Source organism: Nicotiana tabacum, chromosome 22 (assembly GCF_000715075.1).
Source record: "Nicotiana tabacum cultivar K326 chromosome 22, ASM71507v2, whole genome shotgun sequence".
In the NCBI taxonomy this organism is placed as follows: Eukaryota; Viridiplantae; Streptophyta; class Magnoliopsida; order Solanales; family Solanaceae; genus Nicotiana; species Nicotiana tabacum.
The window spans coordinates 24,835,395-24,907,483 of record NC_134101.1 but is presented as its reverse complement, the minus strand read 5'-3'; the positions used below and the strand labels follow the sequence as shown (position 1 = coordinate 24,907,483).

The window sequence follows — 72,089 nt, the reverse complement described above, 5'->3', positions numbered from 1 at the left end:
CGGTAAGTTCTTGGGATTCCTGGTGTCGCAAAGGGGAATCGAGGTTAACCCCGATAAAATTAAAGCCATCGAAGACATCATGAACTGGCTAACAAAGCGTGAAAGAGGTTCAAAGGTTGACAGAAAGACTGGTCGCTTTAAGTAGATTCATTTCCTGGTCTGGAATGGACTCTGGAATGTCAGCAAGCTTTGAAGTATTTGAAGAGGTATTTGTCGAGTCCTTTATTACTGTCAAACCGGAGGAAGGCGAACTACTGCTGATCTACTTAGCGGTCTCGAAGGTAGCGGTAAGTGTCATTCTAGTCCGTGAGGACGAAGGTAGGCAATCTCCTATCTATTATGTTAGTAAAATTTTAACACGAGCAGAAACTCACTACCCATATTTGGAAAAATTAGCTTTTGCTCTCGTAGTCGCCGCTCGAAAACTTAGGCCTTATTTCCAATGTCATCCGATAGTAGTGGTGACCACCTTTCCCTTGCGGAATATCCTTCATAAACCTGAACTTTCAGGTAGGCTGGCCAAGTGGGAAGTCGAAATAAGCGAATTTGACATAGAGTATAAACCTAGGACTGCGATTAAGTCACAAGTATTGGTCGATTTTGTGGTCGATTTCAGTCTGGGACTGTTTCCTTTGGCTACCAAAGAAGCAGTAATGGTGTCAGAATCGACATCAGGAGTTTGGACTTTGTTCACAGATATAGCTTCCAATATGAAATGGTTCGGGCTCGGCATAACGCTAATCACTCCCTCGAGAGAACCCTAAGGCCGGCCATAAGAACTGTTCCTCCGACTAACAATGATGCAGAGTACGAAGCTTTAATTGCAGGACTCGAACTGGCCCAGGGACTGGACTCCGAGGTCATAGAAATCAAATGCGACTCCCAATTGGTAGTAAATAAAGTCTATAGGATCTTCGAAGCCAAAGAGCAACACATGCAACAATATGTAATGAAAGTCCAGGCTCTGCTCGCACGGTTCAGGGAATGGTCGATTACCCACATCTCGAGAGAAGAGAACGTGGAGGCAGACACACTAACCAATTTGGGATCGTCCACAAAAATGAAGGGATCAGACTCTGGTATGATCGTACAGCTTATGCATTTGGCATTGGACGCAGACAGCTATTACAAAGTAAACGCGACCAATTTGGTCTTGGACTGGAGAAATGAGATCATAGACTATCTCGAGCACGGAAAATTGCCTGAAGATCCCAAGGCATCTCGGGCGCTGCACACTAAAGCGGCTCGATACAGCTTCAAGGGAGGTCAATTATACAGAAGATCTTTCCAAGGTCCATTAGCCCGATGTTTTGGAGCTTCCGAAGCTAACTATGCCATGCGAGAAGTCCATGAAGGGATATGCGGAAACCACTCAGGCGCGGATTCCTTAGTACTAAAATTAATTAGGGCAGGATACTACTGGACCCAGATGAAACAAGACGTCAATGCCACGCATCGTTGGTACATCAACTGGCAGAGCCACTACACTTAGTTTTGTCACTATGGTCGTTCATGAAATGGGGGATGGATATAGTCGGTTCGTTGCCACCGGCCCCCCGATAAGGCAAGATTTCTTTTGATTTTAACTGACTATTTTTTTAAGTGGGTTGAAGCAGGTCCTTATCAGAAGATCGGTGAATACGAAGTGGTAGATTTCTTGTGGGAAAATATAATTTGCAGATTCGGGATACCAGAGATAGCCTGCGACAACATGCCACAATTTATAGGGACAAGATCACAAAATTCCTTGAAGACTTAAAAATCAAAAGGGTCACAGCGTCACCCTATCACTTGAGTGCACACAGTCAGGAAGAATCAACAAACAAGGTGATTATCCAAAATCTCAAAAAGAAATTGGAGGTAGCCAAAGGAAAATGGTCCGAAGAGTTACTAGGAGTACTATGGAAATATCAAAAAATGGCCAAATAAAGCACGAGTGAGACTCCTTTCTCTCTTATGTACGGAGCAGAAGCCTTGATCCAGGTGGAAGTAGGGGAACCTACCTTGAGATATTTTCGGGCGGACAAAGAGACAAACAATGAAGCAATATTGGTCAGATTGGAGTTGCTCGACGAACGTAGGGACTTGGCACATATAAGGATGGCAACCCAAAAGCAGAGAATGGAAAGATATTACAATCGAAGAGCCAACCTCTGTTATTTCAAAGTAGGAGACTTGGTTTTAAGGAAAGTAACTTAAAACACACGGGAGCTTAACGCATGAAAGCTAGGTCCAACATGGAAAGACCCCTACCGGGTTTCAGCTGTCACCGGGAAAGGGTCATATGAATTGGAAAATCAAGACGAAGCAAAGTTGTCGAGCAACTGGAATGTGGCACACCTCAAAAGATACTATTGCTAATGAGCCTCGCCTACACTAAAAGTATGTGCTGTACTCTTTTTCCCTTCGCCCAATTTTTGTCCCAATTGGGGTTTCTGGCAAGGTTTTTAACGAATCAGCAATGGAAAGCATGCTACGAAGGAAACTTTGTTAGCAGAAATAAAACCTTTAAATAAAAAGGCATGCAAGCAACGACCCATTACAGAGCGGTTAGATAGTCTTTTTCTCGGTAACAAAGTTCCTACCGGGAAGTAAAGTTTGCTATCCGGCAAAGATTACCCGACCGTTCACAAGTGAAAGCTACTAGGGGATTGTTAGATAATCTTTGGCTCGATAGCAAAAGTTCCTAAGGGGAAGTGAAGTTTGCTATCGAACTGAAGATTATCTTACCATTTACTAGTGTAATCTTCAAAGGTGCAAAACTTCCAGTGTTCAAATTCGTATTCTTTGCATTCGAACACTGGGGGGATGATATGAGAATATGGCAACAATGACTGCCACATCAACCGGGGACACGAAACCTGAAAAAACATTATATCATCAGGACTGAGGACTGTGCGGCTAGGCCCATAGAAATATGTTGTACAAGTTAGCCACAAGTAATGGCAATTTCTTTTTAGCATAACGAATGCTTATGTACTTTTTGAAATGGAAGGAATAAAGTAAAGTCCTTTTATTTTTATCTTATTTCTCGTCCTATCGATGAATTAATTTTATCATTTGAAAGATAAACAAGTACTTCAAATGCTAGTGCCGTAATAAAAAGGAGACATCCTTTTCAAGAGCACTGTAAATATAAGAGGGCCCTCTCTTATGAAACCCTCACGGTAAAGGGTTGATTCATGTAACGACCCTGTCGGTCATTTTGAGAGTTATAGCCCCGTTCCCCCATTTGTTTCTACTGCACTTGTGCTCTACAGTTGTTATATGTTTTATCGAATTGGTTGGTTTGGGTCTGGAGTAATTTCGGAGTGAATTGAGATACTTAGTCTCTTAATTGAAAGTTTAGGTTGGAAAAATTGACAGGATATCGACTTATGTATAAACGGCCTCGAATTTAAATTTTGATAGTCCCGTTAGCTCCGTTAGGTGATTTTGGACTTAGGAGCACGTTCGGAATGTGATTTGGAGGTCCGTAGGAGAATTAGGCTTGAATTGGCGAAAGTTGAAATTTTGGTGATTTTTGGCCGGCACTGAAAATTTTGATATCGGGGTCGTATTTGATTTCTGGGAATTGGAGTAGGTTCGTGGTATCATTTAGGACTTGAGTGCAAAATTTGAGGTCAATCGGACGTGGTTTGATAGGTTTCGGCATCGTTTGCGAAATTCGGAAGTTTAGAAGTTGTTGAGGCTTGAATCCAGGTGTAATATGTGTTTTGTTGTTGTTTTGGGTGATTCGAAGGTTCGACTAAGTTCATATTGGGTTATATGACTTATTGGCATGTTTGGTTGCGGTCCCGGAGGCCTCGGGTGAAATTTGGGAGGTTTTCGGACTTGGTTTGGGATTTGAGAGGCAGCTGAAGTGTAGTTGTTGCTGGTGTAACCGCACCTGCGGAGTGGGAACCGCAGGTGCGAGCCCGCAGAAGCGGCCAAGGTGGAGTGGAGCATAGGTCGCAGGAGTGAAGGTTATCCCGCACCTGCGTTGGTCGCAGAAGCGGTATGCTGGGCGCAGGTGCGAGGTTGAACCGCAGGTGCGATGGGTTTTCCGCACCTGCGATAGGCGTAGATGCGGTCTTGTAGTCACAGGAGCGGAGGTAGCCGGATAAGTGACTTCCGCAGAAGCAGAAATTTTGTCGCAGAAGCATCTCCGTAGGTGCGGGTAAATGGCTGCAGGTGCAAAATGTCTGGGCACAAGGTTTAAAAGCAATGGTTCGCGATTTTAGTCTTATTTCAATATTTTGGACTCGGACTTAGGCAATTTTGTAGAAGATTTTTGAGGGGATTATTAAGGTATGCTTCTTGTACTCGTTTTGGATCATAAATCTTGTTTCCCACTGATTTTCCCACCTAATTAGCGAGATTTTGAAGTGAAATTTTGAGATTTAGGGCTTGAGAATTGGAGGGTGGATTTTGGGGATTTGGGTGACCAAATGGTGTCGGATTTTGATGAATTTAGTATGATTAGACTCGTGAGTGAATAGGCTTTTGGTTTTTGTGACTTTTGTCGGATTTCGAGACATGGGCCTGGGGGCCGTGTTTGACCTGATTTCGAATTTTGGGCTATAATTTAGTAGGTTTCTTGTGGAATTGATCCCTTTAGCCTTTATTGATTATCTCGTACTATTTGGGCTAGATTCAGGACATTTGGAGGCTGATTCGAGGGGTAAGGGCACTTCAGAGTAGGATTTTGCACAGTTGAGGTAAGTTATAGTCTTAAATCTGGTCTTGAGGGTATGAAACCCCGTAATTTGGTATGATATAATTATTTGGAGGTGACGTATATGCTAGGTGACGGATGTGTGAGCGTGCATCGTGAGGGATTGTGACTTGGTCCGTCCTGTGAGACTGTAAAGTCGAATAGCCTATTGTTGCTTACATGTTTTCCTTGTCTTCTAGCAATTTGACTGCCATTCATGTTAGAAATCATGTTTAGGCTATATATTGGTGTTGTAGAGACCCTCAGGGGTCATGATACCTGTTGAATCTTCCGGCTTATTGATATTGTACCTAGGCATAGGATTTCTTGTATATTATACCTTAGTCATTGTTATTCCCTGTTGATACATTATAGCATTATGTTTTGGGTTGATTCTATTTCATTACCGAGGGCCGTGAGACTAGAGAGGTTCACGATTAAGTGAGGCTGAGGGCCTGTTTGTGAGGTATTGATATGATAGCACGTGAGTTGTCCGTGCAGATTCTGATATGATACTATAGCACGTGAGCTGTCAGTGCGGATCTTGATAGGATACTATAGCACGTGAGTTATCCGTGGAGCACGTGAGTTGTCCGTGCGGATTATAGCGCTTGGGCTGTAGGAGCCCCTCCGGAGTATGTACACCCCTAGTGAGCGCAGGTACCTATTGAGTATGATTATTGAGGGCTGAGAGCTGAGTGATTGAGCTATTGAGAGCTTGAGTGACTGTACCCTGAGAGGTTGCATTTGTCTTCTTTGTTGCTGTATTTAGCTGATTTATGCTACTGTTCTGAACTCCCAGAAATTATTATAACTGGTTTTACTTGAACTTACTAAATATGCAACTGATTTGACTCATATTGCCGGAGTCGACTAATGTCTGCTTTCATTGTTAAAATTACTGAAATGAATTGTATTGTATAGCTCGTCACTACTTCTCAGTTCCTTTTTTATTTCTGTTACTTGATGAGTTGGTTGTACTCATGCTACACCCTGCACTTCATGTGCAGATCTAGACGTGTCCGGTCATGGAGGTCGTTGAGTTCGTGCGTGATCGAGTATCGGAGACTTATGAGGTAGTTGTCAGCGTCCGCAAACCTTGTCTCTCCTTCTATGCTATCTTTCTTTTCTGTATTGACACTTAGACAAAGACTCTTGTAGACGCTGTTTTTATTAGACTTGCCATCTAGATTCTCATGACTTGGTGATACCTCGATGTTTGGGGCTATCTTTCCGCATTATATTTAAGTCAAACTCCTATTGTTTTATGAAAATCATGTTATGAAAAAGGCTTTTGATTTATCTTTTTGTGAAATGTTGAAGTATTTTTTTGAAAATCGGCTTGCCTAGTATCACCGATAGGCACCATTATGACATGTTAGAGTTTTAGGTCGTGACAAGTTAGTATCAGAGCCTAGGTTACATAGGTCTCATGAGTCATGAGTAGGTCAGTAGAGTTTTGCGGATCGGTACGGAAACGTCTGTACTTATCTTCGAGAGGCTGCAGAACTCTTAGGAAAACTTCACATTCTTGAATTCTTGTCGTGCGAATCTGTTGATTCTGGTAACTAAATATTTGTTGTTTCATTATCTTACAGATGGTGAGGACTCGTACTACTGGGCAGGATGGGCAACCACCAGTACCACCAGCCAGGGCCGCGAGAGGCTGAGGTCACGGTAGAGGTCGCGGTAGGGGCAGAGGTGTAGCCCGCACAACAGCCGGGCCAGCTCAGGCGCCACCCGTGCCCATCGTGATTCCTGGACTTCAGGAGGCCTTAGCTCAGATATACCGGCCTTGCTCAGGCGGACTCTATTTCGACGGCAGCAGCCACTTCTTAGGCTTTGGGAGGCACTCAGACTCCCGCCGCCCGCACACCAGAGCAGGTGATACAGGGACTCCAGACATCGGGGGCACCACCAGCCCAGTCGGTCATAGCTGCTCAGGACTATGTGTTTCCTGCTATGCCTGAGGATGAGCAGTGTAGATTGGAGAGGTTTGGGAGGCTCCAGCCTCCATCTTTCAGTGGTGCAGATTAAGAGGATGCATATGGGTTCTTGGACAAGTATCAGAGGATACTCCGTACAACAGGTATTCTGGAGACCAGTGGGGTCTCGTTCACCACTTTTCAGTTCTCTGGGGCTGAATTTGGTTGGTGGGAGGCTTACGAGAGGCATAGGCTGGTCGACGCATCACCCCTTACTTGGAAGCAGTTCTCCGTTCTCTTCGTGGAGAAGTTCGTGCCTCAGTCCCACAGAGAAGAGTTGCGCATGCAGTTTGAGCAGCTTTGTCAGGGTGATATGTCCGTGACGCAGTATGAGATGAGGTTCTTAGAGTTGGCCCAACATGCTATTTGGTTGGTTCCCACAGATAGGGAGAGGATCAGGAGGTTCATAGATGGCCTCACTTTTCAGTTGCGATTGCTTATGACCAGGGAGAGAGTGCAGGGTGCTACTTTTGATGAAGTTGTCAACATTGCTCATCAGATTAAGATAGTTCGCAGTTAGGAGGGGGTTGAGAGGGAGGCCAAGAGACCTCGTGGATAGGGTGGATTTGGCGGTATTCCTTATAGGTGTCAGTTCCAGCACGGTAAGGGTCGTCCATTCATACATGCTCAGACGGCTCGCCTAGTACACCATGGTTCACCATCTGGCCACGGGTCACACAGTTATCAACAGATCCAGTCGTCATTCAGTGCACTACTAGCACAAAGTTCTCACCATGCCTCGTCAACTCAGGCTTCCACGGGTAGTTCCTCAAGGCATCAGGAGTAGCAGTTCTTTCAGAGGAGGGGTTGTTTCGAGTGAGGAGATTTTGGTCACATTAACAGAGATTGCCCTAGGTTTTTGAGTGGGGCTCAGCAGTAGATTACTCAGTCGATGGCACCAGCACCAACATCTCCACCACTAATCCAACTAGCTCGAGGTGGGGCTCAGTCAGATAGGGGTCGCCCGAGAGGGGGAGGCCAATCAGGGGGTGTCCAAGCCCATTTCTATGCCCTCCCTGCCAGACCAGATGCCATTGCTTCGGATGCTGTGATTACAGGTATTATCTCAGTTTGCCACAGAGATGCCTCTATGTTATTTGACCATGGTTCCACTTATTCATATGTGTCCTGATATTTCGCTCATTTTCTGGATATGCCCCGTGAGTCCCTAGTTTTATCTGTTCATGTATCTACTCTGGTGGGCGATAATATTATTGTGGACCATATATATCAGTCATGTATGGTTACTATTAGGAGTCTGGAGACCAGAGTAGATCTTTTATTGCTTAGTATGGTCGATTTTGACGTGATTTTGTGTATGGATTGGTTGTCTCCATGTCATGATGTTCTAGATTGTCACGCTAAGACCGTGACGTTGGTAATGCTGGGGTTGCTGAGGGTTGAGTGGAGCGGTTTTATAGACTATGTTACCAGTAGAGTGATTACATACTTGAAGGCTCAGCGGATGGTTGAGAAGGGTTATCTATCTTATTTGGCCTTTATGAGGGATGTTAGTGCAGAGGCCCCTGCTATTGATTCTATTCCTGTGGTGTGTGATTTTCCGGATGTGCTTCCTACAGACCTACCGGGCATGCCGTCTGACAGGGATATTGACTTCGGTATTGATTTGGTGCCGGGCACTCAGCCCATTTCTATTCCACCGTATCGTATGGCACCGGCGGAGTTGAAGTAACAACTTCAGGAACTCCTTGATAAGGGGTTTATTTGGCCTAGCGTATCACCTTGGGGTGCACCAGTTCTATTTGTAAAGAAGAAGAATGGTACTATGAGAATGTGCATTGATTACAGGCAGTTGAAAAAGGTCACAATCAAGAACAAGTATCATTTTCCACGTATTGATGATCTGTTTGAGCAGCTTCAGGGAGCAAGGGTGTTCTCTAAGATTGATTTGAGGTTAGGGTATCACCAGCTGAAGATTCGGGACTCGGATATTCTTCAGATAGCCATTATGAGTTCCTTGTGATGTCCTTTGGGCTGACCAATGCCCAGCAACGTTCATGCATTTGATGAATAGTGTGTTTTAGCCTTATCTTGACTCATTCGTTATTGTATTCATTGATGACATCCTGGTGTACTCTCGTAGCCGGGAAGAGTATGCCTAACATCTGAGGATTGTGTTACAGTGATTGAGGGAGGAGAAGCTTTATGCAAAGTTCTCCAAGTGTGAGTTTTGGCTTAATTCAGTGGCGTTCTTGGGGCACGTGGTGTCCAGTGAGGGTATTCAGGTGGATCCGAAGAAGATAGAGGCAGTGCAGAGTTGGCCCAGACCGTCCTCAACCACGGAGATTCGGAGCTTTCTTGGTTTGGCGGGCGATTATCGTCGTTTTGTGGAGGGTTTCTCATCTATTACATCGCCCTTGACCAAATTGACCCAAAAGGGTGCTCCATTCAGGTGGTCGGATGAGTGCGAGGAGAGCTTTCAGAAGCTCAAGACTGCTTTGACTACGGCTCCAGTTCTAGTTCTGCCATCAACTTCTGGTTCTTACACAATGTATTATGATGCCTCACATATTAGTATCGGGTGTGTTCTGATGCAGGAGGGTAGAGTGATTGCTTATGCTTCACGCTAGTTGAAGACCTATGAGAAGAACTATCCTATCCATGATCTTGAGTTAGCAGCTACTGTTCACGCTTTGAAGATTTGGCGGCACTATTTGTACGGGATTCATTGTGAGATTTACACTGATCACCGGAGTTTGCAGCATCTGTTCAAGTAGAAGGATCTTAACTTGCGTCAGTGGAGGTGGTTGAAGCTTCTTAAGGACTATGATATTACTATTCTGTACCACCCCGGGAAGGGCAATGTGATGGCCGATGCCTTAAGTCGCCGGACGGAGAGTTTGGGGAGCTTCGCATATCTTCCAGCAGCAGAGAGGTCGTTGGCATTGGATGTTCAGGCCTTAGCTAGCCAGTTTGTCAGATTGGATATTTCTGAGCCGAGTCGGGTATTGGCTTGTGTGGTCTCTAGGTTTTCTCTTTATGATCGTATCAGAGAGCGTCAGTATGATGGTCCCCATCTGCTTGTCCTCTAGGACAGGGTTCAGCGAGGTGATGTCAGGGACGTGACTATTGGTGATGACGAGGTGTTGAGGATGCAAGGTCGAATATGTGTGCCCAATGTAGATGGGCTGCGGGAGTTGATTCTTGAGGAGGCCCACAGCTCGCGGTATTCTATCCATCCTGGTGCCGCGAAGATGTACCAGGATTTGAGACAACACTATTGGTAGAGGAGGATGAATAAAGATATAGTTGGGTTTATAGCTCGGTGTCTCAACTGTCAGCAAGTAAAGTATGAGCATCAGAGACCGGGTGGCTTGCTCCAGAAGTTAGAGATCCCAGAGTGGAAGTGGGAGTGGATCACCATGGATTTCGTAGTTGAGCTCCCACGGACTTCGAAGAAGTTCGATGCTATTTGGGTGATTGTGGATCGGCTGACCAAGTCCGCACACTTTATTCTAGTTGGTACTATTTATTCTTCAGAACAGTTGGCTGAGATTTACATCTGAGAGATCGTTCGCCTTCATGGCGTCCCAGTTTCCATCATTTCAGACAGAGGCACACAGTTTAAATCGTAGTTTTGGAGAGCTGTGCAGCGAGAGTTGGGTACTTAGGTTGAGTTGAGCACAACATTTCACCCTCAGATGGATGGATAGTCCGAGCGCACTATCCAGATATTGGAGGACATGCTACGTGCTTGTGTCATTAATTTAGGGGGTTCGTGGGACCAGTTTCTGCCGATCGCGGAGTTTGCATACAACAACAGTTATCAATCGAGCATTCAGATGGCTCCGTACGAGGCTTTGTACGGGAGGCGGTATAGATCTCTGGTGGGATTGTTTGAGCCGGATGAGGCTAGGCTTTTGGGTAAAAACTTGGTCCATGATGAATTAGATAAGGTGAAATTGATTCAGGAGCGGCTTCGCACGACGCGGTCTAGGCAAAAGAGCTATGCTGATAGGAAAGTCTGTGATGTGTCTTATATGGTCGGGGAGAAGGTTCTGCTGAAGTTATCACCCATGAAGGGTGTTATGAGGTTTGGGAAGAGGGGCAAGTTGAGCCATCGGTTCATTGGGCCTTTTGAGATACTTCAGAGGATTGGGGAGGTGGCTTACAAGCTTGCCTTGCCACCTAGATTGTCGAGTGTGCATCCAGTATTTCATGTTTCTATGCTCCGGAAGTACGTCGGCGGTCCGTCTCATGTTTTGGATTTCAGCACAGTTCAGTTGGATGGTGATTTGACTTATGATGTAGAGCCGGTGGCCATTTTGGAGCGGCAGGTTCGAAAGCTGAGGTCAAAGGATATAGCTTCAGTGAAGGTGCAGTAGAGAGGTCAGCCCATGGAGGAGGCCACTTGGGAGACCGAGCGGGAGATGCAAAGCAGATATCCACGCCTATTTGAGTCTCCAGGTATGTTTCTAGACCCGTTCAAGGACGAACGTTTGTTTAAGAGGGGGAGGATGTAACGACCCGGCCGGTCGTTTCAAGAGTTATAGCCCCGTTCTCCTCCCTCCCCCCCCTTTTTCTGCTGTGCTTGTGCACTACAACTGTTATATGTTTTATCGGGTTGGTTGGTTCGAGTCCGGAGTGATTTCGGTGTGAATTAAGACACTTAGTCTCTTAATTAAAAGTTTAGGTTAGAAAAGTTGACCGGATGTTGACTTATGTGTAAACGGTCTCAGATTTGAATTTTGATAGTCCCGTTAGCTCCGTTAGGTAATTTTGGATTTAGGAGTGCGTCCGGAATGTGATTTGGAGGTCCGTAGTAGAATTAGGCTTGAATTGGCGAAAGTTGGAATTTTGGCAATTTTGGCCGGCAATGGAAATTTTGATATCGGGGTCGGATTTGATTTCCGGGAATTGGAGTAGGTTCATGGTATCATTTAGGACTTGTGTGCAAAATTTGAGGTCAATCGGACATTGTTTGATATGTTTCGGCGTCGTTTGCGAAATTCAAAAGTTTAGAAGTTCTTTAGGCTTGAATCCAGGTGTAATCTGTGTTTTGATGTTGTTCTTTAGGCTTGGACTCGGACTTAGGCGATTTTTGAGAAGATTTTCGAGGGGATTATTGAGGTAAGCTTCTTGTACTTGTCTTAGATCATAAAGCTTGTTTCCCACTAATTTCCCCACCTAATTAGCAAGATTTTTAAGTGAAATTTGGGGATTTAGGACTTGAGAATTGGATAGTGGATTTTGTGGATTTGGGTGACCAAATGGTGTCGGATTTTGATGAATTTAGTATGATTAGACTCGTGAGTGAATAGGCTTTTGGTTTTTGTGACTTCTGTCGGATTTTGAGACGTGGGCCCGGGGGCCGTGTTTGACCTGATTTCGAATTTTGGGCTATAATTTAGTAGGTTTCTTGTGGAATTGACCCCTTTAGCCTTTATTGAATATCTCGTACTGTTTGTGGGTAGATTAGGGACATTTGGAGACTGATTTGAGGGGCAAGGACACTTCGGAGTAGGATTCTGCGTAGTTGAGGTAAGTAATAGTCTTAAATCTAGTCTTGAGGGTATGAAACCCCGGAATTTGGTATGATGTGATTATTTGGAGGTGACGCACATGTGATTATTCCTTGTTGATACATTAGAGCATTCTGTTTTGGGCTAATTCCCTTTCATTACTGAGGGTCGTGAGACTAGAGAAGTTCATGACTGAGTAAGGGCGATGGCCTGTCTGTGAGGTATTGATACGGTAACACGTGAGTTGTCCGTGCGGATTCTGATATGATACTATAGCACGTGAGCTGTTCGTGCGAATCTTGATATGATACTATAGCACGTGAGTTGTCCGTGCAGCACGTGAGTTATCCGTGCGAATTATTGCGCTTGGACTGTAGGAGCCCCTCCGGAGTCTGTACACCCCTAATGAGCGCAGGTACCTATTGACTAGGTGTATTGAGGGCTGAGAGCCGAGTGTTGAGCTATTGAGAGCTTGAGTGATTGTACCCTGAGAGGTTGCATTTGTCTTCTTTGTTGCTGTATTTAGCTGATTCATGCTACTGTTCTGAACTCCCGGAAATTATTATAACTGGTTTTACTTGAACTTAGTAAATATGCAACTGATTTGACTCATATTGCCGGAATCGACTTATGTCTGCTTTTATTGTTGAAATTTCTGAAATGAACTCTATTGTATAGCTCATCACTGCTTCTCAGTTCCTTATTTATTTCTGTTACTTGCTGAGTTGGTTGTACTCATGCTACACCCTGCACTTCATGTGCAGATCTAGGCGTGTCCGGTCATGGAGATCGTTGAGTTCGTGCGCGATCGAGTATCGGAGACTTATGAGATAGTTGTCAGCGTCCACAAACCTTGTCTCTCCTTCTATGCTATCTTTCTTTTCTGTATTGACACTTAGACAAAGACTCTTGTAGACGCTGTTTTTATTAGACTAGCTATCTAGATGCTCATGACTTTGTGACACCCCGATGTTTGGGGCTATATTTCTGCATTATATTTGAGTCAAACTCCTATTTTTTTTTAATGAAAATCCTGTTATGAAAAAGGCTTTTGATTTATCTTTTTATGAAATGTTGAAGAATTTTTTTTTTGAAAATCGGCTTGCCTAGTATCACTGATAGGCGCCATTACGACAGGTTAGAGTTTTGGGTCGTGATAATTTCGGAAGAATTTATGCCCGGAACCCAAATGATATCGGGGAAAAACACACCCGAAGCCTTGCATCCCTCACATTAAAGGGTTGATTCCGAAAGAACTTATGCCGGAATCCAAATGCTATCGGGAAAAAATACACCCGAAGCCTTACATAATTCAATGCAAAGAGAGAAACTTCTGCAATACTTAAAAAAAAAGTATGCAAAGAGAAAAACTTACACGATACTTAAATGAAAAGATGCTTGTGTTAATAGTAAACGTGCCAAACAACACAAGTACAAAGATATGGAAAAGAAAAGAAAGAAGAAAGTTAAACTACTACACCACCGGAATCCGTGGGAAGGGAAGCATTTGCACCCCAAGGAGAAGTAGACGGGTCCATCACCGACTCAGTATTTTGGCCCTCACCATCTTGGACTTCAACATCATCCCCATCCGGTTCTTTTTCGGTTCTCGAGAACTCAGAACCAGAATCAGAAGAGTCAGTAGCATCAGGTTGGACCTGGAAACCCCTTCAGGCAATTGACTCCAGCTCACGAGCCTTAGCGATTTCGACATCAAAGTCAATGATGCCTGTTTTGGCCTCTTCCAAAGTTTTTCTCCTCATGTTATACATGGAATACTTCTTTTCAATGATGAAGGAAGCCGCTCGGCGCTAAAGTTCTTCCTTAAGATGGTCAACCTCGATCGAAAGGTGATCTCACTCAGATATAGCGGCCTAGAGGCTGACATCAAAGTCATGAATAGTAGAGTTAAAAACTCTATTGTGCTCCATGACTCTCTTATGCCTCTCTTTTAACCGGGCAAACTTCTTTTAGGCAGCAGCAACTTCTTCAGTTTTGGAGTTCAAGGCCGCCTCCAAGTTATTCAATCTCTTAGTAGAGGCAGCCCCGCGATCGGATGCAGCAAGAACAATGTTGTGGACCTCAACCCTTTTTGACATAGTTTATTGAAATTGTACCCTTAACAGGGCAGCCTCTTGGACAAGGGTCATTACCTCTTGCTCGCTTTGCTGCAACCGAGCCTCCAACTCAATGGCTTCAGCAGCTCGTGCTTCCAGTTTTGAGAGACGAGCAGCAATTTGATCTCGCTCGGATAACAATTGATCTCACTCGGAGGTAAGTTCCTCCTTATCAATAATCAACCTCTGAAGGCCCTCGTAATCAAGGAAGTTAGCCTGCAAAATAGAAGTACAAATTAAAAACCTTTCCATAACTACGATAGAAGAAAAAATAAAGAAAACAAAGATTGTATCGCCGTTGCGTTGTACATGGCATTGTTCAACAAACACTCTCCCCAGAGAGATTGTATTTTATTCCTATCTTTTTCTGAAGCCATAGGCTTCAGATAATTAGCAAGTTCCATCGGTCGGGATAACAGATGACATCCGGTAGAAATCGAGAGGGAGACGCTCCTCCTCCTTTGGGGATCCTCGGAGGGGGCAGAATAATTTTGCCCCAAATTCTCATGAACTGGAGACTGGGGAAGAGGGATATCCTCCTCTTGAAAAACTGCGGTCGGTGGAGATGATGTAGCAGTTGCTGGTGGCAAAGGCAAAGTTAGTGAAGTAGGAGATGAAGCTGATGGCATTGTAGGTTGAGAAACAGCTGCGGCAATAACAATGCTAGTTGTTGGTTACTCATCAACCGAAGATGGGAGAGACCCGGTACCCAGCCTCACGATACCGGGAACAACGACTAGTACTTGGAAGCAAAAATTGGCATCTTCTACTATATATACTCCCTCCAAAGTGCCGATGCATCGTCCTCAGTTCGACCTACCATGATTTTTGGCCTTCCGCCCGTATTTAAGGGCCAGTTCTTTCTATGTGCAGGTCTCGGGCGTAGTGACATCCATGATTTTCTGGACCCATTAGTCCAACCCTTCAACCCTTAGTGGTGTCCACCAAGTTGCTAAAATAGTGAAAGAAAAAGGATCAATAACAACATGGACAATCTTTAAGTAGAACAAAAGACAAACGATGAACTTACGAGTACAGTTCCATAATTCAGGAAAAGATGAAGTCGTAGCCGAGATGATGTCCCTGGTAGCAACTACAATGAATCGCTCCATCCACCCCCGGTCGTTGTCATCATCCATGCTGGTGAGCAAAGCATGGTGACCACGTTTGCTGAAGTTTATCATTACCCCACGAAAACTCTTGAGGGAATAATGGTTCATCAGCCGAGCTAGGAAGAGTTCTTCCCCCATCTCCTGGCATAGCCGCCGAAGACAAGAAACAGTCCGCCACACAGAAAGGCTCACCTGTGCCAAACAGACTTGGTAACGAAGGCAAAACTCCAAGATAATGGAGTCAAGTGCCCCCGCTCAATGAGGACGGGCCCAAAGTAAAGGGATACGTATAAACTTACATAAAACCCTTCTTAAAGAAGGTTACCCGCTCCACCAGGTCAGGAGCGATGATGTTTAAATCTTGACAACCACAATCTTCTTTCACAACAGGGATACTAGAAGGACGGATGAAAGAGGGATACACGCCAACAACCCATGTTTAAGGGTTAGCAGAAGGGTACTTCTCTTCGAAGTCCTTAGTTGTAATAAGCCTTCTGAGAATAATGGTGCTCACCGTGGGAGGAGCAGCATCTTCAACACTTCCTTTGTTCTTTGAGGAACTGTGATTTTTGGTAGAAGAAGCCATATTTAGTAGAAAGAAGTAAGAAGTCTCTTTGAAGGAGAAGAATGGTAAAGAAAGTTAGAAGGAGTTGAGTAAAGAAGTCGAAAAAGTTCTAAGAGGTTGTGAAGTGTAAAAGAAGTAGATTGAAGTGTATAAGTAAAAGAATAGGCGGCTAAAATTGTAGTTATACTTACCCTGAGATTCAGCGAAATTATTGTTGAATCGTGGCATGACATGTGTTCGGAGTATTAAATACGGAGAGATGTGCGACTAATCAAGCGTCAGAAATTTTTCAGAGGGGATTAGAGAATTTCTCGCCAAGAAAGGTATCTTTACCAACTTTCCGGTGACACAAGGTTATGCCACCGGAAAGCAGGGGGACTATCTGTATAGGATAAAATATGTTCATATTAAATGCTCACATGATAAAGCGACACGTGAAGCCGAAGACAAAAGACAATCAGGTCCGAAGACAACAATCTCGTTTGTCCCCGAAGGGAACGATGTTCATAAAGGCGAAATAAATGCCTACCACTCGGTAGTATTTAATGGAGAATATTCTATAGCATTAAGTATATAATCCGTTATAGAGAATATGACATTCACTGCCTACCGTTACACACCCTCATAATTGTTATTTAAGAAGGCATTGATCCTAGGACCTTGTTCCCTAGGTGCAATTATAAATAGTGAGGTCAACCACCATTGAAAAGGATACGAATTTTCTCACAAGCACATACTATACTCTGTTCAAAAGCTTAATAATATTTTTATCTTCTTGCTTACTAATATTGTTACCACTGCTTCCGGAAGCTCTGCACCCGGAACCAGGATTTCTGCTGTCTTATCTAGACTTCAACGCTAAGTCTTACATTCTTGTTTATTTTGTTTATCATTTTAGGATCAAATCGATTCACTTGTCTATAAACCACATATAAATTCAATTGTACTATTTTATGAGTATACAGTAAGACTGTACCAAAAGTTTAAAATGAGACTTTTTCATAATATCAGAGGGAATGAGTAGGATTTGACCAAAAGTTTTGAAAAAGAATTTTTCATAACATCAGGGGAGGATAAGATTAGACCTAGAGTTTAACGAAACATAAAGTTGCTCAATTTTAAACAAAATCGACCAATTTTCCTTTTCTTTTTAAATATTCTCCATATGAAAATTAGATGAATAACTACTGCTCACTCTGTTCCAGTTTATGTGAATCTATTTTCTTTTTGATCCGTTCTAAAAAAAATGAACCATTTCTAAATTTGGTAATAATTTAGCTTAAACTTACAATTGTACCTTTAATGAGAAGCTTTTATAACCACACAAATACTCTGGACCCCTTTTTGGCTTGTATAGGACCACAAATTCCAAAACTCTTTTATTTTTTCTTAAACTCCGTGCCCAGTCAAACATGTTCACATAAATTGGAACAGAGGGAGTATTATTAATTGGGAATCCCTCTCTTCCAGTTTATGTGAACCTATTTCCTTTTTGGTCCGTTCAAAAAAGAATGACCCATTTCTAAATTTGGAACACAATTTTGCTTAAACTTACAATTCTACCCTTAATGAGAAGCGTTTATAACCACACAAATACTCTAGGCCCCTTTTTGACTTGTTTAGGACCACAAATTCCAAAAATCTTTATTTTTTTTAAATTTCGTATAAATTGGAACGGAGAGAATATCTTTTAAGCGCTTGGATTGGGGTTTTGATAAAGTATAAGAGCAGCACTAAAAGAAATCACACTTTAGTGACGACTCTTTTTAATTGCGACAAAAGTTATAGTATATATTTTGTTGTGGCGATCTGACAAGATAAACGTTTAGCCTGTAACAGGTACAGCTAAAGATTGAATTTGTCATTCCCACTAAGAACAAAATTTGAATGCAAAGTTTTATGGCAACTTAAAAATTTGACTCCAAAGTTGTATGAGCTCTTCTCTTTGCTCGTTTCTCTCCATAAATTCTCCCCCCCCCCCCCCCCCAAACTCCATTTTCTCTCCGCCCAAATCACAAATTATGACCCATCTGTTATCGACCCAAAAGCCCTAATCTGAAATTGTGACTCCATCAGGTATGTGCTCAAATCTCAAATTCAATCCTTTTTCAGTGGTTTATACAGTTAGCGAGAATGATGATTTCAACAATTTTACATATGATATCGCAGGATTTGCGCAAGTCTTGGCTAGGGTAAGTCGATTTAACTTCTGCCATATTTCTTGGCTGCTTGTGAACAATGAAAAGGGGGATCCATGTGTGTGATTTCAGAAGAAGCAATCACCCAGTTTGAAGCATTAATGGAGCAAGGTAACACTACTCTATTGATCTTTTCTTTAACAATGATGACTTGTTGTTTTGCTGCTTCCTGACATTCATATTTGGAAATTCTGAGCAGTTGATGAAGCACTCGAAACTACTTTTCAGGTTTGCATTTGTACCATTTTCTAATTTCCTCGTTTTATATGAATTTATAGTTTCTTTACTTTCTTGTCATGCTTTGTATGCTTTTATTTAAAGTAATTTATCCTAAATTCTTATTTTTTGGGGCAATTGACCTGCTGCCTAGAGTTGACATAAAGTTGAAAAATGTAAAGTAATACAGGGTGAAAGCACTGAAGCATGGGTGGAACCATGTCAGTTATTTGAATCAAGGAACACAAGAAGAAGTTAAGTAGCTAGGCAATTAAACAAATTAAAAGATGAAAATGGTGAAACTAAAACAGAACTTCTGAACATATGCTACCACTCAATATATCCCTATTCGACGCACACAAATCATAGTGGCAATTGGTACTTAAAAGTGTTGTCATAACCTGTAGTTCTCAACGTTCTAAACATATGGGTAATAAAAAAAAATTAAGAATAGTGATCCAAGATGTTGAAGTTCGTTACTTATTTCAAGTTTATTATCTCCAACTAAATGCTTCATTCTGAAACACATATCACCCGTACCTTACATAAACATACTTCTCACAATCACATCGCTCATAGGAACAATCCCATTAAGGTGGAAACAGTGGCAAATCACGTATATAGACTAAACAATGACCTTATTTTATTCCATACTAGGAATGGCAACAAGAGGAACAACCTTCCTCACGTTAACTCCAAACTATTCCTCCATGTCCAGTTTCTCCGGTGCCATCCCATCAGGTAGCTTCCAACTAAATGGTTGAATAATAGAAGCCAACATCAAATTCACCATCCTTATAGCAAGTGGCATTCCCGGATAAATTCTCCGGCCGGCGCCAAACGGTATAAACTCAAAGTCCCTACCTTTGTAATCCACACTAGACTTTATGAATCTCTCAGGCAGAAACTTTAGTGGCTTTTCCCAGGACTTTGGGTCTCTTCCAATTGCCCAAGCATTCACGGAAACTTGACTATTCTTGGGCACAATGTAGCCCAATACTTCTACATCGTTTTGTGCTTTGTGTGGCAAGAGTAATGAAACTGTTGGGTGAAGTCTCATGGTTTCTTTTACCGCTGCCTGGAGGTATGGAAGTTTCTCAATGTCTGATTCTTTTACTGGCCTTTCTATGCCTATTTGTTGAAGAATTTCTTCTCTTACTTTTTGTAACTCATGAGGATTTAGAAGTAGTTCTGCCATTACCCATTCTGTTGTTATAGCAGATGTGTCACTTCCAGCCATTAATAATTCCTGTCATCGGTTGTCGTGCCACACACATGCAAGAATCTATTAGCTTCATATATATTCTGTTTTGCAGAAGGTACATAATTACTAACTTTGTTAATTTATTTAAGAAGATTATTTAATACAACTTGGTACGCTGAAAATATTTGTTTCTACAAGTTGAGGTCTCTATTTGACAACCCATTGAGTTAGGGATTGTCATAAAAACTGTTCAAGTACAAATGGGATAAAATTCACAAGTAGTCACTTTTCAGCTCTGTAATTAAAAAATCAGACTTTGAAATTGCAGGTGAAATTAAAACTCCGTGACAATAGCTATTTTTCAATTACGGGGCTGAAAAGTGGCTAGTCGTGCCATTTCTACATTCTGGACCACCTAAATATTTGGAGAGAATTTTGAAAAAGTCACTCGTCATCTGGACGAGCTTGTAAAGCCTAGAAACTTTTTCTGTTTTAAAAGGGTTAATTTACATAGCCTTGAAGTACGTGCAGGATCACATCAGGATCACATAAGAATAAGGGGGCATTAATATACTTGGATATAATTTTAACCCAAGTTGAAAGTCTCCTAGCTAAGTGGCCAAGTGCCCAACTTAAGAAAAGTTGGCTAAGTTGAAGCTGGAAGAAGTCATTGAAATCGTGGCCTCAAACATAGACATGGTTGCCCATCTGTAGCCACACTTTCATAAGAGATCAAGAAAGGAATTACGAAACTATGGTGTGAACCGTGTGCACAGTTCAAGCGTGGTCCTTTACAGAGAGAAGAGGAAGAGGAAGGCCTAAAGGGCTGAATCAAGAGTCCACCGTGCCAACTGTTCTTTTTCATTTAAGTATAAGGTGAAACTCAAAATTCAAATTTGAAAAGGAAAGAGAAAAAGAAGAAGCAATTACCACCATAAGAGGCTTGATCGTTGTGCCAAATGGGCGCATCTTCTTCACATTGATCAAGAAGTACATCCAACAAATCTCCTTTTTTCTTCATCCCTGAGGTTCTAGCTTCTATTGTCTTCTCAATTATTGTTGGGAAGAAGAAACCATATCCTAATTCTAACACTCGTGGAGATTTACTTAGAGATAGAGAAGAAGGGTGAAGAAGTGGTCGTGCATATTATGTCTTTAGAATATAAGGAGACATAAGTTAGTGGGTTAGTGTGGGAGGAATAAATATATATGTCAAGTGTATAATATATACATGTACAAAGCAAGCAATGAAAAACACGAGAGATTTTTTCAATCAGATTTCTCCTTCAATTTCGTACATGGTATCAGAGCAATAAGCTCGATCCAACAGTCCAACCATCAAATCCATTTACATCAGATTCATCATCATAATCAGTAACCTAAAATGTTTAAAAGAACCATCACGTCTACTGGTGATACGAGCAATGCTGCAAAACCAGTTAGTTATGATGTCAATCACCATTATCTTCTCAACAACTCTGACTCACCTGGAATGACTCTAGTCAACACCGTGTTTGATGGAAGAGGATACCCAGTGTGTAGGAGATCTATTCTCCTGTCTTTGTCACCCAAGAACAAACTTGGTTTCATCAATGGAGCATGTCAATCTCCAGATCTGAAATCTCCAGGCCATGAATAATGGAGTTGTGTGAATGACATGGTCATCTCTTGGATCCTAAATGCTCTCTCAAAGGATATTGCAGACAGTGTGATATACTCCAAAACTGCAAAAGAAATTTGGGACAGCTTGGAGCAGAAATTTGGGAGATCAAATGGAGCCAAGCTTTATCATCTGCAGAAGGAGTTATCAGGTTTAGTACAGGGAAACAGTGACATTGCAGCATACTTCACTAAGTTCAAACGACTGTGGGATGAATTAGATGCTTTAAATGTTATCATATGTTGTTCATGTGTTTGTGAAGGAAAGGTAAAGTTGACTAAGTCTCTTGATGATCAGAGATTGATCCAATTCCTAATGGGATTAAATGACATCTATGCACAAGCAAGAGGAAATATCCTCATGATGAACCTTTTGCCTAGCATAGATGTTGCTTATTCATTTCTCTTGCAAGATGAAAATCAAAGAGCAGTTTATGCAAATGCACATTTTAATTCTAAATCAGTATTATTCATGGCAGCTGGAGACGCCAAGTAGCCTAATGCACAACTTCTAGCTGATTTTGCCGATTTTATGATCACATGACAAGGGAAGAATTATTAGAAACTTAGAAGCCAAACACAAAGAGGAGCAGCCATATCACCAAAATATAACAACGCAGGGCAAAAGTTTGTTAAACTTCATCAAAGGTTTAAAGGGAAAAAGAAGTACAATCCAAATGTGTCTTGTAGAATAAAATCTAGAAGATTTATTGGATTTCCAGAATCCAAATAATCCAGAAGATATTTTAACTTATCCAAATGTGATTAGTAACCTAAAATATTTGAATGTGTCTAGTACAATCCAAATATGATTAGTAGCATAAACTCCAAGCATATATTCGAACTTATACATATAGACACATGGGGACCTTATAAGTCAAATACTTACAATAGATTCAGATATTTCTTTACTGTAGTAGATAACTATAGCAGAGGAATATGGACATTTTTATTAAGTGCAAAAAGCAATGCTTTTTCTATGCTTAAATTTTTTCTGTCTATGGTTGAAAGGCAATTCAATGAGAAAGTCAGAATGATAAGATCTGACAATGCATTAGAATTGGGAAAAGGTACACAAGAGGCAACTTTCCTAGCTTCAGAAAGAATTATACACCAACTGTCTTGTGTAACAACTCCTTAACAGAATGGAATTGTTGAAAAGAAGCATATACACTTCTTAGAGATTGCGAGAGAGTTAATGTTTCAATCCAAGCTACATATGTCATATTGGGGTGAATCTATCCTAACTGCCACACATCTTATTAATAAGATGCCTTCTAGTGTTCTTAAAGGAAAGACACCATATGAGGTTTTATTTCAAGAGAAACCCAAGTATGATCATTTAAAGAATTTTGGATGCCTTTGTTATGCTTCTACAATAGCCCAGGGAAGAGGCAAGTTCGATGATAGGGCAACAATTTGTGTTTTGCTTGGTTATCCGCTTCATCAGAAGGGATATAAGCTATTGGAATTGTCCACAAGAAGAGTATTTGTGTCAAGGGATGTGAAATTTCATGAATCACACTTCCCTTTTGTTGAAACCAGCACATCACAACATCCTATATTCCCAAGCTCAACATTTAATACAGAATCTACCTATTCACCTTCATCACAAGATCAATCCTCACCTATCTCTTTAGAACCTGAAGTTTGTGATATTTTCTCCTTACCATCACCAAGTTCTTCATACACTCCCTTTCATCACCAATTGTCTACTAGCCCAATTCTTTTTCAGTCTATCCTAGATACACCACACACTACCTCACCTGTTTCTATACCCAAGTAGCCTACACCATTGAGAAAGTCAGGAAGAGTTTCCAATCAACCAACCTACTTGAAAGATTATGTATGCAGTAATATCATGTTCACAAATGTAGCATCAGCTTGTTTCACTTAACCAAGTAAGCCTAGGGAATTTTGTTTCTTTTCTCTGTCACCCAACAATCAACATGTGCTGCAATCCCTCTCTACTCTCACAGAACCTAACAGTTTTGCACAGGCTTGTCAACATCCATGTTGGATAGAAGCTATGAATGCTTAAAGCTCTAGAAGACAACCACACATGGCATGTGGTTGAATTACCTAAAGAAAAAAAAGGCTCTGCCTTGCAAATGGGTGTACAAGGTAAAGCATTCGAATGGAAGAATTGAAAGGTTGAAGGCAAGGCTAGTGGTCAGGGGGGATATCCAAAGAGAAGGAATAGATTATAGTGAGACTTTTTCACCAGTGGTGAAAATGACAACGATAATGTGTTTACTCACTATTGCAGCCAAAAGAGATTGGAATATGTGTCAATTAGATATCAACAATGCATGTTTGCATGGTGATCTACAAAAGGAGGTGTACATGAGGTTTTAACACCTCCTAGTCCTAAGCATGTTTGTTAACTAAGGAAGTCATTGTATGGTTTAAAACAAGCTTCCAGGCAATGGTATGTTAGGCTTGCATGAGCTTTGAGTTTTAAGGGGTATTCTTCATCATTAAACGATTACTCACTATTTTTTAAACGGACAGGAAACCTGATTTCTATCCTAGCTGTATATGTAGATGACATACTGCTTACTGGAGATGACTTGGAAGAAATTCAGCATATCAAGGGTTTTCTAAACAGTGAATTCAAGGTCAAAAATCTAGGAGACATACATTATTTTTTAGGAATGGAAATTCTGCGAGAAAAGGAAGGTTTTATTGTAAGCCAAAAGAGATTTACCCTAGATATGCTGGAGGAATTTGATGTATCTCATTTGCCTCGAGTCAGTTCTCCTCTTGATCCTTCCTCCAAGCTTCAAGCTGATGATGGGCATCCCTTGCAATATCCAATAGTATTTCGTCATCTGGTTGGCAAGTTGAACTATCTCACTAACACTCACCCGGGCCTTTATTTCGTAGTCCTTACCCTCAGTCAATACATGCAGAGACCCTGTAAGTCTCATTTCTCTGCTGCCTTATGAGTGCTCAAATATTTAGAGTTGTGATCCAGGACAAGGAATTCTTCTCTCAGCAAAACACTCATTCTCCTTGCTTGCATTTTGCGATGCTGATTGGGCCTCTTGTAAGGATTCTAGGAGGTCCGTAAGTGGATTCTTCATCACACTAGGAGGAGTACCCATTTCCTGGAAATCAAAGCAATAAGTGTCAATCTCCCTATCTTCTGCAGAGGCAGAATACAGATCTATGAGAAGAGTAACTGCATAACTTACATGGTTAGTTCGACTTCTTGAAGATCTCTCTGCACCAGTAAGTCTTCCCATACCTCTTCACTCTGACAGCAAGGCAGCCATTCATATCGCCCGATTTCCAAAACCGTCTTCCACGAACGCACAAAACATGTAAAAATTGACTGTCATTTTGTGCGTCAACAATTCCTTTCCGGTTTAATTACCCTTTATTTTGTTCCATCTAAAAACCAACTGGCGGATCTCTTCACAAAGCCACTTTATGGGGTTTCTCACTCCGAGATTTTGAGCAAGTTAGAGGTCACAAAGTTACCCTCCAACTTGAGGGGGGATGTTTGGAAGAAGAAACCATATACTAATTCTAACACTCGTGGAAATTTACTTAGAGATAGAGAAGAAGGGTGAAGAAGAAGAAGGGTGAAAAAGTGGTCGTGCATATTATGTCTTTAGAATATAGGGGGACATAATTAATGGGTTAGGGGACATAAATTAGTGGACATGAGGGGACATAAATTAATGGGGTTAGTAAGAGGATTATAATATAAGAAGACATGAGTTAGTGGGTTAGTGTGGGAGGAATAAATATATATGTCAAGTTTATAATATATACATGTCCAAAGCAATCAATGAAAAACACGGAAGATTTTTTCAATCAGATTTCTCCTTCAATTTCGTACAATTATTTTGTCAAATATCTCATGCAACCTTAAATATGCTTGCTCTATACAATGTTTCACTCCTTGCAAATCTAGCCGCTTGAGAACCGGAAAATAATCATATAAGTTAGGTACCTAAAATATTTGAATGTGTCTAGTACAATCCAAATATGATTAGTAGCATAAAATCCAAGCATATATTTGAAGTTATACATATAGACACATGGGGACCTTATAAGTCAAATACTTACAATGGATTCAAATATTTCTTTACTGTATTAGATAACTATAGCAGAGGAACATGGACATTTTTATTAAGTGCAAAAAGCAATGCTTTTCCTATGCTTAAATCTTTTCTGTCTATGGATGAAAGGCAATTCAATGTGAAAGTCAGAATGATAAGATCTGACAATGCATTAGAATTGGGAAAAGGTACACAAGAGGCAACTTTCCTAGCTTCAGAAAGAATTCTACACCAACTGTCTTGTGTAACAACTCCTTAACAGAATGAAATTATTGAAAGGAAGCATAGACACCTCTTAGAGATTGCGAGAGGGTTAATGTTTCAATCCAAGCTACATATGTCATATTGGGGTGAATCTATCCTAAATGCCACACATCTTATTAATAGGATGCCTTCTAGTTTTCTTAAAGGAAAGACACCATATGAGGTTTTATTTCAAGAGAAACCCAAGTATGATCATTTAAAGAATTTTGGATGCCTTGGTTATGCTTCTACAATAACCCAGGGAAGAGGCAAGTTCGATGATAGGACAACAACTTGTATTTTGCTTGGTTATCCACTTCATCAGAAGGGATATAAGCTATTAGAATTGTCCACAAGAAGAGTATTTGTGTCAAGGGATGTGAAATTTCATGAATCACACTTCCCTTTTGTTGAAACCAGCACATCACAACATCCTATATTCCCAAGCTCAACATTTAATACAGAATCTACCTATTCACCTTCATCACAAGATCAATCCTCACCTATCTCTTTAGAACCTGAAGTTTGTGATATTTTCTCCTTACCATCACCAAGTTCTTCATACACTCCCTTTCATCACCAATTGTCTACTAGCCCAATTCTTTTTCAGTCTATCCTACATACACCACACACTACCTCACCTGTTTCTATACCCAAGTGGCCTACACCATTGAGAAAGTCAGGAAGAGTTTCCAATCAACCAACCTACTTGAAAGATTATGTATGCAGTAATATCATGTTCACAAATGTAGCATCAGCTTGTTTCACTTAACCAAGTAAGCCTAGGGAATTTTGTTTCTTTTCTCTGTCACCCAACAATCAACATGTGCTGCAATCCCTCTCTATTCTCACAGAACCTAACAGTTTTGGACAGGCTTGTCAACATCCATATCGGATAGAAGCTATGAATTCAGAGCTTAAAGCTCTAGAAGACAACCACTCATGGCATGTGGTTGAATTACCTAAAGAAAAAAAAGGCTCTGCCTTGCAAATGGGTGTACAAGGTAAAGCATTCGAATGGAAGAATTGAAAGGTTGAAGGCAAGGCTAGTGGTCAGGGGGGATATTCAAAGAGAAGGAATAGATTATAGTGAGACTTTTTCACCAGTGGTGAAAATGACAACGATAATGTGTTTACTCACTATTGCAGCCAAAAGAGATTGGAATATGTGTCAATTAGATATCAACAATGCATGTTTGCATGGTGATCTAAAAAAGGAGGTGTACATGAGGTTTTAACACCTCCTAGTCCTAAGCATGTTTGTTAACTAAGGAAGTCATTGTATGGTTTAAAACAAGCTTTCAGGCAATGGTATGTTAGGCTTGCATGAGCTTTGAGTTTTAAGGGGTATTCTTCATCATTAAACGATTACTCACTATTTTTTAAACGGACAGGAAACCTGATTTCTATCCTAGCTGTATATGTAGATGACATACCGCTTACTGGAGATGACTTGGAAGAAATTCTGCATATCAAGGGTTTTCTAAACAGTGAATTCAAGGTCAAAAATCTAGGAGACATACATTATTTTTTAGGAATGGAAATTCTGCGAGAAAAGGAAGGTTTTATTGTAAGCCAAAAGAGATTTACCCTAGATATGCTGGAGGAATTTGATGTATCTCATTTGCCTCGAGTCAGTTCTCCTCTTGATCCTTCCTCCAAGCTTCAAGCTGATGATGGGCACCCCTTGCAATATCCAATAGTATTTCGTCATCTGGTTGGCAAGTTGAACTATCTCACTAACACTCACCCGGGCCTTTATTTCGTAGTCCTTACCCTCAGTCAATACATGCAGAGACCCTGTAAGTCTCATTTCTCTGCTGCCTTATGAGTGCTCAAATATTTAGAGTTGTGATCCAGGACAAGGAATTCTTCTCTCAGCAAAACACTCATTCTCCTTGCTTGCATTTTGCGATGCTGATTGGGCCTCTTGCAAGGATTCTAGGATGCCCGTAAGTGGATTCTCCATCACTAGGGGAGTACCCATTTCCTGGAAATCAAAGCAATAAGTGTCAATCTCCCTATCTTCTGCAGAGGCAGAATACAGATCTATGAGAAGAGTAACTGCATAACTTATTTGGTTAGTTCGACTTCTTGAAGATCTCTCTGCACCAGTAAGTCTTCCCATACCTCTTCACTCTGACAGCAAGGCAGCCATTCATATCACCCGATTTCCAAAACCGTCTTCCACGAACGCACAAAACATGTAAAAATTGACTGTCATTTTGTGTATCAACAGTTCCTTTCCGGTTTAATTACCCTTTCTTTTGTTTCATCTAAAAACCAACTGGCGGATCACTTCACAAAGCCACTTCCGGGGGATGTGAAATTCCATCTAAGCTATTGGAATTGTCCACAAGAAGAGTATTTGTGTCAAGGGATGTGAAATTTCATGAATCACACTTCCCTTTTGTTGAAACCAGCACATCACAACATCCTATATTCCCAAGCTCAACATTTACTACAGAACCTACCTATTCACCTTCATCACAAGATCAATACTCACCTATCTCTTTAGAACCTGAAGTTTGTGATATTTTCTCCTTACCATCACCAAGTTCTTCATACACTCCCTTTCATCACCAATTGTCTACTAGCCCAATTCTTTTTCAGTCTATCCTAGATACACCACACACTACCTCACCTGTTTCTATACCCAAGTAGCCTACACCATTGAGAAAGTCAGGAAGAGTTTCCAATCAACCAGCCTAATTGAAAGATTATATATGCAGTAATATCATGTTCACAAATGTAGCAGCAGCTTGTTTCACTTAACCAAGTAAGCCTAGGGAATTTTGTTTGTTTTCTCTGTCACCCAACAATCAACATGTGTTGCAATCCCTCTCTACTCTCACAGAACCTAATAGTTTTGGACAGGCTTGTCAACATCCATGTTGGATAGAAGCTATGAATTCAGAGCTTAAAGCTCTAGAAGACAACCACACATGGCATGTGGTTGAATTACCTAAAGAAAAAAAAGGCTCTACCTTGCAAATGGGTGTACAAGGTAAAGCATTCGAATGGAAGAATTGAAAGGTTGAAGGCAAGGCTGGTGGTCAGGGGGGATATCCAAAGAGAAGGAATAGATTATAGTAAGACTTTTTCACCAGTGGTGAAAATGACAACGATAATGTGTTTACTCACTATTGCAGCCAAAAGAGATTGGAATGTGTGTCAATTAGATGTCAACTATGCATTTTTGCATGGTGATCTACAAAAGGAGGTGTACATGAGGTTTTAACACCTCCTAGTCCTAAGCATGTTTGTTTACTAAGGAAGTCATTGTATGGTTTAAAACAAGCTTCCGGGCAATAAGTCATTGTATGGTTTAAAACAAGCTTCCGGGCAATGGTATGCTAGGCTTGCATGTGCTTTGAGATTTAAGGGGTATTCTTCATCATTAAACGATTACTCACTATTTTTTAAACGTACAGGAAACCTTATTTCTATCCTAGCTGTATATGTAGATGACATACTGCTTACTGGAGATGACTTGGAAGAAATTCATCATATCAAGGGTTTTCTAAACAGTGAATTCAATGTCAAAATCTAGGAGACATACATTATTTTTTAGGGATGAAAATTCTGCGAGAAAAGGAGGGTTTTATTGTAAGCCAAAGGAGATTTACCCTAGATATGCTGGAGGAATTTGATGTGTCTCATTTGCCTCGAGTCAGTTCTCCTTTTTATCCTTCCTCCAAGCTTCAAGCTGATGATGGGCACCCCTTGCAATATCCAACAGTATTTCGTCATCTGGTTGGCAAGTTGAACTATCTCACTAATACTCACCCGGGCCTTTATTTCGTAGTCCTTACCCTCAGTCAATACATGCAGACACCCTGTAAGTCTCATTTCTCTGCTGCCTTATGAGTGCTCAAATATTTGAGTTGTGATCCAGGACAAGGAATTCTTCTCTTAGCAAAACACTCATTCTCCTTGCTTGCATTTTGCGATGCTGATTGGGCCTCTTGTAAGGATTCTAGGAGGTCCGTAAGTGGATTCTTCATCACACTAGGAGGAGTACCCATTTCCTGGAAATCAAAGCAATAAGTGTCAATCTCCCTATCTTCTGCAGAGGCAGAATACAGATCTATGAGAAGAGTAATTGTATAACTTACATGGTTAGTTCGACTTCTTGAAGATCTCTCTGCGCCAGTAAGTCTTCCCATGCCTCTTCACTCTGACAGCATGGAAGCCATTCACATCGCCCGGTTTCCAAAACCGTCTTCCACGAACGCACAAAACATGTAAAAATTGACTGTCATTTTGTGCGTCAACAATTCCTTTCCGGTTTAATTACCCTTTATTTTGTTCCATCTAAAAACCAACTGGCGGATCTCTTCACAAAGCCACTTTATGGGGTTTCTCACTCCGAGATTTTGAGCAAGTTAGAGGTCACAAAGTTACCCTCCAACTTGAGGGGGGATGTTTGGAAGAAGAAACCATATACTAATTCTAACACTCGTGGAAATTTACTTAGAGATAGAGAAGAAGGGTGAAGAAGAAGAAGGGTGAAAAAGTGGTCGTGCATATTATGTCTTTAGAATATAGGGGGACATAATTAATGGGTTAGGGGACATAAATTAGTGGACATGAGGGGACATAAATTAATGGGGTTAGTAAGAGGATTATAATATAAGAAGACATAAGTTAGTGGGTTAGTGTGGGAAGAATAAATATATATGTCAAGTGTATAATATATACATGTACAAAGCAATCAATGAAAAACACGGAAGATTTTTACAATCAGATTTCTCCTTCAATTTCTCAATTATTTGGTCAAATATCTCATGCAACCTTAAATATGCTATCTCTATACGACGTTTCACTCCTTGCAAATCTAGCCGCTTGAGAATCGGAAAATAATCAAATAAGTTGGACTGTCCAAATCAATTCCTTGAACTCGTTAGCTGTCTTGAATTCTGGGTCTACCATATCCATCGAGAAAATGGTGTTCGATATTGAATTCAACGTTGTCACAAAAGCAACACGGCCGATGTCAACAGTTGTACCAGTTTGACACTGTTTCCTTATATGATTCACTAGTTATGCAGCCTTTTGGCGACGAAGTTCTTGGAGAGAATCGAGTCTGACAGTCAGTCACTCAGTACCGTATAAGGCCAATCCAGCCCTAGGGTAATTTATCCCCAAATGTAAATAATACGGACAAGATCCATGTCCAAGGAAATTCATTACAATATAAATAAGTAAGGCAAGTCCATGCCCTGGGAAAACCATCCCGAATATATATAATCATCTACGCTCACTGAGGGTGTGTACATACTCCGGAGGGGCTCCTTCAACCCAAGCGTGATATAAAGCCTTTATGGCCTACTGCAGGCGGGCAGTCCCGATCCGTATAATAATAAAGCCTATAAGGGCTGCTGCAGGCGGGCAGCCCCGCTCCATTAAATAGTAAAGCCTATAAGGCCTGCTGCAGGCGGGCAGCCCCGATCCATATAATAATAATATATAAAGCCATTATAGCCTGCTGCAGGCGGGCAGTCCCGATCCATTTAATACTAATATATATAAAGCCAATATGGCATGCTGCGGCGCGCAGCTCGATCCCATAAATATCCTCACAATGGACAAATATAACTAAGTGTGATATGTATATTTTATATTTTTGTTCTTAAAACAATTAATTCAACAGCAACACGACCCCATGGGTCCCAAAAATATTGGCACGTAGCCTAAACATGATCTCTAATAAAAGCCTCAACTCAATTTCTTTAACACGTGGAAAATGTTCGGATAATAACATGATTTTTTAATTTTTACAACTTCACAGGATTTATTCAAGTCACAATTTCTATGGTGCACGTCCACACGCTCATCAACTATCGTGTGCATCACCTCCAAACAGTTTGTATAACACCAATTCGGGGATTCATACCCTCAGAACCAAGTTTAGAAGTGTTACTTACCTCAAACCGTGTAATTCCTTATTCCTCTATGCCTTTGCCTCGTGAATTGGCCTCCAAATGCCTCGAATATAGCCACAATTAATTCGATTCAGTCAATAAAATTTATTGGAATTAATTCCATAAGAAAATACTAATTTTCCAGCAAAATCCGAAATTTAGCTCAAAAATCGTCTGCGGGGCCTACGTCTCGGAACTCGACAAAAATTACAAAATATGAACGCTCGTCCAACCACGAGTCCAACCATACAAATTTTACCAAATTCCGACATCAACTCGACCTCCAAATCCTCAGTTAAAATCTATAAAAAATTTCTACCATTTTCAACCCAATTCACTGATTTAGGGATAAAAACAACAATGGATTCAGATATTTTAACCAAAATTGAGTTAAGAATATTTATCCCGTTGTTTTCAGATCTTAAACATTATGTCCAGGTTCGCATTTGCGGACAAAAACTTCGCATTTGGGAAGAACAGTTCCCCCCATGAACAATGTTCGCAATTACGACAAATTGTTCGCAATTGCGAGTGAACAGTATTTTCGCAATTGCGAAAATGGTTCGCAATTGTGAATGAACAGTACCTCACCAGAAACCAACAAACTTAAACTTCTCCGAAATGATCCGAAACCACCCTGAAACTCATCCGAAACCTCTCGGACACAAACCATATATGAATTTCAATCATAAAACATGCTACAGACCTGCTCGCACACTCAAACAACTGAAAAGAGGTCGTCTTGACCCGATATTGATGATGGTCAAACTCCCAAATTTTTTAACTTTACTAGTCTCTCAACCAATGATCCAAAAATACAACCAAGTCTTTTGGGACCCGTCAAATCATACCAACAAGTCTTAAAACATCATATGAACTTAGTCGAAACTTCAAATTACATCAAACAACAACAAAAATACAAATCGCACTCCAATTCAAGCCTAATGAAAACTAACAATTTCCAACTTCTACCTTCAATGCCGAAACCTATCAAATCAAGTCTGATTGACCTCAAATTTTGCACACAAGTCATAAATAACATAATGGAGGTATTTCAATTTTCAGAATCGGATTCCGGCCCTAATATCAAAATGTCAACCCCCCGGTCAAACTTCCCAAAAATTCAACTTTCGCCATTTCAATCCTAATTCTACGGACCTCCAAATAATTTTTCGGACACGCTCCTAAGTTCAAAATTACTGTACGGAGCTATTGGAATCATCAGAATTCAAATCCGATATCGTTTACACATAAGTCAACATCCGGTCAACTTTTCCAACTTAAGCTTTTAATTATGAGACTAAGTGTCTCATTTCACTCTGAAATCCTTCCGGACCCGAACCAACTGCTCCGGAAAGTCATACAACAACTGTAAAGCATAAATTGAGCAGTAGATGGGGGAACGAGGCTGTAATACTCAAAATGACCGGCCGGGTCGTTACATTCTCCCCCACTTAAACATACGTTCGTCCTCGAATGTGCCTAGAGTTGTTTCCAAGCCACCAAATCACTATCCCATCTTACCACGCACATACCCGGAGGTGACCCCACGTCACCTTATTCCATATAGGCCTGACAATACAACACAATTGAAGATCATTACTTTAACATTTTTCCGTAACTTAGAAATCAAATTTTCAACATCCAAAATTCTTTTCAAGACACGAATCTCACATCTACACACTGTATGAGTCTGAACAAGATGTATCAAGCCATAACCATAACCCCATATATATTCACATAACATACTACACATTTTGCATGCTCGCAGCACCATTCCTGATCACAGTAACTACTCCAACTAACCCGGTACTAGTATTGAACCCCATATCAAGCCAAACCTCATTCCAAAATATTCATATACTGTTGATAATAAAAGAAACACGCAGAATCTCGTAACCCCTTATCAGATCCACAAGTCATGGAGCTTTCTAGCCCCAACGAGAACCATAATCACTTTCTAAGCCGACTTTCAATGCCGTCCTCCCAAAATATACCGTTTCAAACCTGATAGTACCCATTCTAGAATCAATGACCTTATATTATTAAACATAACTATCCCACAGACACGCCACATCAATATAACTCAAGCCACAACTGCGCAATCCGTATAACCAAATATGGGATATGTCTCAAGGAAGAGAACCGTATTGCAAGTTCAACATCAACCGAATGGCACATCCCTTAAAAATCGCAGTATGGAGCCAACTATTCCGACTCGGTGTAGAATACACATCCTACTTGGGCCTACCAATGGACCCCCAAATCAACTCTGGTCACCCACAAATAGATAAATAACCCTCCGAAAATCCACAACGACTGAATCATAATACATACTATTATCTGGCTAGCTTAGGCCACGACTCCACAGTCCACCACCATGAAATAATCTGCTCCTGACAACTTCCATTCTCCAAATCCATAGAACACACAAATCACCATTTCTGATCCCATCTCCACCGCCCGAAAGTCTAACACATCTCTCATACACGATCACCCACGAGGAATACTTCTCCCATTCTTTCGTGTCACATAACATCTTAAAATCAACAGTCGATCAACCAGGAGAGTGCCCCAATACCTATGAAACATCCATAATTCAAAACATAGTGCGCCTTCTGAAATGTACACTCTACTCACGCAATACCAAATAGTTATAGCATTCATCTAAACATCAAAAACCGTCCATGCCGTCTAAGAATTTATGACCTCCCCTTCAAAACTGAACCGTATATTTGAACCTGCAAATCTCAGTCTCACTCCACGCGCCGCCTCTATTAGGCCATTACATGAAAACACAAGAACCTCATTAACACTCTGAGTTGCCAGCAAATTACATACCCGATCAGTTAGAATCCTTCCTCTTGCTTCCTTCTAGGAGGAACTCACAATAAATAACACGTTCCCCACACCGATAGAAAATATCCGGTTCAAACCATGGTAGAAACCATCAAGAACACTTTGAAACTCATTTGCACATAACTAAGCTATCAGAACTGAATCTCTCTAAATCAACCAAGCCACGCAGGTCGCCAAACCCAAGATTATTGCCACAAAGCACTTGTAGAAAAACCCCTACATCATAAGCACCCCAAGAACCGATCATATCCATTACCATACTGATCCAACTACTACCAAGCTGTCCTATTTCTCCGAGTCCCTTACAAATTTGTCTTCAAATTGATACTTCTTCTTGCTAAAACACCACGATCTTTAACCACAACCCTAGCATAGAACCACAACGCCCTAAGGCCCATAAGCCGCTGAATTCCCTCTTAAGTACCACAACTGAGACATCCACTCTGAAAGACCTTATGTGAATTTAAAATTGTTCATCTTCCCTTTTCTTATACTGAAATGTAGAATCCATAGTCATACAGAATTACCGCAAGTCCCGACACTATATATAACTAACCAATTCTAGTGACATACCAATCCGAAAAATTTTCAATTGCCACTTATACATTTTTGAATCCATTAGCACCTTCTCGAGAGTCATCCACTTTGTTCAAATCTAAATTGTACCACCCAAATGGGCCGAAAGACACATGCCCCCTTAGCACAACAACACCCAAAGAAATAACCCTGCCTTAATGACACCGATCAAATTCATACTCCGTTCGTACTACATCCTTCACAATAACAACTCACTCATCCCATAATTTCAATATACTCATAAAGTGCAATATAACATGTATCCAGAAATTTTCTTACTCGAGTCATCCTCGATATCAATCTTTGCAAGTCATAACCGAATTACATGTATGCCTCAAACCGAAACCAGTACAACACATAACCATGAAATCAAATCGTCAATAGCAGGTTCCCCCACTTGGCTCAAAGCCATAAATTAAAATACTCGATAACTTACAATACCCATACTCTATTACTGCCATAATATCGCAGTCAGTTCAACGAAAATTCTTCTCAAGCTCATGCAACGCCAACCATAAAAATACCTCAATCATCCGCTAAACTCGCATTCATTCTCTTGACATTCAAGTCAACTTTTTCAACCAGATTCAAATTCAAGTCTCAACACCTACGCCCCGCTGGCAGAAAAGAAACTCTCCACTCAACATTATAAGGAACACACGTACGTAAATTACTCCGCAGGGGATAACCCACCTGCTTAGCCTCAAATTGGCATCTGGTTATACCCTTTCGCAGCCACAATTACTACGCAATCACTTAATCTTTCTGAGTCCAAACTTATTAACAAGACATGAGAATTTAATTTATCCTACAATTTAATAACGTGAAACATCCTTCAATACACTCACAATTTGAGACTATATGTCAAATGATAGAAATCAAGTACCCAATAGCAAACTCTTGAGTCACAAGTAAACTTTATTCGTCACATTCAACTCATTTGAACACATCCCGAATCACATCATACTTATTATATAGCAATTCAACCGCTCATCGAGCCATAAATTCCACTCGTAGGGACACTACCAGAAATATGAGTCCAAATGTACAAGTTCACATAACTGAAGCTACCGAGCTTAAGCTGCAGTCTAAACTTGGCCTTAAGTTCTCCAGACTGGACCATCACCAAAATACAGAATACACATCTCGAACCTCGTTCATGGAATCACATGCCGGCAGTGCACATCTGATACAGAGCGCTCACATGCGCACACGAATGCGTGAAAGGAATTCAAAGAGTTTTGTTTCAAGTTGAATCAATTTTGCACGATAAGGAAAGAAAGATAGAAATTATCCTAAATGCCCTGTAGCGTTTCAAAGATAAGTATGGACGTCATCATATCGATCCGCAAGACTCTACTAGACACTTGCTCATGACTTGCAGAACCTATGAACCTAGAGCTCTGATACCAACTTGTCACGACCCAAAATCTCACCTGTCGTGATGGCGCCTATTTCACTATTAGGCAAGCCGACAATCTCAACTGAAGAATTCTTAAAATATAGATAAAAATCATTCCCCAAAACCCGGTGTCACTGAGTATATGAGCATCTAATATGAATACAAAGTCTGACTTATAAAATCAGTCTGAAAATATAGAACAGTACAATAATTAAACAGGAAGGGAATCAAGTCTGCAGACGTCAAGCAGCTACCTTGATAGTCCCCAACAGTATTAACTTCGAAATCTAGCAGCCGCCGTATCCGGGAGTACCTGAATCTGCACACGAGGTGCAGAGTATAGTATGAGTACAACTAACTCAATAAGTAACAAGACTAACCTCTGGGCTGAAAGTAGTGACGAGCTCCGCAGGTACAGTCCAGTATAAATAATGGTACAAAAATATAGGCATGCTTTCAAGTTCAACAGTTAATTTTAGTACAAATGAAATAGATCAATATTGCATGGTATGAGGAATATGACATCTCAGTAGAAAGACCTCATGTAACTACCGGTTAAAAATTATTCGGTCACTCGGTACTATTTATGGCCAATCCAGCCCAGGGGTGTTCCAACCCGTATATATATATACATCGACCGACAGTCAGTCACTCAGTACCGTATAAGGCCAATCCAGCCCTGGGGTAATTTATCCCCAAATATAAATGATACGGACAAGATCCATGTCCAAGTAAATTCATTACAATATAAATAAGGCAAGTCCATGCCCTGGGAAATCCATCCCGAATATGTATAATCATCTACGCTCACTAGGGGTGTGTACAGCCTCCGGAGATAAAGCCTTTATGGCCTACTGCAGGCGGGCAGTCCCGATCCGTATAATAATAAAGCCTATAAGGCCTGCTGCAGGCGGGCAGCCCCGATCCATTAAATAGTAAAGCCTATAAGGCCTGCTGTAGGTGGACAACCCCGATCCATAAAATAGTAAAGCCTATAAGGCCTGCTGCAGGCGGACAGCCCCGATCCATATAATAATAATATATAAAGTCATTATAGCCTGCTGCAGGCGGGCAACCCCGATTTATTTAATGATAACATGTATAAAGCCAATATGGCATGCTGCGGCGCGTAGCTCGATCCCATAAATATCCTCACAATGGACGAATATGACTGAGTGTGAAATGTATATTTTATATATATTTTTTGAAATAATTAATTCAACAGCAACACGACCCCATGGATCCCAAAAATATTGGCACGTAGCCTAAGCATAATCTTTAATAAAAGCCTCAACTCAATTTCTTTAACACGTGAAAAATATTCGGATAATAACATGATTCTTTAATTTTTACAACTTCATAGGATTTATTCAAGTCACGATTTCTATGGTGCACGTCCACACGCTCGTCAACTATCATGTGCGTCACCTCCAAATAGTTTGTATAACACCAATTCAGGGATTCATACCCTCAGAACCCAGTTTAAAAGTTTTACTTACCTCAAACTGTGTGGTTTTTTACTCCGCTATACCTTTGTCTCGTGAATTGGCCTACAAATGCCTCGAATCTAGCCACAATTACTTCGATTCAGTCAATAAAATTTATTGGAATTAATTCCATACGAAAATACTAATTTTCCAGCAAATTTCGAAATTTAGCTCAAACATTGCCCGTGGGGCCCACGTCTCGGAACCCGACAAAAGTTACAAAATATGAACGCTCATCCAACCACGAGTCCAACCATATAAATTTTACCAAATTCCGACATCAACTCGACCTCCAAATCCTCAATTAAACTCTATGAAAATTTCTACCATTTTCAACCCAATTCACTCATTTAGAGATAAAAATAGCAATGGATTCGAGTATTCGAGTATTTTAACTAAAATTGAGTTAAGAACACTTACCCTGTTGTTTGCCTGAAAAATATCCCAAAAATCGCCTCTTTCCGAGCTCCAATTCGTCAAAAATGGAAAATCAGATCTTAAACATTCTGTCCAGGTTTGCATTTGCGGAGAAAAAAACTTCGCATTTGCGAATGAACAGTACCCCCATGAACAGTGTTCGTAATTACGATAAATTGTTCGCAATTGCGAGTGAACAGTGTTTTCATAATTGCGATAAATTGTTCGCAATTGCGAATGAACAGTACCTCACTAGAAACCAGCAAACTCAAACTTCTCCGAAATGATCCGAAACCACCCTGAAACTCATCCGGAACCTCTCGGACACAAACCATATATGAATTTCAATTATAAAACATGCTACGGACCTGCTCGCCACTCAAAAAACTAAAAAGAGGTCGTCTTAAGCCGATATTGACCATGGTCAAACTCCTAAATTTCTTAACTTTACTAGTCTCTCAACCAATTATCCAAAAATACAACCAAACCCCTCGGAACCCGTCAAATCATACCAACAAGTCCTAAAATATCATATGAACTTAGTCGAAACTTCAAATTACATCAAACAACAATAAAAATACAAATCGCACTCCAATTCAAGCCTAATGAAAACTAACAATTTCCAACTTCTACCTTCAATGTTGAAACCTATCAAATCAAGTTCAATTGACCTCAAATTTTATACACAAGTTATAAATAACATAATGGAGGTATTCCAATTTTCAGAATCGGATTCCGGCCCCAATATCAAAAAGTCAACCCCCGGTCAAACTTTCCAAAAATTCAACTTTCGTCATTTCAAGCCTAATTCCACTATGGACCTCCAAATAATTTTTCGGACAGGCTCCTTAGTCCAAAATCACCATACGGAGCTATTGAAATCATTAGAATTCAAATCCGAGGTCGTTTAGACATAAGTCAACGTTCGGTCAACTTTTTTAACTTAAATTTTTAATTATGAGACTAAGTGTCTCATTTCACTCCGAAATCCTTCCGGAGCCGAACCAATTACTTCCGAAAGTTATATAACTGTAAAGCAAAAATTGAGCAGTAGATGGGGGAATGAGGCTGTAATACTCAAAACGACCGGTCGGGTCGTTACAGTTACGTCGTGTTTATGGAGGATCTCTTTGGCTGTTTCAGGTGAGGAGGCAACTATGGTAGTGACTGAACCAAGTTTAAGAGTCATGAGAGGGCCGTGGATTTTGGCAAGCTCTGCTAGTGATTGGTTGGGTCTTGAGCCTAGCTCTAGTAGTGAACTGATTATGGGGAGACCAGCGGGACCACATTACTAGAAATTCGGCAAAAACCGACCAAGGTCGACCGACCAACTTTGGTCGGTCAAAAAATCGACCAAAAAACTGACCAAAGTTGGTCGGTTTTTTAAAATATTTTTTTTTTAATTTTTTTTTACGAAACCGACCAACTTTAGTCAGTTTTCTTTGGCGCAAAAATGCGGGAAACTATTTTTGAGTCCCGCGAAATTATGTTTCAAGAAACCGACCAACTTTGGTCGGTTTTTTAATTAAAATAAATAAAAATTAATATTAAAAAAACCGAACAAAATTGGTCGGTTAATTCGGCCGGTCATTTAAAAAAACCGACCAACTTTGGTCGGTAATTTTACTTTTTAATAAAACCGACCAACTTTGGTCGGTTATTTTCGTGCGAAAATACAATTAAAGAGTATAAATCAAATAAAAGATAGTCTTAAAACAAAATGTACCAATGATCTAGTGGTAGAATAATATCCTGCCACATTACAGACCCCGGTTCGATTCCCAGATGGTGAATTTTTTTATTACACAATTAAAATACCGACCAACTTTGATCGGTTTTTTGTGCAATATTTTTTTTTTTGAATTTAATTGACCGATCAAAGTTGGTCGGTAATTTCCGACCAACTTTGGTCGGTATGCCTTTCCGACCACAAAAATACCGTCCATACGTAAATGGTCGCATTTTGGTCGGTTTTTGGTCATTACCGACCAACATTGGTCGGTTTTTACCGGATTTCTAGTAGTGCCAGGTGGTAGATTTCTGGATTTAGAATGGATTTAAGGTTTGAGGAAGAACCAGCAGAAAAGTGAGACGCAGAAGAGAAGGATATTGTGAAGTTCCATTTTTGTATCTTGAGGACAGATGCACAGAAATATAACTCCTTATATAGACTTACTAAAACCAGCTCCATCTTTTGAAAATGGGGCATGGAAAATGCCACTAGCTAGTATTACAATTTTATATTAAACTCTTTTTGCCATTTTGTTGTTTTACTTCTAACTTTTTAATAACATTGTACTATTTCTTTAAATCCATCGTGTGTGTTTTCTGTCTAACAAATCCTGAAAACAGACAATTAAAAAAACGTCATACCTTGTCCATTTCCATGACACTCGCGTATGACGTACCTCTTAGTGTGTGTGTATTTTTCTGGCTTCCAAAAAGAATGTTGTTATTTCTAAAATGCCAACCGTGGATTTGGCAATTTTTCTGTCTTCATTAGGGGATTCCGTGATTCTACTTATACCTGCCCCGTGCAAGTAGGCTGAGTGGTTTTAAAATGTGACAATATCTTTTCTTGTTCTCTCCTTTATTATACTCAAAACTTTTAATTTAAGCTAAACTCAGGCTATAATTACATTCTATATTCCGCATATAAGAATAAATAATACATTCTACTACTACTTACTTGTTTTAATCCTTTTTGGTGTTTTTCCTAGTAGTTGTCTTGCTGACCTTAGTGTTTCTTTATCTCCACTATTTATCCTGAAGCAATACAAACAAACAAAAAAATAGCTTAATCTTTGGGCAATGGCAGTTCACTGATCCGATAACCTCAAGATTTACACGGAGTACAAGAAGAAATTCTTTAACAAGTAGGCATGGAAATTCAGTGCAAAAATCATACATTGACAAATAAAACTCTTATACCTTCAAGCAGTTGTAAAAGAAACCATGAGACATGATCTAGCAGCACCCTTACCCCTACCACAAAAATCTCAAGACTTCGGTTTCACTGTTCCAAAGAACAGTAAAGTTTTCCCGCATCTATGACCAAATAATAGGCATAGTTGAATGGTAGTGTAGGCACGTAAATTTTAATAGAATTAAATTCATATAATGATTTGGACTATATTTAAACTCAAGATATATTAGTTTAAATAAATTTATTGTGCTAATATAATTGGATTAGCCATATAAGTCCAATATATATGGATTAATAAATAAGTCCAAATTCATTGGGCTAGCCCATTTAATTGGGCTACAAGTGATGAGCCCACTTCATTTAGCTTAAGATATCATCTTCCTAGAGGTCAAGTTTGGTGCCGCGTGTCAAATGGCATAGCACACCAAGTCAATTAAAAGATCCAATAGGATCATGCCGCGTATAAAAAATGATAAGGTGTCACGACCCAAAAATTCACTAGTCGTGATGGCACCTAACTCGACCCGCTAGGTAAGCCAACTAACAATCAATACAATCCAAATGAGATTTATAAGAAAACAGTGAAGAATTATCGGAACATTTATACAATAACGCAAGGACCGGTAGTACAAATTATGAGCTTCTAAGACTTAGAATTTACAACAAAAAAAAACCGGTACGAATAAATACGTCATATGTTTGAAGTTTACATAAATAGATTAGCAAAATCTAAAGCTACCAAGGACAAGTGGCAGCTATAGTCGGAACGCAGGTATATCTTCAATGCCAGCTCCCGCCATACACAGCGACTCTAGCTCCAAAATCTACACGCAAGGTGTAGAAGTATAGTACGAGTACAACCGACCCCATGTACCTACTAAGTATATTGTCTAACCTCGTTGAAGTAGTGGCGGGGATTTTTTTTTAGTTAAAAGATACTCACTGTTATAACATGTTCGGTAGACTAGCAATAGAAACAATTCTAGAACATAACAGATAAGAGTACAAGAAAACAACTATGCGAAGTAGTAAATGATTACTAGAAGAAATCACGGTAGTAAATTCCTAAGTTTCATGGTGTGAGAAATGTACTCAAGATATCAAATGGCACGGGAACACCCTTCGTGCATTTATCTTATCCTCACCAAATATATGAATGTAGGTCAAATCAATTGGCACGGCAACACCCTTCGTGCATTTATTTCTTTCTCACCAAGCATACGTATAACAATATCAACCAGGTAAAAGAAATGCCAATAACAATAACGATAAAGTAGGAGACACACAGGAAGCAATAACGAGCAACGCATTGTATATGGGAAACAATAATAGACTAGATAGAAGGCATAGAAGTAATGATAACATTTAAGATAGAGGAACATAAATTTTACTAGCTAACATGGTAGAAGACTTAGATGTAGATATAACAGCCATGAAGGAAAGCGTGATATTTATAAGCTAAACAAATAGAAGGCATGAGTAACTAACATGGTAGAAGGCTTATACAAAAGTGCAACAAATGAGAAACGACATGGATGTAGATATGAAAAACAAGAAAGAAAGCATGATATCTGCAAGTTAAGCAGATAGAAGTCATGGATAACACAACAACAATTGAGATAGAGGACAAAGACAAAACAACAACGACAAGTCACATAGAAAACATAGGTGCAATAGTAACAACTCAAGATAAAGGCATGGATGTATACACAAGGAAAAGATATTACCACATAATGCATGTCTCTCGTCCTCGTCTGCACGGAAACACCCTTTGTGCCATGAACACATGATAATATAAAAATATAGTAATGTAAATGAAATGGCACGACATCACCCTTCGTGCTTTTACTCTCATCCTCACATGATAATGTAAATAAAATAGCACGGCATCATCCTCGTGCTTTTACTCTCATTCTCACATGACAATGTAAATAAAATGGCACGCATCACCCTTCGTTCTTTTACTCTCATCCTCACATCCTCACATGACAATGTAAATAAAATGACATGGCATCACCTTTCGTGCTTTTACTCTCATCCTCACATGACAATGTAAATGAAATCATGATAATGTAAATGAAATGGAACGGCATCACCCTTCGTGCTTTTACTCTCATCCTCACATGATGATGTAAATGAAATGGCATGGCATCACCCTTCGTGCTTTACACTCTTTCTCACATGATAATGTATATACAATGGCACGACATCACCCTTCATGCTTTACACTCTTCCTCTCCAAGCACATGTATATTAATGACAAGCAAGGTAGGAAGCATGAATAACATCAAGGAGAGTGTTTAAGCAGATATTCCAAATGAACATCAATCACAACTTTCAAGCCAATAATAATTCAATAAACCTCAAGAACCTTATTGTGCAAGTATTTCAACAAGTCTAAAAAATTATCTTCAATTCAAGTATAGAATCCAATATCTCAAGAATAACGGTCATAGCGATGTATTAGTGATTAAGTGTCACGACCCAATGTAGGATCATGACCGACACTTGGGAGCAAGTGCCCCCAAGTAAGCCTTATCATTATTTTACAGAAAATTGGACAGAGTTTTCCCTAATTTAGGACTATCTAAAAGTTTTCCAGTCTCATAAACAAATAACAACCAACTCATATTCACCTAAATCAGTCACAATCTTCACCAACTAACCAAAAACGAGTCTTCACCAACATTACCAACCTTATCAACATAATAATACTAAACTCATCTCAAAAATACAGAAAGAAGTATAATACTAGTAACTAGTCCAATATAACGAATGAATGCTCATGACACTAATAAAAATGACTATGGAGCGACTCTAAGAGTTCATAAGAAAAGACAATAACAAATAAATAAACTCTTTGCCCACACGAACAAGTGCGAGGCTCACCAGGAACTATCAAATCGTGTACTCTAATTAACAAAATTCTCGCTCGCGTCAACTGCTGTCTCTGTAAAAATAAATAGCGGGGAGTGAGTCGCTAGCTCAGTGAGTAATAACACTTAACCACAACCATTTTTAATTGGGGACAAGTCAGAAAGCATGCATGTTTAATAATAATCAGAAACTATCATAAAAATAAAATGCCCTCTCAAAAACGGTTAATATAACCAGTCTATTCATGTACTTCCTGTGACAGAAATCAATTTAACAAATCGATAATAAACATGGTAGACACTGTCTCATAGCAAATCTTTATGTTTGGGAGGTTTTCAAGAAAAGATCATGTAATCTGTATCACTGTGTGGATCCCTTCGTAAAATGAGTCAAATATAACTTGTAGGTCCATACTAGAGGGAAAACTGTAACTGTATGCTAGTTCTACCTTCGCACTAGCGAGGGTTATAACTGTAATCGGTAATCTGTAAATACAAGGTGCACCGGGTCTAACGAACCCGCCGTTAGCTACGGGATCCTTCAAAGTCTCCCCCCATTTATACTTTTCTCTTGTAACCATTAAATATTCATAAGAAAGCATTTTCAAAATAATAAAGGGCATATTAATTCTTGTCAAATCATGTAAATCCATTTCAGTAATGGTAACCATATCTCAAGTAACATTAAAACATGTTTAATAACAGTGCGAACATTTTAAATAACGATAAACATCTCCAGTGAACTATTCAGTACCATATCAAGTAAAGGACTTGTCCCACATGCAATTTCAAACATTCGGTAACACATTTATTTTCAAAATAACGCATAAACCATGCAGGTTATGAAAACACAATTGTGGTAAGATCGCTACTCATAATACTCGTGTCATATACCAAACCCGTCACCTCGAGCGAACCGCACAGCTTCCTACGATCAATCTATAATCACGTCATATCAATCTCGTGTCAATTATCTAGTTTAAACTAATTCATAACTATTTTAAAATATATATTAACCCTCAGAGGTTCATGTTTGACCATAATTTGCTGAATTGTATATACCCATACTATGAGTAATTTAACTAGTCCATAATCAATAACTTTTTAGCGTATTCATGTAATATATTCGCTTAATTCATGAAAAGGCTTATGGATTTCTCTCAGTTCCCTAACCTCCTCTTCTAACTCAGAATCAAATTTCACATTATATTTACTTAGTCTTGCGAGGAATCATGTATATAAATTACTATTGTTTCAGAAAGAAAGAAAATATATGTAATTACATGGGCCTTTTCGCTCAGACTAAAGATTATATGCCAATGGTTTGAATGGAAACAATATTTTGCACGAGGCAACACCAGAAAACTTTTTCCCCTTTTCGTTTTTTTTTCGTTGTGCGTTAGCCAAAAGGGGATTTCCTCTTATTTTTCAACCCCTTTTTGCTTCTGTTTGTCTTAGCCGCAAGCTTGTTGCGTTCCCCTTTTACCCTTTTCTTTTAGTTCCAGTGGGCTTTGCCCCTTCTTTTAATTTGACTAGGTTTCTTTTTTTTGTTTTGTTTTATTAGTTTGTTCCCCTTTTTTTTTCTTCTTCTTTTTTTTCCTTTCTTTGGACTTTAATTATTTTCTAAATGTCTAATATGTTCTCACTTAAAATATTGGGGTATTACATTAAGCATAGTGATGACCGAATTTAACACATCAATAGTTTCATGAAAATTCGTCAAATTTTAATCAAGTTATAATAAGCCAAATCTTAGTTTCTAGTATGTAATTTTACATTCTTAGTAGTCTAGAAGTCAAGTAAGACATGAAACAAGAAGGTCACGTAATTCTACAAGGCACAATTAATCATATAATTTACCCTGAGCATGCATATACGTTCGTCACCTCATATATGCATCACCCACGCATGTAGAAAATAATGGCAATTAGTAGAAAAAATTTCTCCAACAAAGTTAGGCAAGACACTTACCTCAAACAAGCCCAATTGATACACTAGAAGCGTCATCCCGCTCAGATCATCCTCTAAACGGCTTGAAACTAGCCAAAAGCAACTCAAAATCATCAAATAATATCGTAGGAAGCAAACCCAATTGATAAAGATCGAATCTTTACACATTTACTCAAAGTCAACCAAAAAGTCAAATCCGAGCTCGCACCTCGAAACCCGACAAAACTCATAAAATCTGACAATCCATTCAATTACGAGTCCAACCATACTAATTTCACTCAATTCCGACTCCCAATCGATACTCAAAACTCAAATATTCACTTTAGGAAAGTTTAGACAAAAACCCCAACTTCTCTTTTGAAATTATCAATCAAATGCCAAAATCGAAGATGGAATCATAGAATATAATCAAAACAGAGTAGAAAACACTTACCCCAATCCATGTGATAAAAATTCTCTCCAAAATCGCTCAAATCCGAGTTCCAAAACCATGTGACAAAAAGTGACTAAATTCCGGAATAAGTAAAAAATGCAGCAGTTATTATAGCTCGAATCAGATCCAAGATGACTCCAAAACTCATATTGATAAGCCCAACATAATCCTTGCGAGATTACGCCCAAATAGCCTTTTGAATCACTCAATTTGGCCTTAAAATGAGAAAGATAGGGGTTATTTTGAAGTTTTAAAGGAAATCTGAAAATTTAAGAGACAAAAATGACATTTTTGTAATTATTTTATACCAGAAAATCAGCAATAAAAGAATTTTCGTTTTAGCACCCAAAACTCATTCGGAACCTCCTGTATACAAACCATATATGTATTTCAATCATAAAACACGCTACGAACTTGCTCGCTCACTCAAAACACCAAAAAGATACTCAAAATACCAAAAAGATGTCGTCTTGACCCGATATTGACCATGGTCAAACTCCAAATCCTAAACTTAACTAGTTTCTCAACCAATGATCCAAAATATACACGAGCCCTCGGGACCCCATTCAATCATACCAACAAGTCCTAAAATACGATACAAACTTATTCGAAGCTTCAAATCACATCAAACAACATAAAAACCACGAATCACACCTCAAATCAAACTTAATGAACTTTCAACTTTCAAAACTCGTGCCGAACCATATCAAATCAACTCAGAATGACCTCAAATTTTGCACACAAGTTTCAAATGACATAACGAAGTTATTCCAACTCTCGGAACCAAAATCCGAACCCGATATTACCAAAGTCAACTTCCGTTCAAACTTATGAACATTCCAAAATTTCAAATTGCCAACTTTCGCCAATTAACGTTAGAACCTTCAAGAAACATCCAAATGCAAATCCTGGCATACGCCCAAGTCCAAAATCACCATACGGACCTAACGAAACCATCAAAACTCCGATCCGAGGTCAAATACACAAAAGTCAAACTTGATCAATTCTTTCAATTTAAAGCTTTCTAATTGAGAATTGTTCTTCCAAATCAACTTTGGATCACCTGAAAACCAAAACCGACTATTCACAAAAGTCATAATGTATCATATGAAGCAACTCAAGGCCTCAAACAACTGAATGCAATGAAAATGCTCAAAATGACCGGTTGAGTTGTTACACAAGGCATGCCAAGTCAATTTAAAAGGCTAATGAAACTGTGCCACATCTGCAAATGACATGTTCTGACCAATCTAACGCGGCCTTGTTGCGCTTCAATTTGATTGTTCGGAAAGAGTTTGTTCTCATCAACAATTTTTCTCTCCTACAACTATAAATAGGGGTCTTCATATCTCAAAAAAGAGATTAGAAATTATAACAAGAAGCAAAAGAAAGTTCGTGGATCAAACGCCGCAAATATCTCTATAAGCTTCAAGTTTCAAGCAATCAAGATCAAGTTCAAGTTCAAGTTCAAGCTCAAGAACGAAGAACAAATTAAGGTTCAAAGAGTACGAGTTCAAATTCGTGCTAGTTGAATTCAAGATCATCGTTCGTGGAAACAAGCATAAATTCAAGATCAAGCTCAAAAATCCTTGAATTTATATTAGAAAAGAAGAATTAGAGAAATCATAGAGATTGTACACTCATATTACTTAAAATAAAATAATACGATTGTTGCAATATTTTCTGGTCTCGATTATTTTTTTGTTGCAATTTTATTGTCTACGCCTAGAAATTAGCATATGCTAGGAACTATTAAAAGGTCTCTTCGAGTTTCACCATATTCATCATTTGTTTAATTTTCTTCTTAATTTCTTCTTGGGCTTTCCTTTTTTTATTATAGCATGATCCCTGGATGGCAGTGAAGACAGAAATAGAACCTGTTCATAGTTATCTTTACATAAATGTCCGTCACTTATTGTCACACCTTCTTTTTTCGAAGGGAGTAGGGGAGTTTTTCCAATTAAAGTGACAATATTCGAAATGAGATTATTTATTTGATCAGAGTCGCCACTTGGAATAATTTATGGTGTCCCAAGTCACCGGTTTATTTTAAATCACGAATCAAGGAAATTGACTTTTATTTATGGTCCACAAACACAGAAGACCGGGTAAGGAATTCTGTTAACCCGAGAGAAGGTGTTAGGCATTCCCGAGTTCCGTGGTTTTAGCACGATCACTCAACTATTAATAATTGGCCTAATTATCTGAATTATTGCATGTTTTAGAACCTTTTGTGCATTATCGCTTTTAATATTTATGAAATTTATTTAAATAAGTCGTGATGTCGCGCACCTATTGTTTTAGAAATCGTAACCGCGTCACGCGAATGTGTACATAATCACGATGATTTGATTTGGTTAGGAGTGTGCTTAAAGCCATCTAGCGTATTGATAAACTGTTTCCCTATATTTGAGACTAATTGTAAAGGCCCGGTGTGCTTGTGAATACAAATGAAGATATTAGAAGCAATTTTTGAACAATCAATACTAACGAACTCCTGCAAGTTGTCCGTTGGCCCATTTAGCCAATTATTCACTTTGCCCAACTGTCCTCAACATTGAATCATCATTTTAAAGCCCAAATTTCCAAGGTAATATCAAACCCCAATTCTGGTTCCTTGTAACCTACTATCCACTAATTGTAAGGGTTCAAAACTCATTTCTTAATCCCAAGACTTAATTTAGTTAGCTCAACCAAACAAACTTAATATTCATTAACTCACAATGAAAATTAACAGAATGTAAGGCAGTAGCCCAAACTCAATTAGCAAGTTAATACTAAAAAATGAACGTATATTAAAGCTAACAACATCTAGCAGCCACCAAAATAATGACCAACGAAAATATGGTAGAGCTTATTAAATCAAATCTCATCACTCAAATTCATTTGAGCTAGTTAAGCAAACTTACTGTCCATATTAAAATCAAACTATTACACCAATGTAACAATTGTATAAAAAAAAATATGATTTAATTCCAAGCATCAAATGATGAACCGATCCAAATAAGGACAAGCTAACACCGAAGAACAACAATTCACTAAAATCATTCACTATATTGGAGAGATAAAATCTGAAAATACAGATGTGAGAGAACAAAATAAAAACGTACCTAAAGCAGTAAAACATCACTAAGGACGAAGCAAAGGTCGGGAAATAGACGATGAATTTCAAGCTCCCGGCAGCGAACAACAGCAAACGACAAATAATCCCAACTAGCTCCGATTTAAAGCCCAGAAATAAAGGAGGACTTGGTTTTGAATCAGCAGAAATAGTTACGGTTTCATTTTATTGTTTTGACTGTAAACCAATCTCAGATTCCATTGCTTTTCTTCTTCTTCTTCTTCTCAGAACTCCTCTTGCGTTTTTTAGATCCCAAATTTTGTTTTGAATTTTTGTTTTTGCTGCTATTATGCGTGAATGCAGTGAGTGGGGATCAGTGTAGATGAAGGTGAGAGAATTGGGGATTGATCGCGGCGGCTGACTTGGGTGTTGAAGAAATGGGAAGGCTGCTAGTTTTTTTTTTCAAAATGGGGAGGGTTGATGGATAGGGGAACTAGGCTGTATTTTAGAGATGAAGAGGGGATATTGGGCCGGCGGGTAGTGGGTTGGGGCGAATGGAAAGAAAATGAGCCACCAGAAGTACCTGGCCAAAAGCTGTAATGAGACCCCATAGCCTTTTTTTTTCTTTCTTTGTATTTTGCAAAACTAATCAATTTATTTAACACTCCTAATTTTAATTAATTTGCAAAATTAACCTAATGACCTATTTTTCTACAATTAACTAATTCATTTAGCTAACCAATGCATGTAGAGTTACTAATGTATTTTTTGGTATTTTAGTATTTTACAAATGCAATTGATTATGCAATTAAAATCTAAAAAATGTAAAAATTAAAAATATTTTTGTATTTTCTTTAGGATTTTAAATGCAACTTAAAAATGCATCAAATATGAATACGTACAAAGCAAACTAAGAAAAAATATAGAAAAATAATTTAAAGCTATTTTTTGAATTTTTTAGAAGTAATTTTATATTAGGGCAAAAATTAGGTGCTCACACTTATGAGCCTTATAGTAATAATTGGTCTTCAGCCCACAAAAAGGGATGTATACAGTCTTTATTGTGGGCCTTAAGTTGGGATTGAGTTCAGGTTTCTCTGAGCCCAAGGCAGCAGAACCATCACTTTCTTTACGAGTCAATTCTTTGCAATAGAGTAACATTTTTTTTGTATTTTTGTTTTTTTCTTTATGAAATGCTAGTTCGGAAGATATTTACTATATTATAATAGTAAGTAGTAGAGTGGACATAAAGTTGATAATGTAAAGGTAATATGGGGTGAAAGCACTATGGAGTTTGAATCAAGGAACACAAGGAATGAAGTAGAAATTATTTAAACAAGAAAGCGAATATATGGTGAAAGTAAAATAGAACTTCTAAGCATATGGTAGAATTCAATATTATCCCTAATCGGACACAAATCAAAGTTGCAATTGGTACTCACCTAATGAGTAGCCATAAAAATATTAATCAAGATGTTGAAGTTCGTTATTAGTTTCAAGTTTCTCCTCTCCAATTAACACTCAAACCTTACCCATAATACTTCTCACAATCAAATAGCTCAAAGAAACAGTCCCATAAGGTTATTAAAAAATAATAATAAAGAAATGGCAAATCACATTATATAGACTAAACAATGACCTTGTTTTCTTCCATAATAGGAATGGCAACAAGAGGAACAGCCTTCCTCAAGCTAACTCCAAACTGTTCGTCCATGTTCAATTTCTCTGGTGCCATTCCATCAGGTAGCTTCCAACTAAATGGTTGAATAATAGAAGCCAACATCAAATTCACCATCCTTATAGCAAGTGGCATCCCAGGGCAAATTCTTCGGCCGGCGCCAAACGGTATAAACTCAAAGTCCCTACCTTTGTAATCCACACTAGACTTTATGAATCTTTCAGGCATAAACTCCAGTGGCTTATCCCAGGATTTTGGATCTCTTCCAATTGCCCAAGCATTCACGAGAACTTGAGTGTTCTTAGGCACAGTGTAGCCCAACACTTGTATATCATTTTGGGCTTTGTGTGGCAAGAGTAATGAAACTGCCGGATGAAGTCTCATTGCTTCTTTTACAACTGCTTGAAGGTATGGAAGTTTCTCAATGTCTGATTCTTTCACTGGTCTTTCTGTGCCTATTTGTTGAAGTATTTCTTCTCTTACTTTGTTAAGTACTTGAGGTTTTCGAAGAAGTTCTGCCATTGCCCATTCTGTTGTTATAGCAGATGTGTCACTTCCAGCAATGAATAAATCCTGTCGTCAAGTCATGGCACACACTTAACTTATTAACATCATATATTGTATTATGTTCTGTCTAGCACAAGTATTTGTATTTAATAAAGAAGGTTGTTTAATACAACTTGATGCGTTTAAAATATTTGTTATCTACAAGTTGAGGTCTCCATTTAAGAACCTGTAAAGTTAAGGCATCATCATTAAAAATGTGCTGTACAAATTAGGTACTTAGCCCCAAAATGAAATGGAGAAGAACATAATCTGGTCCACCTAAATATTTATGAAGATTTTTTTTTTAATTTAAAAAGTTATTCGCCGCCAAGGATACTTGATCACGTGTTTATTACAACTTATGTCGCACGGTATTATTTACTTTTCTAAATATGAAATATCTATTTCTTAAAATTTTCCCTTATTTAATGGAGTGGAGGGAAGGGAAATTCCTGGACATACTACTAATTCTTTTGTTCACAATTGCTCGACCGAAAGCAAAATTATTTTGTAAAAGGATAAACAAAATGTAGCACTTTAGTCACAGATGATGGTGCTATAAGAAATAATTTATATACCGTACTTTCTTGAATTGTTGAAAAATTAATTATATGCATTAGAAATAATCAGGTAATTCTTGAACTGTTGAAAACTAGTAATTTCCTTAGTGATATAAGTTATATGTATTGACGTTTGTAAATTTATTTTTATTTTATTAGTCTAGTTTAATTTATGAAAGTAAATTAATTTACATTTTTACTAGATAATAGTTAGAGATTTACTAGTACGTCACACGTGATCTCTTTTCCAAGTTATTATTTTCTCTAGTGTTTCGTAAGAAAGAAGCTCAGTGTACTTATTTTTCAGCTCTGACGACTATGTATGCTAAAAAATTGATGAATTTGAAATTGCTTATGTATTATTGCACTTATTTTTCAACTTTGACTGTTTTGATATACTTATTCCGTCTCATTTGATGCGAAAGTTTTGATGCCAGCATTTCAGAGATTTTATATATATATATATATATATATATATATATAATGGTAAGTTTCAACTTTATACTCCACCTAAATGCACTCAAGTCATATTATTAAGAATACATAAAAATAAAATAAATATATTTATATAAAGAGAAAGATATTTTTTTGGGCTAAAAAGGAGAGATATGTTATTTGTTTAGAACCGATTATGAATGCGGGTCACCTAAATAGGATACAAAAGCAATGATTTGAGGAATCTAGGAGACTTGGAGCCCAGCTGGATGACAACTACTTACTAGACCAATAAGAGCTCGTTTGGTTTGATGTTTTAGATAATATAATCATGATATAAAAAATAGTATTGATTTTTTTACATGATTGATTTATATTTTAAATCCATTATAGCTAACTCCTTTTTAATTTAATACACCAATTGATGTATTATTTTATACCTACTATATAGTGGATGACAATGCATGAATTAGTTAATATGTTTTAAATATCAAAAGATAGAATTAGTCTTTATCTTTTCCACAAATCGATCATCAACACCATTTCAATTATTATGTTTAAAAAGATTCATATATTTAAATTTTACCCTATATATTCCCTTCCTAATATAAAGATTCAAACACTCGATAAAAAAAAATATCTACATTTCAATCGTTGCATAATTAATTTTTGCGTTACTTATCACTACATAACTTGTTTCTGATCAATCTCTACGGAGTGATAACTTCATGATCTACGCCCACGTTAACTTAAAATATTTTATTCCTTCTATTTTAATTTATGCAAATATATTTGATTCGACTCGAAATTTAAGAAAGAAATAAAAAAATTTAAATTTGATTTTTAGCACTTCTGATCTAAAGCATGTCATCATGGTAAAACTGTAAGTTTAAATTAAATTATTTTTAAATTTATAAAGAAATCACTCTTTTGTAAACTGATTGAAAAGAAAATAGGTTTGCATAAGCTGAAACGTAGGCTATACCAAATAGAGTAAAAAGGAAATTTACGATTATATGTTCGAACAATATATTGTCTAGTTTAAGTTATACATTCTTTGTGTAAACGAATTTGACGTTTGATAATATTTTCCCCTCGCACCCAAAATCAACACAAAAATAAATAATATTGTTTGAGTTTAAGTTATACATTCTTAGTGTAAAGAATTTTTACACCAGATTATATTTACCTGATGTAATAGATAATTTGTCTTATTTTTCAGATTATAAGTCCTACATTTAAATAAGGCTTACCTATAAATATCCGACTAACTTAGTGGTATAAAAAACTATGATTGTATATATTTTCGTTACTTCAAAAAGAATGAACTTATTACTATTTGAAAAATCAAACAGGATGTTATTTGACCATATCTGTTTTTGAAATAATTTTTAAATTTTTTGAATTGCTAGTTGTTATGGCTTATAATACTTTTTTATTTAATTTTTAAATATATAGATTCTAAAAAAAACTTAAAGAATTTATATCGAAAATTAGTCAATTTGACTCTCGGACTCCGAAAAGGTTCAACTTAATTGAAAAATAGGAAGTATAATTTAAACTGCTAAGTATTTCATTTGAATATAAGGTGAATTTCAAATAAAATTTAAAAGGAAAAAAGAAAAAGAAGAAGCACTTACCACCATAAGAGGCTTGATCTCTGTGCCAAATCCAGTCACATCAGCTTCTTCAAATTGATCAAGTAGTACGTCCAAGAAATCACCTGTCTTCAGCACCCCTTTGGCTCTAGCTTCTACTCTCTTCTGAATTACTTGGTCAAATATTTCATGCAACCTTAAATATGCTGGCTGTATACGACGCTTCACTCCTTGCAAATCAAACCGCTTTAAAACCGGGAAATAATCAGACAAGTTAGGTACCCCAGCATCCTCCATAATTGTCCAAACTAATTCCTTGAATTCATGAGCTGTCTTGAATTCAGGGTCCACCATGTCAATGGAGAAAACGGTATTCGATATTAAATTCAACGTCGTTGCAAAAGCAACACGTCCTATGTCAACAGCTGCACCCCTTTGACTTTGCTGCCTTATGTGACTCACTAGTTGTGCAGCCTTTTGGTGACGGAGTTCTTGGAGCGAATCGAGTCTTTGGTTAGTGAACATCTGCGTGCTAAGAAATCTTCTCTTTTTCTTCCACAAGTGATCGCCGTTGACCCATGCTAGGGTTGCTTCTGGGTTCGGCTGGGCAGCAACAGCAACGGGAACAATGCGTGCTGAGAATGTTTCGTCGTGTTTATGGAGGATCTCTTTGGCTATGTCGGCCGAGGAGGCTACTATGGTTGTGACTGAGCCGAGCTTTAGAGTCATGAGAGGGCCATGTATTTTGGCTAGCTCGGCTAATGATCGGTTTGGTTTAGAACCTAGCTTTAGCAGTGACCCAATTATTGGGAGACCAGTAGGACCAGGTGGTAGCTTTCTCGCCTTAGAATGGAGATATGGTTTGATAATGAACCATAAAAGAGAGATGAAGAAGAGAAAGATGGAAAGGATGGGAAGTTCCATTTTTGTATGTTGGGATAGATGATGCAACGATATAAAACTCCTTATATAGACTTAAAAAAAGGTTCCATTTTATGGAAAATGCTACCCCGTACAATTTATTGTTGGAAATGTTCCTTTTTGTGTGTATGTTGGGACAGATGCAAAGATATATCACTCCTTATATAGACTTACAGGTTGTTTGCATGGTTGTTACCGGTTGCTATTGTTATTTTAAATATAATATTTGTTTTGATTGTTACTTAAATTTTATTGTATCGTATCGTTAAATCCGTCATTACGTAATGACGAAATGTGTTACTTTATGGAACGACCGATTTGGTGTGGTCGCATCGTTTCCATATTTTTTTCTCTCATCTTGCCCTTCTTTATTATTAAATAATCATATTTTAATTTATTTTTTACCTTACCTTTTTATATAATAATTTCACCCCGTACCTTACTTTTTCTTTATAATATTTCAAGTTTATTCTTTACATTATTTGTGCATGATATTATGAAACGATGACACACAATATAATTTATTCAAATATTATATATATCAAAATGATATAGTACACAATAATAATACAATACTATACGATTAGACTTAAAACGAGGCTCCATCAAACGGAAAATGACATAAGTAAAATGCTAGTACCCCGATTTATTATTGGAAATATTCCAGTTGGCATACAGAGAAAGTGAACTATTTGTTGCCATAAAATATGAAAAGATACCTTGTTTTATATAAATACAACACACAGAGAGAAAGAGTCATAAAACGTACGTGTGCGCACGACGATTGCTCGGTAGTTGACAATACGTTTCTCCAACTCATTTTGAATTATCAAACTAGAATCCTATTTGTCAATTGCCACAAGATATATTCAAAAATATATGTAAATATATTTCTCTTATCATTAACACTCTAAGAAAGTTAATAAAATTTTGCCTAAATGTTTTCCTATTCGTTCGACCTTTTTTGTAGATAAAACAATTCTGCCTATACTAAATTTTCGTCCCTACGTTCAACTCCCTATGTTGGAGTATTAAATGTGTTTATTTTGTAGTTAATACCCTTTAGGTTTAGGAGATCTTTTTGGTTAAATTCTTTTGCCTTATATCTCACACACAATTTTCTTTTTGGTTAGCCGTCTTTATTATTTGGTAAAATTACCTAATCGCAATATGTAAATATACTTAGTAAAAGTTATATTCGAGTATAAAATAAAAAGTTTAAATTTTGTAAATTGATGAATATTGATCCTATATATAGCTAACTCAATAAAGGGAGAAATTGTACTCTATAAAATTCCCCAATCATCATTCAATATATTCAAATTAAACTTAGTTCAAGTTCTATATAATCAACTTTTCAATTTTAGCAAGAATACATAGCTTTTGAAGATCTAAGAGCTTTCCTAAAAAAATTTAAAAGCTATTTTCAAGTTCATTTTAATAGAAAGAAGACAATTTTTTTTTTCTTGCGAGCACAATACATATTGTTATATTTCTTTAATCAATAAAAGTATATATAAAAACTATTATAAAATCACAAAGATTCAGAGCGAAATATTAATAAACCCTTTTTACCCTTAAAAATAAATTTCAAATAGGATAAAATTGACATTTAATTATTTTTCCTAATATTTATAACTTTGAAATCAATTATAATATTATGATAAAAGTATTAACTAAATTGTCCATTTTTATTTATTACTACATTACGAATCATAATATACATGGTTACTAAGACAAAAACAATATTCATAAGATATTCTAATTTCAAATTACTAATAAGTTTTTTTTGTATACGTTAATTTAATTTGTTACTTAAATAAATATTATTAGAAAAGATCATGAATAAATGAATAAAATTCTTTATATGTGTGTCAATATCATGATCAATATTTATCATTTTGAAGAAGTCAAATTTTTACTTAATATTTTTTTGTGACTAAAACCATGCTTTGAATGTTATTTGATAGTTCATGCTCTCAAGATTTTGAGGCATTATCTTTATGGAGTGTCATGTGAGGTTTAGCCCTCATTATCTTGGTAGCTCGCTATAATGTTTATTAAATCATGGGAGATAGGTATTAAGCTCATTAAATACAAAGAGATGTGCCTCCTTTTAAGTGTCAGAAGCCGTTCGAGAACTTATCCCCACGCGCACGGCACCGTGCGCACGACGGACTACCGTTTCGCTGCCAAAAGCCAACAGGTGTTACGAGCAATGCCAGCACCAGGCACAACCCACAAAAACACAAATATCTCTCTACTCCGATGTTGTATCGACGAACGGGTTAATGCTTTGGAAACTAGACTCGTAGACCTTCAATTTGGTATGTGTATCATCCCTTAATTCCAAGTATATTAGGAGGAGACAAAGAAAGTCGGGAGTACAAAACCGTCCCATGGACGTACCATTAGAAGGGAAAAGCCAAAATGACTATGCCGCTGCCCATGGTAAGTAAGGCAAGTCCATGCCCTGGGAAAACCATCCCGAATATATATAATCATCTACGCTCACTGAGGGTGTGTACATACTCCGGAGGGGCTCCTTCAACCCAAGCGTGATATAAAGCCTTTATGGCCTACTGCAGGCGGGCAGTCCCGATCCGTATAATAATAAAGCCTATAAGGGCTGCTGCAGGCGGGCAACCCCGCTCCATTAAATAGTAAAGCCTATAAGGCCTGCTGCAAGCGGGCATCCCCGATCCATATAATAATAATATATAAAGTCATTATAGCCTGCTGCAGGCGGGCAGTCCCGATCCATTTAATGATAATATATATATAAAGCCAATATGGCATGCTGCGGCGCGCAGCTCGATCCCATAAATATCCTCACAATGGACAAATATAACTAAGTGTGAAATGTATATTTTATATTTTTGTTCTTGAAACAATTAATTCAACAGCAACATGACCCCATGGGTCCCAAAAATATTGGCATGTAGCCTAAACATGATCTCTAATAAAAGCCTCAACTCAATTTTTTTAACACGTGGAAAATATTCGGATAATAACATGATTTTTTAATTTTTACAACTTCACAGGATTTATTCAAGTCACAATTTCTATGGTGCACGTCCACACGCTCATCAACTATCGTGTGCATCACCTCCAAATAGTTTGTATAACACCAATTCGGGGATTCATACCCTCAGAACCAAGTTTAGAAGTGTTACTTACCTCAAACCGTGTAATTTCTTATTCCTCTATGCCTTTGCCTCGTGAATTGGCCTCCAAATGCCTCGAATATAGCCACAATTAATTCGATTCAGTCAATAAAATTTATTGAAATTAATTCCATAAGAAAATACTAATTTTCCAGCAAAATCCGAAATTTAGCTCAAAAATCGTCTGTGGGGCATACGTCTCGGAACTCGACAAAAATTATAAAATATGAACGCTCGTCCAACCACGAGTCCAACCATACAAATTTTATCAAATTCCGACATCAACTCGACCTCCAAATCCTCAGTTAAAGTCTATAAAAATTTCTACCATTTTCAACCCAATTCACTGATTTAGGGATAAAAACAACAATGGATTCAGATATTTTAACCAAAATTGAGTTAAGAATATTTATCCCGTTGTTTTCAGATCTTAAACATTATGTCCAGGTTCGCATTTGCGGACAAAAACTTCGCATTTGGGAAGAACAGTTCCCCCCATGAACAATATTCACAATTATGACAAATTGTTCGCAATTGCGAGTGAACAGTATTTTCGCAATTGCGAAAATGGTTCGCAATTGTGAATGAACAGTACCTCACCAGAAACCAACAAACTTAAACTTCTCCGAAATGATCCGAAACCACCCTGAAACTCATCCGAAACCTCTCGGACACAAACCATATATGAATTTCAATCATAAAACATGCTACAGACCTGCTCGCACACTCAAACAACTGAAAAGAGGTCGTCTTGACCCGATATTGATGATGGTCAAACTCTCAAATTTTTTAACTTTACTAGTCTCTCAACCAATGATCCAAAAATACAACCAAGTCTTTTGGGACCCGTCAAATCATACCAACAAGTCCTAAAACATCATATGAACTTAGTCGAAACTTCAAATTACATCAAACAACAACAAAAATACAAATCGCACTCCAATTCAAGCCTAATGAAAACTAACAATTTCCAACTTCTACCTTCAATGCCGAAACCTATCAAATCAAGTCTGATTGACCTCAAATTTTGCACACAAGTCATAAATAACATAATGGAGGTATTCCAATTTTCAGAATCGGATTCCGGCCCAAATATCAAAATGTCAACCCCCAGGTCAAACTTCCCAAAAATTCAACTTTCGCCATTTCAATCCTAATTCTACGGACCTCCAAATAATTTTTTGGACACGCTCCTAAGTTCAAAATTACTGTACGGAGCTATTGAAATTATCAGAATTCAAATCCGATATCATTTATACATAAGTTAACATCCGGTCAACTTTTCCAACTTAAGCTTTTAATTATGAGACTAAGTGTCTCATTTCACTCTGAAATCCTTCCGGACCCGAACCAACTACTTCGGAAAGTCATACAACAACTGTAAAGCATAAATTGAGCAGTAGATGGGGGAACGAGGCTGTAATACTCAAAATGACCGGCCGGGTCGTTACATTCTTCCCCACTTAAACATACGTTCGTCCTCGAATGTGCCTAGAGTTGTTTCCAAGCCACCAAATCACTATCCCATCTTACCACGCACATACCCGGAGGTAACCCCACGTCACCCTATTCCATATAGGCCTGACAATACAACACAATTGAAGATCATTACTTTAACGTTTTTCCGTAACTTAGAAATCAAATTTTCAACATCCAAAATTCTTTTCAAGACACGAATATCACATCTACACACTGTATGAGTCTGAACAAGATGTATCAAGCCATAACCATAACCCCATATATATTCACATAACATACTACACATTTTGCATGCTCGCAGCACCATTCCTGATCACAGTAACTACTCCAACTAACCCGGTACTAGTATTGAACCCCATATCAAGCCAAACCTCATTCCAAAATATTCATATACTGTTGATAATAAAAGAAACACGCAGAATCTCGTAACCCCTTATCAGATCCACAAGTCATGGAGCTTTCTAGCCCCAACGAGAACCATAATCACTTTCTAAGCCGACTTTCAATGCCGTCCTCCCAAAATATACCGTTTCAAACCTGATAGTACCCATTCTAGAATCAATGACCTTATATTATTAAACATAACTATCCCACAGACACGCCACATCAATATAACTCAAGCCACAACTGCGCAATCCGTATAACCAAATATGGGATATGTCTCAAGGAAGAGAACCGTATTGCAAGTTCAACATCAACCGAATGGCACATCCCTTAAAAATCGCAGTATGGAGCCAACTATTCTGACTCGGTGTAGAATACACATCCTACTTGGGCCTACCAATGGACCCCCAAATCAACTCTGGTCACCCACAAATAGATAAATAACCCTCCAAAAATCCACGACGACTGAATCATAATACATACTATCATCTGGCTAGCTTAGGCCACGACTCCACAGTCCACCACCATGAAATAATCTGCTCCTGACAACTTCCATTCTCCAAATCCATAGAACACACAAATCACCATTTCTGATCCCATCTCCACCGCCCGAAAGTCTAACACATCTCTCATACACGATCATCCCACGAGGAATACTTCTCCCATTCTTTCGTGTCACATAACATCTTAAAATCAACAGTCGATCAACCAGGAGAGTGCCCCAATACCTATGAAACATCCATAATTCAAAATATAGTGCGCCTTTTGAAATGTACACTCTACTCACGCAATACCAAATAGTTATAGCATTCATCTAAACATCAAAAACCGTCCATGCCGTCTAAGAATTTATGACCTCCGCTTCAAAACTGAACCATGCTTTGAATGTTATTTGATAGTTCATGCTCTCAAGATTTTGAGGCATTATCTTTATGGAGTGTCATGTGAGGTTTAGCCCTCATTATCTTGGTAACTCGCTATAATGTTTATTAAATCATGGGAGATAGGTGTTAAGCTCATTAAATGCAAAGAGATGTGCGTCCTTTTAAGTGTCAGAAGCCGTTCGAGAACTTATCCCCACGCGCACGGCACCGTGCGCACGACGCACTACCGTTTCGCTGCCAAAAGCCAACAGGTGTTACGAGCAATGCCAGCACCAGGCACAACCCACAAAAACACAAATATCTCTCTACTCCGATGTTGTATCGACGAACGGGTTAATGCGTTGGAAACTAGACTCGTAGACCTTCAATTTGGTATGTGTATCATCCCTTAATTCCAAGTATATTAGGAGGAGACAAAGAAAGTCGGGAGTACAAAACCGTCCCATGGACGTACCATCAGAAGGGAAAAGCCAAAATGACTATGCCGCTGCCCCTGGTATGACTAGGTCTCCCCCCCCCCAACGTGTGCGGGTGGAGGTATATTCACAATCATAATTTCTATACAAAGCGGCCCCGCCTCCTCATTTTCACTCCTATTTGCAAGTATCAAGATATGAAAGCTTAATCTTTGTGCTCTCTATGATTGCTTTTAGCTCTTTCTCCTTCTTCTCTCCATATTTCTCAAGAACTAGGGTTCATTTTGGCATTTTAATCTTGAACGAATTTGCAAAAAATTAGTTTAAAACTTGTGAATGCAAAATACCTCAGCCCCAAGCCTTCGCGAACACGTACGAGTATTTTGTGCTCGTCAAATTATGGCGCTGTTGCCGGGAATTGGCAATCAATAGTGTTCAAAATAGTTTTTGGTGCTAATTCAGGAACCAATTTTATTTTATTCTTCATGGTTTTTCTCTTTCGCGTGCAGGCAACAGGTTAAGTTCTTTGGCAAGTTTCTGAAGAATGAATGCATATATTATTTTACGCAAATTTTATCGAAATGGAAGTGGAAAGTAAAAAGCTTTATAAGACATATCACAACTTCACCGGGTACGCGCATGTTTGGGCTCAATGATGGCATAGCTCAAGGGATAAATTCATGAATTCTGTTGGATCAAACCAGACAATACGTAATATGAGCTTGGATCGTGACTCACGCAAGAAGTGAACTCTTGATAAAGATCAAAAAGACTAGATTTTCTTTACTAAAAAAACAAATAATAGCTCGTTCTCTTTTGACTTCATGGCTTGAAGTCGAAGAGAATAAAGTATTACAGTATAGTTTTGATCGTAGGCTTAGAGCACGGATCAAGCACTTCTTGTTGATAAGTTGTCTTCTTCTTAAATCTGTGCAAAGTCTTACAAAATCCAAAGGCGTTGGATCTAAAAATCGGAGTAATACTTATTAGATTAAACTAAACGTCTTAGAAAGAGGCCAGTAGAGTCGTGAAGTTTGGCTCTTGATATGAGGACATAAACACTTCTCCTAACAATCAAATTGTACTCTTTTTTTCCCCCTTTCCCTTAGCTTTTAACTAAAGGTACACAAAAGTCAAATATGACTAACAGGTCATTTTCATTTGGAATTGAAAGGGGACATTTCTCATAAACCATTCATCTAGCGAACGACAAGCTATTAATTTCATGTGGCTTTGATCCATTCTCGCGAAAATGTGAGGTCATTAAATTGTTGTGGTGCTTTTTCTGTGGCTTGAATCTAACGGTGATAGTGTTGAAGTAAATCATGTGACTATAGTATGTAATATGGTCATTAATTTGGCTTATTTTTAAGCAGGGGCCAAATTTTTATGACATTTGCCATGACATAATATTCACTTGTAACAATCCGACTTATTGATTTAAGAATTTACACCACATTCAGTGACTTAAGGTCTCGAGCAGTTTCGTAATATGTATTATGACTCGCGGGTGTGGTCAACTTTGATTTTCGGAAGATTTAGAATTAAATTGAAAGAACAATTCATATTTAGAAGCTTAAATGGAAAGAGTTGACCGGAGAGTTGACTTTTGAATAAACGACCCTAGAATTGAATTTTTATGATGTCAATAACTTCGTATGGTGATTTCGGGCTTAGGCGTATGTTCGGATTTGGATTTGAAAGTCCGTAGGATAATTCGACGCATTTTGGCGAAAGTTAGAAAATGGAAGATTTTTGGAAAGTGCGACTGAAGGTTAAATTTTTGATAACGAGGTCGAATTTCGATTCCGGAAATTTGAATAGCTCCATTTTATCATTTATGACTTGTGTGCAAAATTTAAAATCATTCCGGATTGATTTGATACGTTTCGGTGCAAAATATAGAAGTTGGAAGATTTAAAAATTCATAATTCGATTTGATACGCGATTCGCAATTTCGGCGTTGTTTGACATGGTTTGAAACCTCGATTAAGTTCGTATTGTATTTTGAGATGTGTTGGTATATTTGGTTGAGGTTCCAAGGGCCCCGGATGGATTTCGGAAGGTTAATGGAGCAATTTGGACTTGAAGAAAAGCTGCTGGAATTTCTGGGTAGCAGCATGAATAGTGATCGCAGAAGCATGAACAGTACTCGTAGAAGCGGAGGCAGCGCAGAAGCATGAATAGTGCCCGCAGAAGCGTGAATAGTACTTGCAGAAGCGGAACTGGGCAGAAACATAAGGACCAAAAATCAATCACTTTGCCATTTTATTTTGGAATTTTTGGAGCTTCTTGGGCGATTTTGAGTATTTCTTCACGATTTCAACTCAGGTTAGTGTTCTATATCCTAAATTGATTATATTCCATGAATTCATGGTTATATTCATCATTTAATTCAGATTTAAATGGAGGAAATTAAGATTTTTGCAAAATCTTCCAAAAATAAAATTTTAAGATTTGGAGGCCGAGTTGTTATCGGAATTTGATAAATTTGGTATGGTTGAACTCGTATCGGAATGGGTTTTCGGATTTCATAAAAATTATGTCGGGTTCCGAGAGGCGGGCCCCGCGTTGACTTTTGTTGACTTTTTTGAATAAATTTTTAAGTCGACGTATTATTATCCGGAATTATTTTTGATGAATTTTAATGAGGTTATACAATTAATTTGGATAAATTTGAGAGGTCCGGAGGTCAATTCAAGCAAGAAGACGATTTTGAAATATCGGCATAACTTCAAAAAGGTAAGTGTCTTGCCTAACCTCGAGTGGGAGAATTACCCCTTAGGCATCGAGTCTTATGTGCCATTTGTGAAATGTGAAAAGCCGTGTAAGCGAGGTAACGAGTACGTACAAGGGCTTATATGTGCAAAATATATTGACTTAAAGTCTTAGGCATATTGTGTAGTAAATTGGATAATTGTTGGCATATATTTAATCATCTAATTGTCATGCCTCGAATCACATTTATTGAACTTATTTTTATACAACAATTTGATGTAATTATTACTTGTATATTTATGTGAATTCCGTGAGTTCGATGGTTTGATATTTCTTGGAATTTAATTTCATTATGAATTTTTCCTATGTAAATAATTAATTAAGCAAGCTTAAGAAGAAGTGTTACTATAATTATCTAAATTTGGATTAATAAAGGCGTTGCCCTATGCTGATTATTTTCTATCTCTGTTGATTGATTTTGAGGTTTTATATACATTGTGTGGAGCCATGGGCTATTTGTTGTGTTAATTAATTTTATTATATCCTTGGAATTGATTGTGGCCATTGGGCAAATTGTGATATGAATTGATTTTGTTACGTTGTCGTGATAATATTCCATGCAAATTTTTGTGTTAATTGAGTTATTATTTTGAGAATATAAGGGTGAAATTTCACTATTGATATTATGTGGATATAAGGGAGGTATTTCACTGTTGTTATGTGTGTTGGGATATTGTCTGGACGGAGCGATAAGGGTGGCTATAAGAGAGATAATGGTGACTATAGGAGCGATAAGGGTGGCTATAGGAGCGATAAGTGTGGCTATAGGAGCGATAAGGGTGACTATTGATATTATCAGGGCAGGGGGATAAGGGAGGCTATTATAGGAGTGATAAGGGTGGATATAGGAGAGATAAGGGTGGTTATTGTCTGGGATGATATGTGATGATGTGGAGTGGTTGGATTAGTGATTTTATGTGATGTTGTGATTTTCCTTGTGTTTATTTTTATACCTTGTGCAATTTGTCTTGTTGTTGGTAAATTGATAATAGTCTGATTTATGTTGAAATTGGGAGCCTGTGGCTATTGCCAGGTGGATTATGAAAAGAAATATGGGCACGAGGTGCCGTGAGTAAATAATGATGATATTGACACGTGAATTGTCTGTGCGGTTTAGATATGAAACGTGGGCACGAAGTGTCGGAAAAAATATGATGGTTTTATTATTGGCACGTGAACTGTCCATGCAGATGTGATATGAAAAATGGGCACGAGGTGCCGGAAAAATATGATGATTTAATTATGGGCACGAAGTGCCGTGAAAATATGAAAAGGGCTGAGACCCGTACTTTTATGATTATGAAATGAGGTGTCACATGGTGACTTTTAATTGAAAGAATTATAATAAAAATATTTATTTGAAAGAATTTTTATTCAAAAAGTAGTATTTGAAGGAATTGTATTTGAAAGATATTTATTTGAGGAAATTATATTTGAAAAAGATTTATTGAAAGAATTATATTTGAAAGATATTTATTTGAGAAAATTATATTTGAAAGAGAGTTATTTCGAAGAATTATAAGTGAAAGATATTTATTTGAAGAACTTGATTTAATTGGGTATACTTGTATTTATTATTTGTTGAGCAATATTAATAGTGTTTTTGTTGCCATGCCGGGCATATCACTGGTTGATTTGTGTTGCCCTTATTGTTATTTGTTTCCTATTATTTTGTATACTATATTGCACAGGTTATTAGACTAGTGAGTGTCTTGACTGTACCTCGTCTCTACTTCACTGAGGTTAGTCTTGATACTTACTGGGTACCGACTGTGGTGTACTCATACTACACTTCTGCACAGTTTTGTGCAGAGCCAGGTATTGAAGATATCGGACTCGGACAGAGTTAAAGTGAGATCGCAAGGATTCAAGATAGAGCTGTTTGATTGTCGCAGTTCCTTGGAGTCTTTCCATTTTATTGTACTGTTAATTATTATTCAAACAGTATTGAGTATTCGATCCTTGAGATCATTTTATGTATTCAGTTAGAGTTCGTGACTCAATATTACCAGTCTTGGGAGGTTGTATTAAATTATATGTTTTAAAAAAAAGGCTTGAAATGTAATTGTACTTGGCTTACCTAGTCTTAGAGACTAAGTGTCATCACGACACCTGTGGTGGGATTTTGGGTCGTTATAAGTTGGTATCAGAGCTCTAGGTTCATAGGTTCTACGAGTCACGAACGAGTCTAGTAGAGTCTTGCGGATCGGTACGGAGACGTCTGTACTTATCTTCGAGAGGCTACAGAACTGTTAGGAAATTTTCACTTCTTTTATTCCTGTCGTGCGGATTCATTGATTGTGGAATTTGAGCCTTTGTATCTCTATTCTCTCACAGATGGTGAGGACACGTGCTACCGGGTCAGCTGAGCAGGCACCCGCACATACTGCTAAGGCCGCAAGAGGCCAGGGTCGAGGTAGAGGCCAAGGTAGAGGTCGAGGAAGGGCACGTGCCGCACAAAGAGTTTGTTTCCCAGACTCTCCGAGATACGTGATGCGCATAGTTTGAACGGTTGCGTCAGGACACTGTGACAGTGTCAGAATATGCTATCAGGTTCAGTAAGTTAGCCCGTCATGTATCTATCTTGGTTCCTACAGTCAGAGAGCGGGTTCACAGATTCATTGAGGGGCTCGATTATGATCTTAAAATATGCATGGCTCGAGAGTTGCAAATTGATACTCAATTTCAGCAACTAGTGGAGATTGCGAGGAGGATTGAGGGTGTTCTAGGTGAGGAAAGGGAGTATAAAGAGGCCAAAAGGTCTCGAAGCTTTGGAGGGTTAAGTTGATTTTACTCTTCGTCTATGACCCATTATGGTGGAGGCTCAAGCAGTCGGCCAGCTTATTCCGCACATCAGGTTACCCGGGGTGCTCCAGTAAGTTCTTATAGTGCACCACTGATATGAGATTCTTACAGTGGTTATTCCAGTTATCTGGCACAGACTCAGTACGAGCATCAGCGACCTCAGAAGGGTTGTTATGAGTGTGGTGATACTAGGCACATTATGAGAGATTGTCCCAGACTTGGGAGAGGTGGATTTCATCATAACACCTAGGCTATGGGCCCCAATGCAATTACTACCCCATGTGCACAACCAGTTAGGGGTGGAGGACATGCGGGTAGAGGGAGCCCTAGAGGGGGAGGCCCAACCCGTTGATATATTTGCTATGGTGTGGCAGGGGCCACTACACCAGATGGTGTCATTATAGGTATGATCCTGCTTTGTTATAAAAGGATATTTTCCCTTAATTTGATTCGGTTCTGAATATTGAGGTGAGTCCTCCTATTATGCTCCACTTATGGGTGAGCCTCGTAACTTTGTGACCCACTTATATGTTATCCATGTTGGGAAATTTGATTATGATAGCCCGAGTCTATCATTTTTATTTTTGTACACCATTAAGGGCTATAAGTCCAAAAGTAATTTGTATTATTCACTACAGTGGGTTTTGATGTGATTTAGGAATAATTGATTTTAATATTATGCCCTACAAGGATGAGGGTTCATTATGTGTTGAGAAAATTGTTTACGACATTAATTGAAAACAAGAAAGAAAGGAAATTGAAAATTTTTAATTGGCACAATGTGCAAAATACTTGTGATTCGGAGTTGAGGACGAGATCCTCACATTTTTATATATGATGTGAAATAGTTAAACCGGGCTACAAGCCGCGGTGGAAGTTATATAAGGACAAGGTCCTTGTGGTGAAAATTTTTACGAGTTTAAAATTCTCCCTTTGTGAAATTAAATTTGTACTATAGTATAAATAGAGAGTCATGCTTGCTAGGCTTATTCGATAATTCTTGTATATTGTTCTGTGCATTTTTAGGCATAATTGTGCTGTAAACATTGAGTTTTAGCCTATAAGATGAGTGCCCAGGTAGCGCTAAATGTGACTCGTTAATTCGGATAAATAATTATGAGGTATTCATGCCTCGCGTGTTGCTGTCACTGTTACGAAAAGTTGAAATGAGATTTTGGTGAATACGAGATTAATTGAAGATGCTGGAATAATTATAAACAGTTAGTACGACCAGAGATGTGGTTATGGACATACGTATGTCGTGTTCGTAGGCACGAATTGCTACAGGCGGTTGAGACTAATACCGTTTGTTGATGTCAGGAATTTAAAATTTATTGGGAGTGTTAAGGAATTGGCTTAAAGGCTTATAAGTGTGAATAAAAGAAATAATCTCCACTGAGATGATGTTGTCAGACCCCTATTAAATTTATGGTGACGTAGAATCACCCGTGAGTATGTGTAAAATAATGCACTTAGTAATTTAATGTCATCAAAAATATTCTTGGCACGTTCGAGGATGAACGTATGTTTAAGAGGAGGAGAATGTAATGACCCGACTTGCCGATTTAAGAATTTACGCCTCGTTCAGTGACTTAAGGTCTCGACCAGCTTCGTAATATATATTATGACCCGCGGGTGTGGTCGAGTTTGATTTTCGGAAGATTTAAAATTAAATTGAAAGAACAATTCCTATTTAGAAGCTTAAATGGATAGAGTTGACTTTTGAACAAACGACCCTGGAATAGAATTTTTATGATTTCAATAGCTTCGTATGGTGATTTCGGATTTAGGCGTACGTTCGGATTTTGATTTGGAAGTCCGTAGGACAATTTGAGATATTTTGGTGAAAGTTGGAAAATGGAAGATTTTTGGAATGTCCGACTGAAGGTTAAATTTTTGATAACGAGATCGGATTTCGATTTCAAAAATTTGAATAGCTCTATTTTATCATTTATGACTTGTGTACAAAATTTGAAGTCATTCCGGATTGATTTGTTATGTTTCGGCGCAAAATATAGAAGTTGAAAAATTTGAAAACTCATAATTCGTTTTGATGCGCGATTCGTAATTTCAGCATTGTTTGACATGGTTTGAAGCCTCGACTAAGTTCATATTGTATTTTGGGACATGTTGGTATATTTGGTTGAGGTTCCAAGGGCCTCGAGTGGATTTCGGAAGGTTAACGGAGAAATTTGGACTTGAAGAAAAGCTGCTGGAATTTCTGGGCAGCAGCGTGAACAATGATCGCAGAAGCGTGAACAGTGCCCGCAAAAGCGTGAACAGTACTCGCAGAAGCGGAGGCAGCGCAGAAGCGTGAACAGTTTCCGCAGAAGCGTGAACGGTATCCGCAGTAGCGTGAACAGTGCTTGCAGAAGCGGAACTGGGCAGAAACATAAGGACCAAAAATCAGTCACTTTGCCATTTCGTTTTGGAATTTTTGGAGCTCGGTTCTTGGGCGTTTTGAGTATTTCTTCACGATTGCAATTCAAGTAAGTGTTCTATATCCTAAAGTGATTATATTTCATGAATTAATGGTTATATTCATCGTTTAATTCGGATTTAAATAGAGTAAATCAAGAATTTTGCAAAATCTTCCAAAAACGAAAATTTAAGATTTGGAGGTCGAGTTATTATCGGAATTTGATAAAATTGATATGGTTGAACTCGTATTGGAATGGGTTTTCGGATTTCATAAAATTTATGTCGGATTACGAGAGGCGGGCCCCGCATTGACTTTTGTTGACTTTTTAGAATAAATTTTTAAGTTGACGTATTATTATCCGGAATTATTTCCGATGAATTTTGATGAGGTTATATAACTAATTTGGATAGATTTGAGCGGTATGGAGGTCAATTCAAGCAAGAAGGAGATTTTGGAATATCGGCATAACTTCAAAAAGGTAAGTGTCTTGCCTAATCTCGAGTGGGGGAATTACCCCTTAGGCATCGATCTTATGTGCCATTTGTGAAATGTGAAAAGCCGTGTACGCAAGGTGACGAGTACATACAAGGGATTATATGTGCAAAATTTATTGACTTAAAGTCTTAGGCATATTGTGTAGTAAATTGGATAATTGTTGGCATATATTTAATCATCTAATTGTCATGCCTCGAATCACATTTATTGAACTTGTTTTTATACGATAATTTGATGTAATTATTACTTGTATATTTATGTGAATTCCGTGAGTTCGATGGTTTGATATTTCTTGGAATTTAATTTTATTATGAATTTTTCCTATGTAAATAATTAATTAAGCAAGCTTAAGAAGAAGTGTTAATATATTTATCTAAATTTGGATTAATAAAGGCGTTGCCCTATGCTGATTATTTTCTATCTTTGTTGCTTGATTTTGAAGTTTTATATATATATATATATATATATATATATATATATATATATATATATATATATTGTGTGGAGCCATGGGCTATTTGTTGTGAAATTAATTGATTTTATTATATCCTTGAAATTGATTGTGGCCATTGGGCAAATTATGATATGAATTAATTTTGTTACGTTGTCGTGATAATATTCCATGTAAATTATTGTGTTAATTGAGTTATTATTTTGAGAATATTAGGGTGAAATTTCACTATTGATATTATGTGGATATAAGGGAGGTATTTCACTATTGTTATGTGTGTTGGGATATTGTTTGGGCGGAGCGATAAGGGTGGCTACATGAGAGATAAGTGGGTGGATATAAGAGAGATAAGGGTGGCTTTTGATATTGTCAGGGCGGAGGGATAAGGGAGGCTATTATAAGAGTGATAAAGGTGGCTATAGGAGAGATAAGGGTGGCTATTGTCAGGGATGATATGTGATGATGTGGAGTGATTGCATTGGTGATTTTATGTGATGTTGTGATTTTTCTTGTGTTTATTTTTATACCTTGTGCAATTTGTCTTGTTGTTGGTAAATTGATAATAGTCTGATTTATGTTAAAATTAGGAGCATGTGGCTATTGCCAGGCGGATTATGAAAACAAATGTGGGCACGGGGTGCTGTGAGTAAATAATGATGATATTGACACGTGAATTGTCCGTGTAGTTGAGATATGAAACGCGGGCACGAAGTGCCGGGAAAAATATGATGGTTTTATTATTGGCACGTGAACTGTCTGTGCAGATGTGATATAAAAAATGGGCACGAGGTGCCGGAAAAATATGATGATTTAATTATGGGCACGAAGTGCCGTGAAAATATAAAAAGGGTTGAGACCCGTACTTTTATGATTATGAAATGAGGTGTCACGTGGTGACTTTTAATTGAAAGAATTATATTCAAAATATTTATTTGGAAGGAATTTTATTCAAAAAGTAATGTTTGAAGGAATTTTATTTGAAGAAATTATATTTGAAAAACATTTATTGAAAGAATTATATTTGAAAGAGAGTTATTTGGAAGGATTATATGTGAAGGATATTTATTTGAAGAACTTGATTTAATTGGGTGTACTTGTATTTATTATTTGTTGAGTAATATTAATAGTGTTCTTGTTGCCATGCCGGGCATATCACTGGCTGATTTGTGTTGCCCTTATTGTTATTTGTTTCCTATTATTTTGTATACTATATTGCACAGATTATTAGACTAGGAAGTGTCTTGACTGTACCTCGTTTCTCCTCCACTGAGGTTAGTCTTGATACTTACTGGGTACTGACTGTGGTGTACTTATACTATACTTCTGCACATTTTTGTGCAGAGCCAGGTATTGGAGCTATTGGACTCGGACAGAGTTAAAGTTAGATCGCAAGGATTCAAGGTAGAGCTGCTTGGTCGTCTCAGTTCCTTGGAGTCTTTCTATTTTATTGTACTGTTAATTAATATTCAAACAGTATTGAGTATTTGATCCTTGAGATCATTTCATGTATTCAGCTAGAGTTCGTGACTTAGTATTACCAGTCTTGGGAGGTTGTATTAAATTATATGTTTAAAAAATGGCTTGAAATGTAATTATACTTGG

The 72,089-nt window shown here is 38.3% G+C and overlaps 1 protein-coding gene, 1 long non-coding RNA gene and 1 pseudogene across 5 annotated transcripts; all 3 read right to left on the bottom strand.

Moving 5' to 3' along the window:
• Nucleotides 1-18,393: 18,393 nt before the first annotated feature.
• Nucleotides 18,394-37,103, bottom strand: LOC142176359 (geraniol 8-hydroxylase-like; annotated as a pseudogene).
• A 6,480-nt stretch (nt 37,104-43,583) lies between these two features.
• On the bottom strand, nt 43,584-49,654 carry LOC107777192 (uncharacterized). 4 transcript variants are annotated; one of them, XR_001646136.2, is made up of 4 exons: nt 49,518-49,654; nt 46,716-47,470; nt 45,996-46,622; nt 43,584-44,098 (listed from the first exon to the last, which is right to left on the bottom strand). It is a non-coding gene; the product is annotated as an uncharacterized LOC107777192 (long non-coding RNA). The 4 variants fall into 4 exon arrangements; XR_012704871.1 differs by having other exon boundaries at nt 45,996-47,470; XR_012704872.1 differs by having other exon boundaries at nt 45,996-47,487; nt 49,518-49,653.
• A 1,241-nt stretch (nt 49,655-50,895) lies between these two features.
• Nucleotides 50,896-55,341, bottom strand: LOC107777191 (geraniol 8-hydroxylase). Its single transcript, XM_075244574.1, has 2 exons — nt 54,328-55,341; nt 50,896-51,719 (listed from the first exon to the last, which is right to left on the bottom strand). The coding sequence occupies exons 1-2, from the start codon at nt 55,207-55,209 to the stop codon at nt 51,096-51,098; spliced, it is 1,506 nt and encodes a 501-aa protein (XP_075100675.1). The 5' UTR covers nt 55,210-55,341; the 3' UTR covers nt 50,896-51,095.
• Between the last annotated feature and the right edge of the window lie 16,748 nt (nt 55,342-72,089).

Coding starts and splice junctions, on each gene's coding strand:
- LOC107777191 (XM_075244574.1), bottom strand. CDS start 55,209: ATGGAACTTCCCATCCTTTCCATCTTTCTCTTCTTCATCTCTCTTTTA. Junction 51,720..54,327: donor AGATCAAGCCTCTTATGGTG/GTAAGTGCTTCT, acceptor ACTTGACGACAG/GATTTATTCATTGCTGGAAG.